This window comes from Anopheles stephensi, chromosome 2, assembly GCF_013141755.1.
Source record: "Anopheles stephensi strain Indian chromosome 2, UCI_ANSTEP_V1.0, whole genome shotgun sequence".
In the NCBI taxonomy this organism is placed as follows: Eukaryota; Metazoa; Arthropoda; class Insecta; order Diptera; family Culicidae; genus Anopheles; species Anopheles stephensi.
Window position 1 is genome coordinate 43,378,819 of NC_050202.1, and position 51,749 is coordinate 43,430,567.

Here is a 51,749-nt window from a genome sequence, read left to right on the forward strand (position 1 = left end):
CGGGGTCAGTTGGGTTTTTTTTTTTTTAGTTCAATTTTCACACGAGTCCTCACCCTATCGGTAAACTCCTATCCTATTCTGGCACAACTGTTGAAAGTGGGGTTGGAGTTCTTCGAGGTCGCACGTCAGGTCCTTCGAGATCCTTGAGGAAGACCGAAAGGAGTGCAACGTGTAGCATGCGAAAGAGAATTGCTGAGATACGGTGGACCACAACGGAACCAAATGCACCAGCAACTTCAGCAGAGATGTGCCGGAACGAGAGAAAATGAATCAGTTAGTGGTGAGAATAGCACACAACAAGCCGGCCGGGAAACCGGCTTGTTTTGCTAGAAGACGTTCTAACATCGGTGTTAGTGCCGTTCTTACCATCGGCAAGGTTTAAATATCTTGCAGAAACGGTTTGTTCGTGTGTTGGTGTGTTGGAAAAAGAAGTGTTTTGATGGGAAAACCCATCATACCGAATGGCAGAAAAAAACAGTGTGTGAGAAGAATTGTGATGATATAAGAAGAGTGCAAGTGTTTTACTTTTTTTTGCAAACTTGTTGAAAAGAAATTCTTAAGTGGCCAGACGACCGTTGATTACATGATGATTAAGCGATAATATTACAAGACCTTCCCCTATCAGCTGTAGTTTCATCAAGTGTTCAAATGATTATTTCATACTATCAGCTGTTTATGTTTATGGTGAATGCAATGTTCTTAACAAGCACACTAGAAAAGTTAGTTGAATCGGCATCGACTACAGCTAAGCTAGAAACGTGATAACATATTCGAGTGTCGCAGTCCGCGAATCTCATCTTCCAACATCTGTTCTTCATTATCTTCACCCTTTACTTGCCGTGTGACCGAAAATTTCGCTGACTACGCGCTGTTTCGGGATTTTTTTGTACTGGTCTCGGGCGTTGGAACAATCTCGCACAGCACCTGTCCGTATGTTTGTGTGCGTGTGTGTTGGTGACATTCCGGCTACCATGTGATAATGTTTACAAGTGTTTTCGTTACCTTTCGATCCCTACCGAACCAACGCAAAATAGGGACTACCTACCCGTCCCGGTATTATCTGCCCAGCGAATGCCACTGATATGACCGACCCTATCGAGCGGTAGTGTTGATAACGATGCCGTGAAGGGATGTTGCATCTCTCCCGCTTGGTCTCTCTCTCTCTCTCTCTCTCTCTCTCTCTCTCTTTTTCTCCCTCGTGCAGTGAGTACCATGGAATGATATACGCATATGAATTCAGTCAGATCAACAAGGCAGAAAAAAGCAGCAAAACACCTGTAGCACTACTTTACGGATCTGTATCTTACTATCTGTCAACACTATTCGTTTGATTTGTTAAGAAACAGTCTGGGTAGGTAGGAGTTTGATTTTAGCTATTGCGTAACTCCATTAGAATTTAATTTTGCTATAAGAGATGAAAGATTAGTTTAAATGCTGTTTGAAGTCCTATACTCGGAGAGCCATTCTTCCATATGGTGACTTTCATGTTTGCATATTTTATCTGCTCTAAACTTTAAAAAATTCTAAAGTAGAAGACTTTTCTAATTCTATCACACAATTAATTTACTTCTTCAAAAATCTACTAGACTTTCCACAATTGTGCCCATTTTTCGTTGGACCTTGATGGTTGCGCTCACACATTTCGTAACAATCTTCCAATGTGACCGAGAACGTTCTTCAATTTCCATCATTAAACACTTCGCCTTCCCCAACTGTTTCTTACTATGTACGACAGGCAAAACTTCAAAATATCTTCCCCCACTGTCTCCGTCCCTTTCAACCTACTCCTTTGCCGCTTGGTCATCGCAGCTCTGTTTTCGCTGTGGCTATGGCGTACTTTTGCCTGTGTTACGGCGCTCCTTCAGCCACGCACACCGTAATGCCGCTCGCTTTCGCACGTAGTTAGATAACATTCTAAAATCGATTTTGAAACGATTGCCAAAACGGTGAGAATTTCAATCGACACGGGTAGTGGAACGACGGGTGGGTGGGCACACGGTGATCTGCAGGCGGACTGTGCAGCAGAAGCTCATAAATGGTCGATTAGCAAGCAGGCAGGCCGTCAGTGCGGCGACCAACAGGTGGCGCTCCGTGTAGAATTGGGACGCACGCGGCCACCGTCCCACCGTCCCTACTTCCGTTCTGTGACCGAGCCGAGTTTTTTTTTTTGTTCGAGAGTTTGCGAGCTCGGACACACAGTGCAAAGAAAGCGGACGCGCATTCATCAGCGCTCGGGTGCGTGATAGATTATTTTTGGATCGCGTCAGGTTAGGGTTTTGCGTTGCTTTGGCCGTGCTCGGACGGAGAACGCTGGCCCGAACGGTTCGCCCGTCGCCGTTCGATCGGTTCACCGGTTCACCGGGCGGTGGGAAACGCATTGGAATGAGATTCGACCGATCGGATGTAACCCGAACCAAGAACCAGAATGGATCGCGTAAACAATTTGCGAAAGTCGTGGTAGAACTAACCACTTGGGGTTTGTAAGGTTGCGTGCGAGGAAGAATTTTGATTATTGTATATTGTTACTTGTGTGGAACTGTTTTCTAGCATTTTAGTGGCGCCTTATACTCTACCCAAGTTATTTTTTAAAGAATTTTGTAAGAACATTTAAGATTTTACGTTAAAAATTAATGTTCTTTGATTTCGACTTGTTTTTGTTATATTTAAAGGAATAATAAAATTCCTAAATTAAGGTTGAACTAATATTGGGGAATTAAACCTTTTCGTCATCTCTTTACCCTTCAATAAATGCGAATTTTGTCTACTTTCTATAACCATATGCTAAGTAATGGGTTTTTTGCTTCGCTCGTTTCGTAACATATGCTAGATGAGATTTGAAATTTTGCTGCCAAACTAGAACCGCAAGAGGGAAGGTTTCGGCAGAAGCAAGTGCGCTTTTCGCTCCGTTTACATGCGACGGGTGCAAAACTGCATTCTTCCAGGCTTCCCGGCACTGCAAATGCACTTTAAAATCGTACCATATTGTTTATTTGTTCTGGACAGAATAGGAACGCGCGGTTAACATTTTCTCGCTTTTGCTCCGACCGGCGCAAAAACCAGACGCGCGCCTGTCCGTTTCTTGTCGTGAATCCGTAGTATTTACCCTCGCGCGGAGTAGTGAGAAAAGGAAGCAAGACCGGACGGAAGGTCTTGCAAGAGCATCCGGCATTGGAGGGAGTGATGAAAGAATGGATAAGGGAAGGAGAGTGGAAGCATAAACAGCAGAAATGGCAACATTTCCCAGCAGAAGACGCTAGGATGTTCGACGTTCGGCAAAGAGGGCATGAGTGACCGAATCTTGTAGAATGCGCTACCGTATGGAAAGGAAAGTGAAAAGAGTTACCAACCACCCCCCCCCCCCCCTTCCCCCACATTTTTCCATAGGACGCTTACTTCTTGTACGCTTGCCCTTGTGCAGGGAGGTGATGGTGATGGTGGGCCAACGAGGATTTGTTTGGCAAGCAACAAGTTAGTACGCACGTTCTCAGCCTCTCTCGCTCGCGGAGAAAGTGTGGCCAGGCTGAGAGTCTGCTTCGATCTTTTACCCACCACCCTGCGCGAGTGGTAAAAGTGAGAGTGAAGCAGCTTCCCCCATACAGCTACCGTGGAACTCAACGTAGCCGAGCTCCAACGTTCGTTTTGCATCTTTCTTTCATTTGCGTAGGTCAGGGTTGTGAAATCAAAAACCTTCACGGTGAAGGAAATATCAGGAAAAATTGTTTTTCATGTTCATGGATATATCTGAGGTGCTTAGCAAATAAATGGTAAAATCTGAAGAAGTGCATGTACTTTTATGTATATGATGTTATTTCCAAACATTATGATAAGTATCGTGAAAAAAACATAGAAAATGTTTCACGTTTCAACATCTGAAATTAACGCTGATTTCTACACGACAATTTTAACTCAACTAAGTCAAGTGTTAAATAGCTTAAGACAGTTTTTTACGGCTTTTCCATGTTATTGTTTATTTATTGGTATGTTCAATCTTTCTTTTCTTACAAAATGCATTTGTACATTTTAATTTATTCAAACCAAGCTCTAGGTATCTTAGTCTTAAAGAGTTTTAGAAGGAGAAGTAGAAGAAGTATAGAAGAAGGAAAATATTTTCCTAATGACTTGCATTTTCATTCATTCACTTGCAAAAGACTCATGACACGATGTATCGAAACAGTTGTAACTTTGCGATAAAATTACTAAATGATCTTTAGAAACATTCAAATATGTACTTTAAACGTCCAAATGATGTGTTTGGAGTTCATAAGTGGGACCCAAATCCCGTTCGGTTCGTCGCTCCGAACGTGGTCTACTCTAGGATGCTAATATTGACACGGTCAATACCTCCCAAGGTTGAAGAGTCAAAGAGGAAGGATATTGCCGTCCCTTCTAGGTTAAACAATTTGCTAGGATTTCTTTTTCATATTTTTTTGTCACTTTAGTTTAGAGAAGTTTTGGCTTCCTGGTTTCTAGTGTATGACTTCCCTACCTTATTTTTATCGTAGCGTATTGTCAACCTTGATATCCGGCCAATCCACCATTTATGTCTGGTCCTTTGGAGCGGCCCGGTGGTAGATGTGACAGCAGCACCGGTCTTCACACTGCAGAACTGGGGTTTAAATCTGTGCCGTTCCCCCATAGTGAGGACTGACTATCCAACTATACGGTATCAACAAGTCTAGTAAGCCAGAAATGACAGGCATGACCTTAAGAGGTCGTTAAGCCAAGAAAGCAGAAGAAGAAGTCTGGTCCTTTCATATTTATCTGGTTAGTCAAATTGTTATGACAAAACGGAGTTCTTATCAGACTTCCATAGCGAATTTGTTTTACCGAACCGTTTTGCTAGACTAACAAAACTCTTTAACATTTTTTAAATTTGATTGTAGATCAGTCAATCCGATCAACAGTACAAAATGCTCTGACAATGTGACCTCTAGGCGTTATAATATAAATAAATACTTGAAACTTTGAACCATATTACATTATTTACATCATAACAATTTGCTGCAACAGTCCCTGACCTCCAGCAGCAGTATAAAATTTAAAATAATCCCTAAAATATCTGCAAGCAAACCAACCAACCAACCATATAATCAACCTGAACTGTTAGTTTGACATTCCTGGACCAACCGCACCAGCTCTCGCTCGCAGTTCTCTATCCGAAGCGCACGCTCACACCGTGAGTGACGCGTATATATTCCCAGCGCACCACCACCGTTGCTGTTGCGGGGGAAATTCGGAGAAGTTCAATGTGTTCTAGGTGTTTAATGATAACGGTCGGTCGTGATGATAAGGATCACCAGGGGGGTGCGAACGAGAGCGACCGATATGCCCTTAAGCACGTGGGCAAGCGAGATAGCGTGATATCGCGAATGGAGCGGGCGCCCAGTTAGCGGTAGCATCGTCCATCCGTCCGTACGGCTGGGAATGGTTGCGAGTGTCATTCTCTTTCGGAGATTCGCCCTTCCTCCCATGGGGCGCACCGTCCGGACTCACCTCACCTTCTCCCGGCACTCCATTGCCGATGGTAGTAGCATTGGTGGTTCTGGCGTGCCTTCCCTGAAGCGAAAAGGGCAATCTCGGGCTAGCCTCATCCTATGCGGACGCGCTACGTGTAGTATACGACGTGTGTTTAGCACAGTGTTAGAAGGACAACGTCACGGTGTGGACGTCAGTGCGTTCCCCCAGTGGTTCTAGTGGTAGTCGTCTTACCAAAACAATAGGTGCTGTGTGAGTCTGGAGGCACTGGCGAGAGTTTATTTGTTTACTGGTTAATTCGACGCATTAGAATAAACTGCACGTTCTCATTCCGATCACTTATTTTCGCTAGAACTTTGATCCCCTTGCAATAGTGTGTGCCCAGTGAGTACGGGAAATGTTGGTGAGAGTGAGAAGACGTTCTAGATAACTGATAAGAATCTCCAAGTTACGCATAACTGTCCATTCGTCTGTTCCTGGTACCGCTCCTAGCATAGTTCCACTCAGCAAACACACATAAAAGTTCTTTTCTGCTCCATTTTCCAGCTTTTTCCCTCACTAAGGATGGAAATTTTCGAGTTTCATTCTTGGCTCACCGGTTCCATATGGTTCGGTAGCGTCGGATGCCAATCAAGAACATATGGAAACGGTTGTGCCCTCGCACCGCTCACCGTCCGGTGTTGGCTTGACTGTTAGGCCGGAGAGTGACTCTTATCACACCTCACACCTCTTCATCGTTCGTTCCTCCCGTTTCAGCGTCTTGTCCTTCTTCGCCCCCCTCCCCCACCAGACATTCTGACCGTTCCCGCTCTTATCTGTCTCAATCTTCTCCCCTCGAGCTCGGGTTCGCTCGGGTGTTTGTCCTAAGTCACGTGTTTTTGCGTCTTTTCTCCAGTGCCATTCTTTCGCGCGAGAGCTTCACACCGTTCGAAATATTTTCTCATTGCAAATCATCAAAGCATCTCAAGTGGTTTGTTGTCGTGCCGAGTCCTTCTGCAGGAAGAACAAAGCTTCCGGATGGTACAGTATGCGTGCAGAGCGTACCGGTAAGCGACAATATGGTTCGAATCGTGGGGCGTGTTTCGCGGAAGTGAGCGTTTGGTTTGGTTCTAGAACATATGTTTAACGGATTAGACAGTTAAAAGTTTGAAAAATGTTTCAGAAATGTGTGATTAACTTAGGGTAAATGGTAGCCAGAGTTCTTCAAGAATTTTTCGATAATAAGTATTTGATATCAGTTACCGTAATACACCATATTGTGTGAAATCATAATGATGTATTTGAAATAGACCTATTGGTATTTCTTCTTAAGAACTTGTGAGAAAAGTGGAATTTTAAATTAAAAAAGACTATTCAAATGGTTTAAAATAAATTTTGGGCAAAACAAATTTTTAAACCGCTCATTGTTAGGCGTTAACGGACGAAAGAGAATGAAACATATGTTTGAATGTAAAGTGCGAATTTAACGATTATGTTCAACGTTAAGCCTACCAATAGATTGTCTGAAACTAAGAGCAGATCAATTTGCCAATTAAAATTTCAGTTTAAACCATTTTAAATGTAACAGCTGTCAGTAATTGCTTTTCATATGCAACGGTTTTAAGGAACCATACGGTTCAAATGACGTATCGTGCCGCTTTCAAATGCTTAATCGTGAAGACATATTTGGTTTCATCTCGCATAGAGAACAAGCATCACTTTATTCAATTTTGATTGATGCATTGTGTAATGTCGTTACTCATTCTAAGTGTTTGCTCGTCTCGAGGAGAGATAATTTTATCTCAGGCTGATAATTTCGCACTGAAGTTTACTTGCGTAGTCATTCTAAACTTATCTGTAAAGCATTGGGAGCAAGTTTCTGTTTCCGGTTATTGTTCCCGTAGGTTAGAAATGTGATAACTGTTTTATATTCTATTACTCTGCTGTCTTGTGAAGCGCATAAAACTTTGCACTCTGCAAACTGCCTAACTTGAGCACCTTGTCGACGGCAGGAGAATCGTTAACATGAAATTTATATATTCTCGCTCGCTACGTGTTAAAAATATTTTGCACCATATCAAAGCCGTGAATCAACTCATGGCATTGCCCGTATCTATAGAACGGATTACATTCCCGCGGGGCGGGCAAGTGACAACTGCCGAGCAAGTGTGAACAAATTCCGTTCGGTGTAAATTTACGGCAATAAAGGGTAGCGGCAAGAAGAAGAACACGAGCTCCCTGTATGTAATTTCATCGGTCACCAGTTGCTAGCAGGACCGATAAGAGAACACAATGAAGAACGCAATGGGGCAGTTTCTTATCGTTCTGATGAAACGCAGAAAAGCCTTGCTGCTTCAAGGTAAGCTTCGCACTACCACCGACTACCGGCACGGGGTGGACGGGGAACAGATTTCGAATTTCATGCTAGAAAACGAGAAGATAAAGACATCAGAGGCCCCCTTTTGCGTTTCGTATGGGGGGCCCGTTCTAAGCCTCACATAATTTTTCGTTGATAGACTCCTCTAGCACAGGGAATAAAAATTGACGAACGTCAGTGGGAGATAGCGGTCTCTGAACACCTTTCTCGAACCTACCCGTTGGTTCTCTTGGTACGGATGTAGGAGAGTCTTTCGGAATGACCCGTTTCTTGGGTATCAATCATGTGTGTGTGTGTGTGTGTGTGTGTTGAGTATATCGGGTTCATCTGGACGACAAATCAATTGGACGAAAATGTTCCGGATGGCCCTTAGCATTCTCGGTATTCATTTTCGGGACTCCCACGTGAGCGATAGTCCCTCAGTAGTGCGTCAGTGTGCAGGGTAAGCCTACATAGCAGTACCTGCGCCTGCGTACTTCGACGCATCTAGGTTGATTCATCTCGTTCACGGTTCAGATTGAAACTGAACGATCGCGTGCCTGTAGCACTGTTTACGTTCTTCTTTTCACTCCCACCATTGGAAAGCTTTCGCCATAAACGGCCAGCCCTTGGAGAAATTGTTCAAAAGCATATCTCGCGTACTCGCGCGGTAAGCTCATACAGTTTGCGAAACCGTTGGGCTTTACGGCGGTTTTCCATCTTCTCTCTGGAGTCTAGGCAGGGTTCTCTGTGCGGATTGCTGCTGCTACTGTTGTACCATTCTCGTTCACGAAGAAGATCTGCTCGGTTCGGTGCTTTCAGTGGCCTGCTTTCGGCCTTATTGCTTTCCATAAGTTCCTATTGCGCTGGGCAGTTTTACTGCGTAGCCTTTGATTTGACTGTTCAGGTTTTGTGCTAAACAGTTACACGTTTTAGCCCTTGTTTTCTTTACTACTGGGAGTGCTTTATGATCCAACTTAATTAACGCGAGCTTTATATTTTTAGGTTACAGTCTAATTAATTTGAGATGGTTTTACATCTCTCCGCCCGGGTAATGGTGAGCTTTGTAGAAATCATGCTCATCATAACTTCAAGCATTAAGAAAAAAGTACTTTAATTTATTTTTAATGTTTGCTACTATATCCTACACTAGGTTGTGTTTTATCGAAAACAATAGTACCAACTGAATATTTTTTACTAAAAATTCATTCATATTTATGAAAATACAGCTCTTACATTTGTAAATGTTTGGTTTAAAATTTCAATAGTTCGGTAATGTAATGGTACTTTTAGGGCAGTGGTAAAGGTGACAGAGCGTAGGGGTTGAAATTCCATCCGAACCGTCCCCGCATAGTAAGGACTTCCCAAAAACGCGATGTCATTAAGACTAATATGCCAAAAATGGCAAGCATGGCCTAAGAGGCCGTGAAGCCATGAAGAATAAGAAAGTTTTTTTTTTAAATAACGATGTACTAGACCACACTTGTCAAAAAGTGTAGCTTAAGTACGGAGTGGTGCATGTGTGGTTTTATCTGCGATTTTCAGGGTGTTAGAACAATGTCACTAGCGACCTTAAAACCACCCTGAGATCTGACTAACCACAAAATATATTACACTCTTTTATTAATAGTATATCCCAAAGTATAGTGAAGGATTTTAAGAACCAAAAGCTGTTTTTTTACCACTGAATGTTAGGATATGATTTATGGACTCAAACATGGAACTTCCATCGAAAGTATGGAATCTGAGCTAGGGCCCAGCGTGGGATGCTGTCCGCTACTTGACGGTAAAACGGGAGAAGAAATCACGCACCCTTGCTGAAACAAACGTTTTGTTGAAGCTTTTTACCATGTTGGAAGACCCACGCACCGAACGATCTATCAATAGAAACCACACTGGAACAAAAAAGCCACGGAATTTCTTGGCTCCGTTTCCTCCATGGCTGCCCCATTTCTACACAACCCACTCCACACCACCGTTGGGCACCGGTGGGGTTGCAAGCAGTTCCTGTGGTACATCTTACCTCAATTGGCTCATTTGTTCTGTTTCCTCTCTCTTCCCACGTATCGCGATCGTTTCTGATTTGTTTGCGCTTTCTTTCCACTTTCCCATCGCTACTTTGTCCGCTTCGACTGTGACTATGCGCTGTGTGAATCTCTCGCGAACGCTGCCTCTCTGCTGCTGCACGGCATTTATTGCTCGAGTGGATCTCTTGACTCAGCAGACCGTCCTAGACTCGTCGGGAGATGTGTTGCTGGTTGCTCCGAACGCTTCTTTCCACGCCGTCCGATTAAAGCTCCACATGTCTTGCCAATGGTTTTCTATTCTTCTACTTTTCTTTTGAACTTTCTTCTTGAAGATTTGTGCGATCCCTCAGAAACGGTTTTTCCTGCTCACAACTAGGTAAGGCGGAGCACGCCATCTTTTTCCCCTCTAGTGCTAGTGCATCCATGGGAGGGCTGTTTAAAGCTGGATTCTATGCTGTATAGGCTGTATATTCTCGTTTCTTGCCTACCCCGTTTCGTTTCATTTGCTCTCCCTCTGCCGTGACATGGCTTGGTGACCTGATTTCGCAGCCGAACGGAAGAATATTGCCGGTTTAATGATTTCTTGTACAGTCTTCTTGTCTTGATCAACCCCGAACACCTCTGTCCCGATTCTGGCCCGAACGGTTCGAACCGGATGTGCTGTACCTCGTGCGATCGTGTGGAATTGGATGTTCATTGCTTTTGAGAAGAAGTCAACTGCTACTTTATTATGTTATCATTTTTCTCAACAAAATATGACATTTGAGTTTTGTGTGCCTCAGAATAAAGAATAAAATATTGAAGAAAAACATCAAAACTCTTACTAAACCTACAATTGATGTTTCACGTATATACATGTGAAGAGCGATTTCCAACAAGGCGGAAACTCCTGAAGCTCGGTCATCTGAAACCGGAACTTGGAATTTTATACCAAGGCATGTTGGCCGGTAAGAAATAGCAGAACAGCCCGACACTTAGCCTTTTCGCCCAACAATGCGTCAGCGTCAGTTCGGCTCCGGTTCTTCTCACGTCGGCGAGCAGTGGGCCATCCACTAGCTGGTGGCCGTACGGAGTCCGAGACCTAGAAAAGAAAGCGTCCCGGATTCGTGTTCGTTCTGCTTTGCCGTGGAGTAGCGGTAGACGCTCGGCGAATAATTGCGGCTGACCGTGCCCACCACAAACGGGGTGAGGGGGTAAATGCCCGGGCAGGGAGGACCAGAGAGTTTGGTACGAGAAACGGGTCTGGCCTGGCCTGGCCTGGCGCTGCACTTAACGGGTGTACGAAGCACACTACGGTTCTTCTCAGAGCGTCCAGTGTCTACAGAAACGCGCACGCGGTAGGTTCTTTTCGTCGTCTTTCTTTTGAAACTTTCTTCGATCGAGCGAGACGGTACTGAGCAAGCTTTGGCAAAGTGTTCAAGGGAAAAAAACGCAAAGAGAGATAGCAATATTGCGTTGTCTGTGTGTGTGAGGGAAGGAGAGGGCTTTCAAAGGCAATAGTAAACAAAAGAGAGGGCACACGGATGAGCTACTCACCCTTAACTCTGCACTTGCGTAAACTAGCATGATAAAGGTATGCAGTATGCTGAGAGAGTGATCAAGCCGTTCATAAGGGTTGAAAAGAAATTTTCCCCGAGCCCACCCCACAGTACAGAGCGAGCAAGACAGGGAAAAGAGAGCTCATCAAGTTCAACAGCGCCGAGAACTGCTGGAAGGAAAGCTCGCGCTGACAGCCGAACGGAGTAAGTGGCACTCTCCGAGCGAAAGAAAGCTCTATGGAGCGTGCGCAAATAAGAGTGCGTAAGGGAGTGACTGGGACGGAACGGTGAGGGTATCTCTCGTTTGCGCCCATTTTCGCGAGGCGCACCATCGCCGAGATAGCGCGAAAGAGAGCAGACATAGCAGCGCTTGGGTTTTGGTACGGAGGTGGTGGAGGTCTTCGGTCTTCGGAGTATCCTAACCGTCTCCAGCGCGCCGAGAAAAGAAGGCTTTGCCAGGCTGCGGTAGCAGAATCACTGATCAGATCAGATCGTACCGGTGGCGCGAGCGATCCAAAAGGCGCAGTGAAACAGTCCGCAGACCATCTTCGGAGTAAACGGCAACGTGCTTGCCGGGAGTGTGCGTGGTGTTTGGTTCTTTATTTCTTGTGTACCAACTTTGGAACAAAATACATAAATATATTCGGTGCAGAGAATTGGTGCCAGGTGTGTACGCGTGTGTGCCTTTGTGTGAGTGAGCTTTTATGGCTGAATGTAGGAGTGCGAATGGCTTACTCATCCTGCAAGGATAGTGTAGATTCCGCCGGGTCAGATGTACTCGGGACTGAGCAGGGGCGTTCATTCCGCTAATTGTTGTGTGCCCATTTGTATTCCATTTTATAGGAGTCTACGTGCAATAAAAGTGAGATAAGAAACAATAGGAATATCGTTGAAGGAAGAGGTTTATCCATTAAAACGATCGTGATCGTAGTAATCACCAAGAGAAGGATTAAAAAGTGCATACAATTAATGAGAAAATATGTGTCGGGCCCTGTACAGTTTCAGTGCTCCCGTAGCGATGTTACCACTTGGACTGTCGTCTCCTAGAGGACAATAGACTGAGTTGGTTGATCTGCAAGTGTCAAGTTTACTGATCAAGGATCTATCCAGTAATCTATGCGTGAGTGAAGTGCAACGGATTCAAGTTAACTGCTCGCCTAAAGAGCTAAGGAGAGAATATATTACACTAGGACGTGTCTGGGGCTATAACATCAGTGTAAGCAGTGAGAAGTGACAGTTTAAACGTGTAGTGAAAAAAAAAGTTTTGTGTCTGTCCACGCGATAGAAGGGAGTTAGTGAGTACGAGGATAAAGAAGAAACGACAGTGTTTTGCAGCCTCGATCGTTTACGACACAAGTGCGTATGTGTGTTGGTGGGGCATTCGGAAGATGTCGCAACAGTTGAACACAGCCAGTCACGGTAATACTATGCTCGGTAGTATTGCGAACAGTATCGGAACGAACAATAGTATCGCCTGCAGTATGGGCAACAACATCCCGAACAATCTGACCACTTGTGCTAGCATCCCGAACAGTATGATCGCCACCATGTCCAGTCCGGCCGGTAATGCGTCCAACGGTCCGAGCAGCAACGGCAGCAGCAACGGTGGAACCGGTGCCAATGGTAGCAGCAATGGGCCCTCGTCAACTCCGGCCACCCCAACTAACAACTGCCAGTCGATCCGTTACTGCTGTAAGTAGCCACATTCGACTCCAGCTTTTTTCAAAACGTTTCTAGGTCCGACGATGAGAATTTGATGTGAGGTGTTTTGTTTTCTTTGCCAATATGTAAGAAGTTGGAATTCACCCAGAGCTGGAGCTAAATAATAATAGCTTGAGTGGCACTTTCTTATCGCTCGAACCATGACTAGACCTCACTTTAAATATTCGATTGTGGAGATGCATGTTTTGCCTAAAATTTATTAAACGAGGTCGAATAAGGACTCGTTCAAACATAATAATATTGAGTCAAATTAATTAGTTCCAATTTCCTTTCGTAAACATTGAACTACAAATATTTGCTCTTAGTTGGTTCGATGCTGTTATCAGGCATCATAAAACTCGGCCAACGTCAGTACATACCAAATTCCAAAATTGCCATATCTGAGTGCATGGTTTCAGAATTGCAGATTCAGCCGATAGATTGCACAAAAACAAGTCTAGCTCGATTAGCTCTTGAGGGTCAGTCTTTCTTCTCAAATTCTGATAAGCCATTGAACTGATTGATTAGAATCCTTTCTTCTCCCGATCGGGCGATAGAGCGTGGTTCATTCGCACTGCTTCGCCATCATCATCATCATCGCCATCATCATACACCTGTAGCGAAGAAAAATAATCAACTTGCTCTCGTTTAACTGCAAGCTCCCTCCTTCCCATCCTAATAATCATCTACGATCGATCGTTGCCCTGTGGAGGCTCTCCTATCTGCTTGATCTTGTGGCTTAGGATGATGGAATTGCTGAATGGCGAAGGGTAGAAGCGCGTATGTATGTGTATGAGAGAGATTAGTAATTTCAGCTTCACCCTATACCCATGATGACACGGGTCTGAGGTCTGAGTGGTGGTGTGGCGCTGTTGGCCGTGCTAGTGATCGTACAGCCCCCTAGTAGCTGGCATGACACGGCCTAGCACAAGGGTTGAAGAGAAATTTTCATTCCGCTTTCTAGCTTTCTTTCCGCTGCGTTCGTTCTCCTTTCTTCCGACTGCGCTCCGAACCGTTCAGCATTGGTGGAGCTATGCCGTGGAGCTTTCCTTCTCGGTTTTCTGTCATCTTCTTTCATGCCTCCCGCTACGGGATTCTCCCCTTCCCCTTCACTTCCCGCTTCTAAAAACCTCTGCTCATGCTGGAAGCGTTTTTTCGCTTTTCTGCCTTTTGTCGCCTTTCTTCTTTGCGATTCCGATCAGACTAGCGACGACGTGTGACGAAACTAGAGTCGCGTTTTAGACGAAACCCACGGTCTGCAAGGTACTGCTTCCCATCGGTCTCGGCTTCTTGCTGGGCACTTTTCGGTGCCTGGTACGATCCAATCGGAGACAGGGGTTGATTCATACGGCAACCCCAAACTGTCACCAATGGCGAAAGCGAATTATTGCATGTGAAGCAGAATGGTTGTAATTTCTTGATGCTCCTCTCTCCCTGCGGCTCTTCTGCCTATTCCTCTTCATTTATTTGCCATATCTCAGTTATCGTTGTTTTCATATAGATGGGATCACAATCGGTGAGGCTCTATCAACTTGTCTCATCTAATCTAAATTATAAAGTCATTCTTTGTCTAAATCATGCGGGTTTGGAAAGCTGCTTAGAGCTCTATTAACGTGGTTATTAAATTGAAAATGAAAAGTTTTAATAAAGATGACTGGTAGGAATATGTTTATGAGACTGCATGTCTGCCTATTCACCTGTAAGTAAATATAAACCCTTCGACAGTAAAGGGCTGAAAATAAATGGGATGGACATTGGGATTGAGCATAGTTGTGGATCCGGGTCAATCAATCGGACACTCACATTTACGTGCGTTTAGTCACACCCTTGTCGCTTCTTCAGAAATCCAAAGAGAAAGAGTTGAAATGCCAGAGGGAGGGGGAAAGAGAAAAGAGAATAAGACAGAGAGACAGTGAGAGAAGTCCGTTTATTGCGTCGTGGCCTCGCGACGTTCACAATGAGCGACAGGTGCGGTAGCAAAATTGCAAAGGCTCGACGATCGATCAGGACCTGTTTTATGTGAGGGATGTTATAAGGTGAATTTTTCGGTGATTGATCATGGAAAAGCGAATGTTCATTTCTCGCGTGAATAGTGGAAATTAATGTCCCCTTTTGTAATGTACGATCACAATGAGAAAGGATGTTAAAAATTATAGCTATACGAATGGAGGATGGTACATTAAGTACGCTTTCCAAATTTTGTATGACGGCTGTTCCTCTAAAGTCCCATTTGAGAGTTGTAAAATTTACACAAAATCTATTAATGTGTTTTCAAAATACGCCACTCTCACAGAAGATCAGTTTCGAATGTTTCGAATGATATTACCCATAATGACACATCCTACTGACAGGGACCTTTGGTTTTATTTTTACCTATAACGGTACACAATCCCAAAAAGACAGCTGAAGGATAAGGTGGTACCGTTTTAAAATGTAAATGTCACAATGCGAACTTCGTACTGTGTCCCAAGAAGCGCTCGTACCACGGCTACATTTTGATCCACATTTGCGTCTTAAGATCTCTTCATTTACTTCTGAGCATTGATTGCTCAGTGGTTTTGTGGCTGTTTATCGCTGGTCCGTGCGGTTTCGCCCATTGCCGTACCGTTCTTTGTCGCATAAGCGCAATGCATATGGCAACAAGATAATCAGTGAAAGTGAGTTGATCGATGGTTGGGGTTGGGCATGCGCATCGCATCACGCTCGAGTGTGCGTTTTTTTTTGTTCCTTCGCGAAAATTGACGCATTTACGCACACGCAAAACGATGGTGCATACGGTGGGCCTGCAGGCAAGTGTTGAGGCATATAAATTAAAGTAAAACGAAAAGTGCCCATTTGCTGCGTTCGGGAAGAATACTCTTGTTTCACATGCAGACGAGCGGGCAGGTTCAACCTGCTGTCCTTACGGGCTCTGCAAGTGTCTGCCGCAAAGTTCAGCAGGTTGTGGCGAAGAGCTGTTGCGAAGAATAGCCCCTCGTTCATACCGTTTCCTTCATACTCATCTACTGGACCGCTTCGATGTGTTCGATCGTTCGCCCGTTTTGCCGAAGGAGATGGAATGTCTTAAAGACCTAGCAGCGACCGCTTTGCTGGAACGCTGTGGCATCGGTTCGAGTTCACGATTATCATCATCGCTGCGCTGCTCTGAAGCGTTGGTGAAAGTCTTTCACGCGTTGTGGGGCGCGTTTGTGAATTGTTTGGTGCTGTGCTGCCCTTCCATGGGGCGTCTTCCATTCTTCACTCGTCTCGGGCTTCGGGCGTTGTTGAACAGCAACAGCAGATACGGGTCTGTGTTGGTGACGAATGGCGGGTATGTACCGGATCTACACGCACCGATCGTGGCGATCGTGCGATGATTCTTCACCAGTTTTTTGTTTTTGTTTCGTTTGTGCTTGCTTCTTGCTCTCAAAAACCATGCAACATCCGCCAAAGGGTAACTATCTTAACGGGGGAAGGGAGGGGGAGGAGGTAAAAAGTTGAAATCTCCGGTTTTGGGGAGAAGCCCGTTTACGAACCTAAGAGGGAAAAGAATCTAGGTCAATCGACCCGGGGTGGGACCTCGTACGTACGCTGCTGGATCGCGCAGTGATCTAAAGATCACTTTCCACTGCACGGATACTGAGTCATTCGCGGACCCGTTCGCGGTAAGAGAGATGTCCGCTGATTGCTTGGGGTTTTCCCAAAAAACAATAATAGTAATAACCACCATACGGCGGTGGTGGAAAATCGCTACGCGCCTCTGTGTGTGTGGGCCTTATGTGGCATAGGATAACTTACCACAACGAGAGCTCAACTTCTCTACGCTAAGATCAATCAACACGATACATTGGAGAAGTGAGAGTTGTATAGAAATACCAGGCAAGCTGGTGGTATTACACCGTAACTGAACTGCAAAAGTCATCAGCATCGCTGGTGATGTACGCACGCACGAACACAAAGACGACGAGCATGTGTAGAGAAGGGATGAATTGTTTGGCAGAGCGGCAACAGATACGTAGAAGCGTCCATGAGGCTTTAGATTTTGAAATCAGTTTTGGGCAAATCGCTACTTAAAGTTTTTTTTGTCTTTTCTGATTTTTTTTTGAGGACTCTAGTAATTTAAATCTGTGGTTTAAAGCTTCTTTCCTAAAATTCTTATCCTGTAAAGGAAATGATATAAGGCACCCAAAATGCATGAATACACTCGCATTAAAATGCTGTCGTTACCACTCGTCATCGTCGTCACTATCGTCGTCGTTGTTGTTATTTTGGGCTAAGTCTGGTTTCGTAACCAAACCCCAGTAGATGCTCCCTCCCAGGCGAAGAGTCGACCAGCTACTACAAACAGCCGCGGACCATGGTGGTGGCTGCTAAGTTGCTTTCTTCGTTTTCTATTTTCTAGCTAGTGCTTTGTTATTTTGGAGCTTTTTTTTTGGGGGGTACCATTTTCCCCACCATCTTCAAACGACAGACGGTTTGTGGCGCAGTTTTCGTAGAGGGAACAACAGGCCTAAATGGCCAACCCTTGGCTAACTCGTGGCAAACGTTAGGCGTTGCGTGTCAATAAACTCGAATTCGATTCACCTTGTGCCTGATGTGGTGGGTTTCAGGATTGTTGTATGGAGTGTGGCTGGACCACAAGCGGCACATTTAAGGCAGTATTCGTGGTGCCACGCCGTAGTAGAGGTAGTAGTACGTAATAGAGCATTTTACGGTAGGAACTGCTATGCACAATGTTTCCTTTTGTACATATTCAAACTATACGGGCCCATCATCACGAGGCCCATCTTCTGCTCCATTGCATGCTCGCGATCGAGAGGGAAAGCTTTCTCTGCTGATTTTGTGTCTCAATCTGGGTAAAATCCACCCGTAACTTCGTGCGTTTGGTACCGTTTGCTTGATCTAGGTCAACGGTAACGGGACTACGAAGGGTATGGAATTCATTATTATCTTTACACTGTACATTTGCTGGGAACGATGGTGCTGTATTTTTCTTTTCGGAAGATTTGGGAGAAAAAAGATTGTCGGAAATAAATTCTCAACGCCTCATTACAGTCTTTCTGTAATGAATAAACTTAATGGGCAAATCTTTGTCAGTACACGTGACAGGTTGTGCCACAACTATTTCTATCTTTGCGTGTGTATGCATGTGTTTGTGGTTGATACTTCAAGATCAATAGGAAAAATGTTCACCTAACGCATACTTCCTATAAGCGCACAACAGAAAAAAAAAATCTATTGCATTATGTATTTGACCATGCAGAGCGCAACGAAAGACAGTAGCGCCCGGTAAAGCGACGAACCTTGCACGAATTTCAATTTTTGGTCCAAAACAAAGCGGAAATGATTTTTATGCTTACTTTCACTATCCGAACTATGGGTCTTAGCAGGGCATGGGGACAGGGCCAGTGAGAACTACCCCGCAGTCGATCTGTGGGGATTGTCGAGAGGGCTAGCAGAAATATTAACCAACGAAACAAAGCAAAACACACACCACGAATCTAAAAAAAAACACACACACACACAAAACAACAAAACCTGCCCCAAAGAAAAGAAAACGCACAATGGAGCTGGGAAATCAAAAAGGAAACGAAACAAGAAAGACACACTTAACACACAATTCATTTCGAGAAAGGGTTTGTGTGTTTTTTTCTTAAGCGAAGAAAGCATTCTTTTCTTTTTTGGCAGCAGCTTCCCGGTCGGTCTACCCGCCGGTAGTTGTTTGGCCCGCGTCGAAATCTATTCCGTGGTGACACACTTCCGCAACGGAACGTTGTCGTCGGTGGCGCTTGCCAGCTGGTTGGAGTTGGAAAAGCGAATATTCACACAAACACCGTACCGTACCTGACATTCGTGACCGTTTGTACCAGCGCCAGCATACATTTCTCCGGAGATTCGAAAAAAAGCAGAATGAAAAACACGAATGGGAGACGGCAGGGAAAATGAATGCACGAAACAAGTTTATTCCGCTTTCCGCCCGGTTCCTGGAGGATAAAGGGGGGCAGTCGGCGGAAAGAAATCTTGGGTGCCAGACGAGCGCACCAACCGGGCACCAACAAGCAAGCAAGTGGGTGAAGGACGTTAGCAGAGCTACAGCTGGTAACGCAATTTTTCGTTGGTACCTAGAAGCGGTGCCGATGCTGAGTATTATTATCGGAAAACGAAATGAATGGCAAATCATTTGACCTAGTTAGAATCAGAAAAAAACATTTTGGATGAAAATTCTTCACAAACTATCGTTTCTTATTAGAAAGTTGTGTCTAAGTTGAATAAAGGAATATTAAAGTCTAACGAAGCTTAGCGTAAGTCGTTTTAAAGTTAAACCCTCCCAAGCATGTTTTGCAATCTGTTGGGTGAAGGTTTGAATGTGAAACTCTCTTTTTATCCACTAAAACCCTCTTTGTGACAATGTTTAAGTGGGCAAAATGTAAATTTTATTAGCTTGCCTACGGATCCGGGTTCTTTTGAATGCAGGTCGAGCCGCAGAATACTGCAGCTCGAACCCCTGGTGCACTGTTTCGGCTGCTAAAAATTCTCCATCGGCACACTCTTCTCGCAAGCGAAACCCTCGTCCGAGTGATAATGGTTGCGCTGCTGGTAAAAGATGAAAACGATGATGATGATGATGACGCTCATGCCAGAGCGTCGATTGGAGTGAAAGTCTTCTCGGTTGAAAGAGAAAATTCTTCGCCCATCATGCCATCATACATCGCGCTGGTTTTGCCTCACAAATACTCGTGCGCGATCTGGTACGATCTTTGCAAACCGAACCGATCCAGCTAACCGGTTGCGAAGGATGAGTGTACTAGGGAGATTGGGCGGAATGGAAGTTACAAGAAGAAGCAACAACAAAACGAGAAGCAGGGCTTCTTGTATGATGGAGATGCCAACCCCACTTGCTTGTGGATGCCACGTAGGGTAATGGCGGGCGATACGGCTCGAGGGAGGGGAGAGGAGAGCTGAGGAAAATTAAGAAACACTTTCTATTTTTCCTCGCTCTTTTTCTAATTTCACGTGTTGTGCACTGTTCATCTCACCGTCGCTTGGTTGCTGCTCAGACACACATGTTTTTAGTACACAAATGAAGAATGTTTATACACACGAGTGAGATTTTAACCGGGATCTCTTGTTAAAAACTGATGACCACCAAGCGAGAGCCTTTAGAGGCCTATGAGGCCATGCTTTGTGAAGGATAATACTAAGGGTAATGCTGAAAGATAACCACACATACCTGCTCTAAAGAAGTATCATTTAGAGCTCTTCCTGCAGTGTAGACCATCCCTCCAATATTATCATCTTCCAGGGCTGATGACGACACTGCACTGCACATGATAAGTGGTTCACCACGATTATGGTTTGAAGAGTTGCGGCTGGAGTTTCTTGACTTCTGAAGTGGAGGGGAAATTATAGTGGCAAAATCGAAAAGTGACAGTTTAGTGAAAGAGAAAGCCATCGACCATCGTCATCATCAGCATCAGCCAGGCCATGCATATATGTCATTATTCATCAATCTACCGATCCTTGCCAATTCTGCGTCTGTTGACTGCTCGCGCTGAGACACAACGACGCATTATCTTTCTCTCTTTTCTCCGTCTCAAAAGTACCAAGAGACTTGCGAGCCGCCCGCTTTTGGAGCAGATCATCGGAACGCACCGAAACAGGTGCGCTAGCTTAGCTACCTTTGCACTGCAACGAGTCGAGTCATCACAGGCAAACCCAACCGGAGTTAACCTAATTTTGGCTGCTCACCTCACGTGGGGTGGTATGTGGGCCTGATCTCGGAATCTTTTGTTCTCCGTTTTACGGCGCAAGGGAAGGTTTCCCAACCTTCATCCATATTCCAAGCGGTAGCACACGTCCACGGTTTGCTGTATTTCCTTTAGTTAAAATCGTTCCTCTGTAAGGCTGCGTTCTCTTCGAGGCTTTGCCGTACACTGTGTTACCGTTGTTTTTGCTGGTGCTGCTGCGGGTGGTGGAAGTAACTTTCTCTCCCCGCACTGGTGGTCGAACTAGCATTGGGTCCGGGATGTTCTCGTTACGTTTTTACGAGCCTGCTCGTGCCATTCGTTCGCCGCGATGGCGATGACAACGGCCCGCCGAGGATGGCGATGTCACACCCAGCCGTTTATTTGCCGCGTACCTTTCGGGAGAAAGTTTTCCCGTGCGCCATTCTCCGGCTCCGACTGTACCTTCCCGCCCCGGGGCATCGTTCTCAACCATCGCCGGAAAGTTGTTCTACCGGACGCAACATTTCGCCTGACATAGCTTCGTGTGGACAGGTTTTTTCTTTCCCATTCGGCCGGGTTCGCATGCTTGTGCCGAACCAAATTGCCATTCCAAATGCATGTGTGTAGTGAGTTCTGGAGAAGTATGTCAAGTTAATGCTTTTGCAATTGAAGTATTATGGTACAATTTCTTAATGTATTTTCTGAAAAGATAGATTATTTTAAGGTAACAATTATTTTCTAATATGTTGAACTTTCTTTTCTATCTCTACTTTCAGGGGAAGCTGATAAGGTTAAAACTTTGATCCGTCTGCGTGCTGAACTGTCGCCTCTATTTACTGGCAAACGCAATGCATCAAAATATGCTTGGGCGTAAGTATTCTTCACCATTAACTAGATTCTAAAGCACCTTTACCAACTGCCAGCTCCGAAAGATTGAAGACATTTGGTGGAATGCAGTAGCAAAACTACGATGATAAACAATATTCATAGTTATGAGCACAAATAGCTCACAATTTTATACCGTTTACCCATGGAGAGCCGTTAATCGGCAATCTCATTCCTATGTCCGGACTAGAGTGTATGGCTGATTTTTTTTTTTATTCTACCATGCTTTTGGGCAAAAGGGTAATAATTATTCTGTTTCCTGCACGCCACCGGAGAAGTAGATCACTAAACAGTACCTTGTGGCTGTACTGCGGAAAGCAAATCGGAAGTAAGATTATTAGAAACAAGCGAGAGAGAAATAGAGAACAACCACAACAAAAAGGCGTCAAGGAAACCGCATTGTACGCGAGATTTGATGGAATTTCATTTTCACCTTTTTGGGTCCATTTTTCTTTGTCTCAGCAATGGCGGAACAGCTAGTTAGTCTGGCTCTCTCTCTCTCTCTCTCTCTCTCTTTCTCTCCCTCTATCTCTCTTTCGCTCCAACCGCTCACACTGTTCTGCACTCGAGGGCTCGATCAATTAGGGATGGCCAGTTTTTGGGGCACGCGAATGAACGGTTTTTCTTTTCCGTTTTTCACAGATTATACGATTTTTTGTATCGTCCGTTTTTCCGCTTCTAGGCCTGTCGGTTGGGTGGGTTTGTTTTTAATGATTTTGCTCTGGTTTATTTTATTGCTGATGTATGCGGCAGGTATTAAGGGGTGCAATAATTTCGTACTTTGCTTGAAAGGGTTTTATAGGGTTTTGGCGTTACAGAACCTGCCAATTTTCGTACAGGTTTTTGGGCCTTAATGGTGGCTACTTTCGGTTGGCTACCAACTGTTGCTCCGAATTGTGGTTTTGGCGTAGATTATCTTGTTGGTGAAATTTCGATACTGAATTTATTGCCAAAAGAGTGTTTCCTTCATTTTTGTTTTTCTTGCAAATCCAATCTCAGTAAATTGGCTAGATCTTGAGTAAGGCGTTTCTATGCTTTCGTGGAAGTTTTTTTTTAAATGGTAGTTCTGAAGCTGTAAGTAATTGTAAAGAAGGGAAATTGCATACGATTTTATAATTTATTCTTGATCACAGTAAATGTGTGAAATGAAGATTTCTGGTCACAAAGACACATCTCCCAGTATCTGAAGTCTTTAGGAGTCGTCTTTAAGTTAAGATTCTATTACTAATCATGCCTGTCTAGTAGCTCATGACACACGGCAGTCCAAAGCTAGTGTGGAACAACCTCGCTCCTCCATGTTTTTGGGAAAGTTTCTTGCGAGTAAAAAAAGCACACAATAAAATAACTAAAACAGGTCTCCCCCCCACAACGCATTGATGTCCAAGACAAGGAAGCTTTCGTCATCGAGTGGAGCAATCAGGTTGATGAGACGACAGCAAAGCAGAAGAATGCATCGACTCTCGAACCGAACCGAAAGCGTCAAAGTCTTCTAATCTCACTTTCTGTCAGGCGGGCATACCTGCACAAACGAGCTAGGCATGCAGTAGCGAAAATAGAAGCAGAAAAAAAACATAAAACAAGAAAACTAATGCAAACCAAGCCGAAAGCGATAAAAGTGAAATTTGCAACAAACATTCGCAGACAAAACAACCGAATGTGGGGAAGGGTGGAAGGTGGGAAAAGCACAACAACAACAACAACAGCAAAACCCCACATATCCAAGAGGCAGAAGTAGATGATGATGGAGTAAAGCACTCTCGTGTAAAAGTATACACTCATACATCCATGCTTACGATCATGGCAGGCGATCAACGGGCATGTGTGTGCAGAATTATGTTAACAACAAAAGGGGTGAAATGGAATGTGCGAAAGAGAAGCCGAGAAAACAGAAAAATGGTAGCGCGAATACGGGATGCGAACACCGGAGTCAACAATGCAATTCATCAGACCAAGCCACGCCAAGCTATATGCCGTGGCCACAGGGATGTAGAAGAAGAGATGGAAGTGCAAAGAAGACGAATGCCAAGAGTCGCAGATCGCGGACTCCCGCCGATGACAAACCACTGTCACTGACGATCAGACGATGCGTTTGGCTCTTAGTATGTAAATGTTTTCGCTTCAATCACGGTGACTTTGAGTTGGTCTGAGATTTTCCTTTTCTTTTATCATGCTAAACTTTGGTTTGTTATTGTTTAATTCAAAGTTTTAGGATTAACAAGTTTTGAAAATTACGATCACAATTTCTACTTTTTAAGAAATGTCAGTTCCTGTTGAGCTTCAAGCTCTTTAAGCTCAAAAATTTGCCGAGACAAACCAAGACTCGACGGCTCTAAAAACGAACAAACCAACCAGGCTTCAAGTTTGCACTTGACGTGAACACTTTCATCGCTCAAGAAGTTCCTACCGGACTTTGCACTCATCATCAGCTGAAGTGCATTTGCTCGGAGTGCTACGCAGGCGAGACAGTTTCTGATCGATTCAAGCACATCGCCTATAAGATCAGCAAAAAGAAATGGATGGAGCTGGTCAAGATGGCAAAGGTCTGGGAGCCTGGACGGTCCCTTCTACCCAGCAGGTAGTAGGTCCCTGCCCGAGTGAAAGTGCTCGGGTTGTTGCGTTGCCGGATCTGTCCGCAGTCAATCTCAGGCTCAGTCAATAGCAACGGCGTCATACGCACACGTGAGCTACATGTTTGGTCGAAGCATTCCGACAAGGTCATAGAGGTTCGATTGGCAGGAGTCTAGAAATGGAAAACACGCGATAGAGAACGCCAATGAGGCGCGTATGGTGGAGGGGAGTATTGGACGCGAAACGATATTAAGCTCTGCTACAACAGAAGAAAAATCGACCAAAACAACATCAAACCCACGAACGGTGGGGAAGAGTATAGAAAACGTTATATGGGGATAGGTTTTGTGTTTTGGGTTGGAAACAGGAGAAATAGTTCCTAGGCCAGTGTAGTGTCAATCGTTGGATAGAGCTGGAGTTATGCTGCAGAGGTGTAGCTTCAGCAGTAGCAACTGCTGCTAGTGGAGTCGCATGAACGGACTGATAATTAGCGATGAAAACATTGGCGTGCCACTGACCATGTCTAGCATGCGGCAATGGACATATGCAAGCAAACGGGGAGACGCGATCGCGATCGTTCGAAGAAGATCGTGGTGAAGAGGTTTCACTTTCTACTTTTTCCACACGTGCGCACACCGCACCTTGCTCTCTCGCCCTCTCTGTCCCTCGTTGTCCCGCGATGCCTTTCTTTGCCATTCCTTTAGCATTATGTTTTCGAAGCTTTATTTTAAAGCTTCTCCTTCTCAGAGATTCCAGGCAGTGGTCGGTCTGTTTTTTTTTTTCATTGCTTTGCTGATCGCTTCAGCGCCTGAATGCCTAGTGCATATACAATTCTTTTCTGCCGATTGCGTTTTACTGCTTATTACTCTTTTCTCCTCAACAGTTCACATTTTTTTTCGTGTGGTGGTATTTCGCGTTTATCTGAATCGATGTTTTATGTTACTCGAGCACAATGCTATCATTCGTTGTACTGGTTTTGTTTTGGCTGATGAATTTTGTTTGCTTCTTTCATTGCAGTGTGGTCGAACGAGAACTCAGCGTGCCTTTACCGATTTCGAAAATTATCAAAAAATGGAACAATCTGCTACAGGAGTACAAGGTAGGTTTTTGAGCGATTTTATTGTGGGTAGGGAATGAATGCTGACTTTAAGTGAAGATTGTTATTGAAGTGGGATGCAAGGTGTATTATCGAAAGTTCAAAGTTATATTTTCTCATATTCTGCCAAATAATAAGTTAAAGAATTGTAGCAAGCTTTCTCTGCGCTTCTTCACTGGTCCACGATGACGCGAGCGTTCCCCAATTCGGTCACCACTTACATCCCACGAGCCGACCTGACTGCCGCTGCAATTGACATTCCTATCGCAAGAGTTGCGCCCGAACCACAACCTGCCCGATACTGGATGCTGGAGCCCGAGTCAAAGCCAAAGCCTAGCAAAAGATATTGGTGGCCCGGGTCTGAAGCGATTCCTTTCGTGATCGCGAAGGTTGCACAGGCCCACCGTGCGGGCAAACCGTTTCGAACCATTCGTGACATTCAGTGCCGTCAGTTGGCAGGGTCGCACTTCAAATCGTCCTCCACGCGTGATCGTGCTCTGTGGGGACGATGGGAAGCTGCAAAGCGGGATGATCGCGTGCGCAGGGTGGAGAAATTGTCCAGTACTTTCGTGCCGTGTCCTACTTTCCGTATGGCCGTAGCGGCTCTCCGAACACGTTGACCACCGACACATGCAGCGACACGCGGCCGTAATAGCATTCTTTCATTCGCTTATTATTCATCCCGTGTAAAGCGAGATATTGTGCGAGAGCAGGATACTGCTCACAATAAAAGAAGAAAGAAAGTAGGCAAGTGCGAGAAAGATGGCCAGATATCGATCTGAGATCAGACACGTCCACCAACAAAAAGGGAACTCTTTGCAGCAAAGAATGAACGGTACAGCGACCGTTTCCACCCCATTTGCCTTGGACGACTCGATGGCCACTCGTACTCTGACTGTGCTTGTGTGTGTGTGGGTATGGTGTACGAAACTGTGAAGGTGGTACGTTCCTCAGGCTTCGTTTCTAGCAACTAGCAAGGAAATCCAGGTCCCACACCACTGCTAAGACGATGAGAGTGATCATCAGCTCCCTGGAACCTGAGCCTAGCTGCTGGAGGTTCTCAAAGTTCAGTGTTTGTTGGCGAGAGGGGTTGTTTTTTGGGGTTAGTTTCCATTCTGCTTGACATGGTGGAATGGGCCCATCCCTGGTGATCAGGATGCTAACTGATGTGGTGCGGTGGGCTAAAGCTAGAGATGAGAATCTTATTCTGCTCGCCATGAAACAGAGTGGAGAAGCAGACAAAAGTAGGTTACCAGGAAGTGAATGGGCTTTACACACACTACGTTCCAAACAAAGAACTTGGATGACACGCTATGTTTGAAAAAAAAATTACTTTAATATCACAAACTTCAGCTATCCTGCAGTAATGTCTTTACTGCAAAAATGTCTCAATATCATGTTGAGAATTTGTACCTAAACGGCATATCCGCTCGAGCAACTTCAAACGGTTCATAGCTGTACTTCGGCAGCGATGGCAATAAAATGTGTAATGAAGAGAGGAAGGAACAAAAGCACATTTTAATAATTATAAAAAGGCTAACCAATGCGTGCCAGACGCGGTCGGCGCAGTTATCGGTTATCCATCTTTCCCCCAGCAGGAACTGAAGTACAGTTAGCTTCGTTGGGTAGGGCTCTGGGTGTGTCTAACCTCTGTTCTAAAACACCGAGCACGAGCTTTTGCCGATCGGCAGCTGGGCTTGAAATTGGACTCATTAATCACTTCTCACGTGGTTAAGGAAGCAAGGTGCGAGAAGGCGGACCGGACATGATCGCTCCATTGCTGACGGTATCGCAGAGTGCGTTAGCCATTATATTGCTCATCCGTTTTTGGGGTGTTATCACGGGTTGGTGTTTGCCAAATGCCGGCGCCGAAGAGGTGTGTGTAGACGCACTAAATAAAAATACACGCAACCGGAAATAGAGATTTTCGAAGATCGAAGGCTGTACTTTGAAATATAATTTGCTTTTCTGTAAATACAGTATCAAACTGAAAGGCTCAAAATTTGAAATGCTCCCGTACGAAGCATATGGTGCTGGTCAAGCCCTATAATATAAATAAAATTTAACCATGTGAATGATAGCTCACGGTTCATCGTGTTGGGTACGGCAGAGGTTTGGCCAAACCAGCAGAAGGAGCACTGGATGAGTACAAAATTAACGAAAACGCCAATAGAAAAGCCGTACTGCCTAACGAAAGCACTAAGCTCAAAGAAAGAATCCAAGTGGAAATAGAAAGCAGCACAAGAAAGCAGAGAAAAAGAAAGGTTTTTTTCTCTCGCCATTTAATGCGCCCCTATCTCATCGTCTTGGTTGGACCAACAGGGCCTACAAAATAGTGGTTCCGTACGGTGGTTATGATCGTGTCTAAGGCAGCCACATACATTGCCATACACAAACACGCCAGCAAACGTACATGTGTGACACTGTTGAACGAAGGGAGTTCGCAGCAGCTTAGCACAGCAGTTTAAAGTATCTATTCCCCGAGCCTCCATGGGGCATCTCCTCTTCTTGCGAGTCTTGGAGTTGATATGGAGATGGCCAAGAGGCAAAGACTTCAAACACCATCGCAAGAGCTGTGGACAGATGTGAACGAAGGAGGGGCGAGAAGGGGAGATGCAGCTGGGCGAAAGGTCGATGTTAGGGGAGAGAAAGCGCAGAATTAATCCGTTGCTGACGAAGAGCACTTTTTAGCTCTTTTTTACAACCGCTCGGGCTGCTGGATGAGTTTCCCATGGCCTCTATGGACCATAAGCTCGAGGTTACGTTGAAAAACTCCGTCCCGTAATCCATCTTTATTTTGAGACATGCTGATGAGGTTCCAATGCTTCAGAGGGCCACGTTCTTTTTCTGCGAGCAAAGATTATTCCTTGCAGCGTACTTGCTTGGCGATCACAACTATGATATTATGTTTCCTGGGAGTGTTAAAAAAGAATATTGTTTCAAAATACTTTCTTGAGATTGTTGAGAATATAAAACTCATATTGGCTACGTACGCACTATTTAAAAAAAAACTTATCAACAGAGAATCTGTTCCCCAGATCAGACAGTCAGGAAACCGTTCGATCGTCCGAAGATGTACCGTTCGCGTCACGGTTCGATAGGATTCGTGCGAAAATCGTATGATTCTAGTTGTGAGGGCCTTAGCTTTCCAGGGGCCCGGGCAGCAAAAGCACGTTCCATCCAAGCGTGTCATCGAAGAACGAATGGAATCCGAACATTCTAACCGTATTTTGTTTTCTTGCGTTTGCTGGTCATCAACGAACTGCTTCTGCTCCAATAGCAACACGCGTCCCTGAACAGGTACATTAGCCAAGAATTTCCAACAGTTAGACTCAACATACAAACTAGCGGGTCCAATGATACCGTTTAAGCCGTACTTCGGTCCGGCGCGGGATGTCTGTGCGATCAACTGTGGTGCGCTGCGTATGTTGCTTGTGGTAGATAACTGGATCCTGTGCGTTTCAGATGGCGATCGCTAGTACTCGCTGGTTGATCCAATTCGGTGATGAGGATGTTCTGTAATTTGCTGCGTTACACACACACACACACACAAGCACATACGTCGTCCATTTTAGTCCACTGGTTTGCGGTTCTAACGGGTTCGTCTAGCGAAAATCACGTGCTCTGATGAACACGTGGATCTTTGGTAGTGAGGTTCGCATAAAAGCTCTACAAATAGGGAAATAAAAACAAGAGAAGGAGAGTGAGAGAGATAAAAAAATAGAGAAAGATATTCATAACATGAGAACAAAACGTTCCGTCGAGTAGTATCGAATCATTGGTCCAGTTCTAGATGTCCGTCCATGGTGTCTTGGACTGCACTATCGGCTACTCTCTATTCTCACATACGCACCGGTGCGACGGTGGGACCGTGTTCTACCATGTAACGAACGCCACGGGGCACAGCAACTCTCACCGGGGACGGTCTGTGATGTGGTTTGCCCAAGCTTTACGAGAGTAGGTCAAACGGACAGGCGAACCTAGCAGCATGTGCCTGTTCCAGGAAGCCTGTTCTAAAATAACGGATTCTCGCGTCATCGTTAGCTCTCAGTGCTGCCTGCGAACATTGCTGCTGCGTGTATGGAAAATACCACCTACCGGAGATGGACGTGTCTGGCAGAGACCGGGAATTAATGGAAATGGAATATAAAAACTTCCTTCATTCTTCAACGATCGAGCTTTGCTTCCCTCGAGATGATATGCAGCGCGGAGATAATCGGTTCCACGGCAATAGTAATGGAAGTTGCGGAAGATGCGTAGGCGAGTGAGTACGACAATGGGACAAATGTAAAAGAGGTCCATTTGAAGGGTTGGGTCATCCCAGAAATAGAAGGGGGGAGGGGGGAGATTTTGTTGGATGGATGTCTTTGAGGATTTTCGTGCGACACATGGCGCTTAAACAATACATCTTTTTAAGTAAAAAGTGGAGATGGAATGTGAAGCTTTCTATACGATTCTTTTTTATTTATTCAGCTCTCTGGAGAGAGCGAGTATGTTAATAGCAGCTCTGAACACATTTGTGCATTTGTTAGTAATTTCTTCAACGGTCTTATTATTTGGTTTGAATTAAATGCTACTTCCATTCTTCCAAATCAAACTGTGTTGCGTGGTGGATTTTGAGCCAGATTTATCTTACTTTTATGTAACACTTCCACAAATTAAGGCACACGCCGAAGAAAATAAAACGAAAATTGGAAGATGTACTCGATTTTTCGTTCCTCGGTATTTTTCCCTTCCAATAAAGCCTCTCGATTGTTATTGGAACGGATATCGAAACACACACAAACTCAGTGTTCAGTGCATGCCCTAAACGAAACAGAGATACGCAACCTAGTTTTTAAGAAGCGCGTAGATTACGCCTCAAGAGCCACTTATTTCTGAGCTGCAAGATTACTTCCGGTGGTAAAACAATCATAACACTAAAGATTATTAATTCGTGGCATCAGATGAAATGAACAAATTATACTGCAGATGTTTTATTTTTTTCTTAGCGGTTCGATCATCAAGAAAGTGAGGGCACATCGCGCCCTGCTGTTTGTATAAGGGCCTGCCCCGACTGTGACATACGTGCACATCTCTAACGATAGCGCACTCCACGTGCAGGAACATACTAACGGTTCGTGGAAATCAGAGGCCATGGTTACACGAAATCGAATAATTGTTTCTTCAAAAACAAAAGACACAGGAGCCAATCGGTTGGCTTTGGTGAACACGCATGCTAATTGACGATTCAGGTACGTACGACTGCCGGTACGCTGTCGGTTTGCTTATCGGCCTTAAACAATCTGCTGAGCACATCTGCCGGGCTCTGGTTCTATACAGCTTCGAAGTTCTATTTATGTTGGCGCGTATCGTCCACGATAATGGACCCCCGTCGGTCCACGCTTCCGACCGATAGCGCAACGAGCGTTGAGGACCCGCACGCACACAGCATTAAAAGTCCCGAACGATGGTAGTAGATTGCGAACCGACTGAACCGATGATTGACCAGATGGTTGTTGTTCCCATTTTTGCACCGATAGTTCCGGCTGCGATGTTTTGCCTTTCTTATGATATCATTTATCTTTTCACACCATCACATATGCTCTGCAGCCCGGATGAAAGCCGTACGTCCTGCCTTAAGCGAAGTACTTGGGAGAGAATTGCACAGTGCGTTAATCGAATGGCTTTTTATAAATTGGAGTTTTTGAAGTTGGGGGAAGAAACTGTCGAAAGCCATAATATAGAGTACCATTTCCTGGTTGATGCGCTTCTGAGTGTTTACCTTTATGAAACTAGGCGGTGTGAGGGTCGGCGATCCTCCACCATCAGCATCATAATGACCAACATCATCGTGTGATCGTGATGCGCCAGGAGTGGATGTAGATTATTTGCTGACCGTGCTTGATTCTGCCAATAATAACAACTGCAATCAGTGTCGATACGATTTGTTTTCGATTTTCGCATCTTCAAACTCATCGCGCTCCATCACTGAAGATAATCATGCATTTTGTGCGGCAAACTCATGCTACAATGAGTGGAAAGTTTGCCTTCGAGTGCACTACAGTATACTCATGGCGAACCTTACTGGCTGTAGATTGGACCACGCGATCTGCAGTTGAAGAGGTTAAGCTTTGACTTTTCAGCACGAAATTCCCTTGCCTGTTTCGGTTGTTATGCTTTCGGCGAGTGTTAAATAATTTTAATGTGATAATAAACTTAGCTAGACTCTTTCGTGGTTTGGAGCAAAGATTCTTTTTTAAAACAATTCTTTAACTCACTTTTTACCACGCTCAACTCAGTCAGACCTAGCAGCACAAAGCTGAGGTACGTTTGTTTGTGTCGCTTATGGTAGACCTTGAAGATGTGCCAAAATTTTGGCGGCTGTCCAGTTTCAAACTAAGACGCCGAGTCTTTATGTTTACTTTACAAGCGGCAAGCAACCACACAGCCACAGGCCCTGCTCAAGGTGTGCAAACATCGGATTTTTCATAAAAGTTTTGCAAATTTTTTCCCCCAAAAGTTAAAAACTCTCACACGAAACTTTGGCTATTGCCCTTGCGCACAGGAGTTTTTTTTTGTATGTTGAAATTGTAGGGACAACTTACTTGCTTTCCGTGTGAAAATGTGTCCGAGTTTCTTTGTTTCTGTACAATTAAAAAATTGTAAAATAGTTGAATGAAATGCATCATTTTCTCAAAATAGGTAAGAGCGGATTAGTTTTAGCGAGTGTTTAAATAGAAGACGCTTGTAAACACGCAAGACATTCACGTTGACTTGTAAACGTCAAAATAGTGCAAACACTACACAGAATTAATCCTCTACTAATCGCGTCCAGTACGCGTGTTCTATGTGTGTGTGTGTCGGCAATCGCGACATCCTCCCGTTAGGCGGTTAGATTGTGGGAGGCAAACGAGACAATCCGCGATGTTCTCGCTCATCGACGTGACGCACCGCGCAGTCCGATCACGAAATGCCAAAACGTGCTTGGTCTAGAACGAGACAAAAAATAAGCCAATCGGTTTTCTACTTTCTGACCAACTTCCGAAGCCCCATCCCCCTCCCGTTCTGCCACATTTCTCACTGAAGCTTCGGAATGGAGAAAGCTCAAGTTCATTCTTCAGCAGAGTATGCGGGCCACCATCGCGTCTTGTTTTCATTCTCGCCAAGATCGCGCACGATTGCCGCCTTCTCTCACTCTCTCAATGGCGCGCGCGACCGCGATGCTGAAATGATGCGTGAGAACTCTGCCGACTCTCGCAAGACGAGCGCAAGCCTCCCTGAGCGAGACCCGCTTACGCACCGGACCGGTTAAGAACCGTTAGCTTTTACGCTTAACCTACTTTTGCATGTTCTGTTTTGTTCTCTTCATTCTTCATTCTCGTCCACGGCGTGCCGGGTGGAAGCCGCGCTCTTTTTTTCTGTTCTGTTGTTAGCTGTCTTCTTTCGTTCCTTCTGTTATTAACGGTGCTATCTTCGGCGTTCTACCTCCCGGGCCACTCCACGCGGCCCAGTGCTGCTGTAACTGTTGCTCCCTTTTAGGGAAAACCTTGACTTTGCTTCGGCGCGCCAAGTGCGGCAATTCGACGGGTACGGTTTGAGTTCGCCGTATCGCTAGGCCAGGTAACGGAGTTCTCGTTATACAGAAGAAGGGCACGAAAGCTTGTCGAGCGCGTTTGAGCCGCCCGTAATGGTGGAGTCTGCTGAAGAAAGAGCTTAGAACATACACGCACAACCATGGAGCCATGCCTACCAGATCTGGGCGGAATGACGTTCCACATGTGCGCGTAGAATTAAAGCTTTGGATCGCGCGTGTGTGTAAGTGTATGTTTCCCAATTTGTTTCCTCCGCGCATCGCCTCAGCTGATCGCAACTTCGCGTTGGTTAGGGAAGTTTCTTCATCATTTCGTTTCTGCAGACGAATTGCTCTTCGTTGACCCATATCGTGGAAAACGGTACAGGAAATGCTCTTCTGCCAGACCTGCTCCTGCGAATATCTTCTTTGACCGAGAATGGTGATCCAGGCAGAGTGTAAAGTAACTAACTAAAAATAAACTTGAAACTTCTTCCCAAAATCAACAACTCAATCTCCACAATATTCAGCAGCAGTAATAATAGCATGTTTTAGCAGCCAATAGGAGCGCTATAAATCATATCCAACAAAGACACAGACACATCCCTTGTGTCCACGTAAAACAAACGGCATGGTTTGTCACTCTTGGCTGTTTTTTTTGCCGACGTTGGCGCATCGATGTGACATTTATGATATGCACGTCGCAAACATCGAGCCCGCAACCTAAGCTAATCAAATTGTGACGGGTGGATGGGTGCGACGACGTAAGGTGTATGGGTTTCTTTGTCCCCGCGTGGCACTTTCTCCACACGCCTGGGCGAAACCGTCATGCAAACAGCGGACATCGGTATCGATTGATTAGAAAGTGTTAAAGAGTGTAGTTTCACTTTCCGCCACCTATCCACAGCAAGCGGCAGCCAGGTGACAGCATACTTTGGTGATCGATACGTCGCAAAGGTTCCTGCGTTACTGTCGCGGTGGACAGCCACGTTGGTTAGAAGTATCTGTGTGCCCGCTCTGAAGCGGCGAGAAGATGAAGCTGCCGTTTTGCTGTACTAACTATGGCCGTGAAACTTTCGAAAATGGTTCAAGTGTTTTATCTGTTTTCAAGTTTTTGTAGCTTTCTTTTGTCTTTACTCCCCTATTCTCTGACTATATCTTCCCGTGTTTTTGTTTCATGCTTTCTTGGATCTCTAATGGGCTTTTCCCTTCGCCGCTTCGAAAACCGCTCGGATGGGTGAAAAATTAAGCTACTCCGCAGCCCCAGAATCGTTAATCATGTATTTTATGCACAGCCTCTCAGTCTCAACATCGCGCCACTCAAACGGTGTGTTCTTATTTTCAAATCAGACCCGATGCGTTTATTAACTGATGTGAAATATACGGCACGAAAATGCAGAGCCACACACAAATGGACACCACTTTCACTCGCCTCCGAAAGATGCTGAGGCCGCAAAAGGTGCAGCCATTTGAGCCATTTGCGCTGATTGGCGGTGTTGCGGCGGGGTGAACCTGGTCACCAAGCTAAAGCAGCTACGGAAAGATGATTAGACCTGCGGACCCTAACTGGGGTTGAACTGGTGCTTTAGGTTTGATTCTACGATGCGTAGCACTCACTGGACGGACTCCTTCTCATTATCTTGCGCGAGCTTACATGGTATACTTGTTTCGTTAGCTCCGCTTTTGCGCGCGTCGTTGATCACCAAAATTTCTAGCATACCGCCATGCTTTGGTTTGTTGATACATTTTCATGAGGTTTCCGTTTCGATTGGAAGATTTTGGTAGCCGGAGTTTTGGCCGGTTCGCTGATTGCGAGTTGTGTTGATAGCCCCCGTGGTGACCGAGTGCGGGATCGTGTGTTGGTGTGTATCCGCGAAGGAATACAGCTCGCCCCGCTATAGCGCTAATAACAAGCACAATATGTCAAAAAGATGGTCGCCCAGGCAGCCATTGTGGTGCTATAGAGCAACTGCTGATGCACCTCACGGAGCTTGCCCATTTGGGTGATGAATCAGGGTGATAAAGCATGTGCGCGAGAGCAGGAAACCCAGCGCGTTGGGTAATGGCTTGGTGTGGATATATTGGCGGATACTGTACCGCTGCCAAACATGTTGTTCACGCTTATTAAGCGTAACAAACCAACCACCCGCCGGTCAGCGTAAAGTGTGTCAGATTTTTAACGTTTCTTAACGATACAGTCAAAAAGAAACAGCTGCTCGCAGTTCTCAGCCTCTGCAAAGCCAAGGATTTATACATTAGGGAGGGCCTCTAATGCTCTAATATGAGCACACGTAGAATGTAACATATGCGTCGATAAAGCTGGATGAAGGTTTGGAAACGATCGCCACCTTAAATTAGGGCAACTGAAATTAGGGAGAAGTAAACCACATAAAGAAGGCATCCTAACGATAGGATGAACTTTTCTCACAGCTTACAGCTCACAATACTCACTACAGCTCACTCAGCTACAATACTGTAAGCAAATCATCTTTCCGAGGTTCATCTTTTTGTTGGTAAATTCCCCCGCCTCATAACATGGGATCACGACCTCCCTCTGGAAGATAGAGGTTGCCTGAAGAGCCGGTTATTGAAGCTCACTACCTACACGGTACAAGGGCGATCCCAAAAAAAAACTCAACAACCGGACCCTGTAATCGACCCATTTCTCGACCAGATTGTTGCCTAGTTTCGAAAACGCACCGTTTCTATTCCCCCCAGCTTCCATTCGGGTATGCTCCAGTATGATCCAAGGTGATGGGTTGCTTCGAAAGTTCTCAGCATAGCTTATTCTTTTGCGGTCTGCACATGACCCAATTTCCCGCAACGTATAAACATCGACCCAAGCCCACCGATAGACGAGTATTGGTGGAGGTCCCATGAGATGCTAAGGGCATGGAATTAGGGTTTTTTGTGTGCCTTTATAAATACTTTTTTTGGTGTTGTTTCTATGTAAAGTCAAAGCGATCGGTTAGGTTCTCTTGAATTCCAGCATCCAGAAGCATATAAAAGCCGAAATGAAAGGGATGGAGCTGTTTTTATTGTCTTGGTTTCCCGTGTCGTTTTGAGAGATTGATGAGAACGACCTATCTTGTGGAATACGAACAGCGTAGAAAAGAGAGAGATGCAATGGGAAAGATCATATAGAACAACCGACAACATTCCTGCGGGCTGGCAGCTGTTAAGTAGGTCGAACAGGCTAGTTCTCTGGATACGAGCATACAAGTAAAGTCTAACACCAGTACCGACTGGCTGCATCAACATGATCAAGCTTCGAGTGGCAAGTGGCAGCCAATGGGTTTTTGGCTAGTATGCCCAACCACCACAATTCCGTTAGAGCCTAGGTTCGAGAACAAGAAGAACCCATGGTACAAGGTACATCTTCTCGAAACGTTGCCCAACGAATCCGAACCATCATCCACCACGGTGGAAGAACCGGGAATGAATTCTTGCCTAGTTCTCATTTCTCTTCGCGTATGCTTCGTCTGCTTGGTTGGGTCCGTTGCTTTCGCCACGGGGCCGGAACAAATCGGGAACTGGGTCACTGGTAGTAATCTTCTGCCGTGCACCGTTGTACCGTGTGCCGTTGCTTGACCGACTGTGCTCTTGCGGTCGAGTGATTTGGCATTAGCTCGGGGTGTGGTAGTCAGCCGGCGTTGGGAATAAAGAATGGGATCACCGTGGTAAGGAGGATGAGAATGGTTATTGTGGCGATTTTGGGGCCATTTCCTGAACAGCAGATAAATAGTGTTAAAGGTCACCGATTAGATATATATGATGGGAAGATGGGCGAACCGTGTGTTTCTGTTTTCGAGTGAGAGTTAAATTTTGCTAAAGTTTTTTTGCGATCATATACTTCTATCGTTTTGTGTTTCTCACTCTCTCTCGTTCTCTTTTTTTCTGCAGGCGATCAAAATGTCCGAAGAACCGAAGCGCCGCGAGTGGCCATTCTTCAACCTCATGGATGTATACTTCAGCGATCAGGTGAACGATCCGACGCTGCGTCTCTTCTCATCGACTAAGCGGTTCGACTCAGACACACTGGACGATGCACAGTTCGATGACGAGATCATGAACTCGACGGCTGCGGCCGCCATCGCCGCCGCTGCAGCAGCCTCGGCTGCCGCCGCCAACGCCGCTAGTCAACACAAGATCAAGAACGAGCTGATTGCTAGCCACGGTCACAGTGGTGGCAGCATGCTTGACATATCCGACATAATCGGCGATGAGCACGGCGAATCGAAGTTCGATCAGTTCAAGCGGGAAATCGTGCTCAGTCAAATCCAGGAGATTACACGCGCAGGCAGCGGTGGTGGTGGAGGAGGTGGCGGAGGAGGCCGCAAGGAGAAGAACAATAATAATAAGGATCACCACAACAACAACAATAACAACAACAATAATAATAACAATAACAACAGCGCGGGCAACAACAACAATAATAATAGTAGCAACAACAACAGCAACAATAACAACAATGCCAGCAACAACAACAGTAGCAGCAACAACAGCAACCACTCCACTTCCAACAGCGGAAGCAATCCCAACGGAGCGGGCCTCAACGGAACCGGCGTGGGTAGCAATGCGACGCTCGAGAACAAGCATAAGCTGATGGAGTCGCTAAATCTAAGCCCGGGTGGAAGTCACCTGACGACGAGCGGTGTCAGCTCGCTCAGTACGACCAGCAGCAGCAGCTCGGCACGGGATGAAGCGAGTAGTCTGAACAGCAGCCCAACGAGCCACATGAGCAACGGACCATCGAACGGTCCTTGTGGTCCAGAGATGCGCAAAATGTCCAACGGACCGACGGCTGACTTTAGTGCGCTGCTGGCGGCGGCCAACAGCCACACGAACGGTACCCTGCATAGCAACAGTAGCGCACTCAGCAGCACCGATCGTGACACGGACTACGATGACTATGCCGAGCGTTCCAGTCTGTACGACGGTGGCAATAATCATCTGAAAAGCCTGAACCAGAAGCTACTCCATCAGATGAACGAGCATCACAATATCGATCAGGTAAGTCCTAATGCATCTTTGATGTTTGGAGAGGTGACCTTTGAAGGATACTCCGACACAGGACAATCAGACACGACGCACCATTAGCTAATATCGCTGCCTCACTAACGACACGTGTGCTCGCACGCTCACATCAACACGCATCAAAGTTGATTATGAGTATTATTGTACACGCTTGCATAAGCACGAAGGAAAGGAGAAGGATTTTTTGCCAAACGACTTTCCAAAAACGTTGCCGCCGTAGAACGCACGACAGATCGCTGCATGGGGTGTTTGAGGCTTGGATAACCACCCCGAGACGATCGGTGGCAAATACTACAATCAACAGCTCTCGACAGCCGAAAAATGTTTGGCAGTCAGTGGGGTACGATTCGTCGAATGGTATATTCTGTGGCCGCGATTGCGCCATTTGCGATGCTTCGTCCGGTAAACCTTGAGAATGCCAAAAGCGTGCAGAATATCGCTACAGGTTCAGATGTATGAGTGTGTGTATCCCAACCTGCGTGTTGGTTTAGATGGGATTGATAGTGTTTGAACTTTTGCTACGGGGAGCGCACCAGTCTTGCTGGGCGTATTGATTATGGTTGTGGTTCTCCCCGCAAATCGCACCTCTTATGTCATTCGGATTTCGAGCCAGTATGTTGACGTACAGAGCTCGAAATGTACAATCGATTTCGGGAGGGGTCCCTTGATTCGCGGACTAATGATTGTCTACGTGACGTGACAGTCTATTGTTCCGTGCGAGTAGGATAGCAGGTGAAACGGTGAAGAGTTTCGAAATGGGGGCTAGTGTTTCTTGATGTGGCGTGGCTTAAACTGGGACTCTCGCAGGAAGATAGAGGCCCTCGTTTTGGTCTTTGTTTGACTTTAACAAGTTTGTTAACCAACGGCCTGTTATCACTCGCCTTGCAACGATAAGCGACGCATTCGTCTACTGTACACCGAAAAAGGAAGTTACTATTGGTAGGAAGTTTTAAATTGAAAGTGAAAAGAAAATCAAATTTACTTGTCTCCCAAAACAATCGAAGACATGGTCATTTGCATAATAAACCAATAACGTTCGGATGCATCGTACGATCGGGAATGGCTTTGGAATGGCAAGACGGGGAAGCGATGGAAATAGCTTATTAATAGCTTGCGAGAAAGAAAACAGAAATCGCGTTTTTAGCGCTTAGGCCTCGCCCAATACCCAACCAATATCCGACCGCGCGGCGTACGGCCGTTCGGTCGTTCTGAGCCTGGGCGATAGCGCTTTCGCTTTCACCTGCCGTACGTGACACACTTCTTAAGTGGTTACTCAAGCAAAAGTCGTCAAACAAATTCCACCACCCACCGCCTCTTTTACTCACCACATTCTCCCTTCTCCCCCTCTCCAACATCCCTCCACTCACCAACGAAACCGATTATGCTGCAGGTGACAAATGCTACGGAATCGAAAAGCGAGTTGGACGGACACCAATCTTCAACCCATCATACCCCAGCAAAGCAACAAAACGCATTGCTTTCTTTCGCACACGATTTTGAAAAGAATAACAACATCATCTTCCCCAGAAACATTGTTATGCGGTGGGGAGCAAAAGCTGACCACTCCGTGGCTGCCTTGCGATACCTTTGCGCACCGAACCATTCGGAAGGTTCAAAGTCCGCTCGGTTGTTTGTTGATAATACAGCAGAATGGAAGCAGCCGAACATGGGTAGACGCTGAGCCGACGGACAGGGTGGGATGGAAGGCGGTAAGGTCGGGAGGATGGGTGGTGAAGAGAACGTTATGCAACCAACGTCCTTCTAATGCGAGATTTGATTTGGAGTTACCCCACGGTATCTGGCAAAACAAACACTAACACAGGCTTACGTCTGTGGCCAAGACACAATGCACGGAAAAATACAACAACAGAAAAGAGCCCCAAAAAACTACACACATTGTCAGGCGCTCCATCGCACCCTGTCACAACCCCCACCGGCCATGCTAACATGGCAGCAACTAAACTAAAGATCCGTCTCCATCCTGTCCGTTACGCGCGCGCGTCTATCGCGATGTTGATGTGTGAGTGCACCATTGATCTTTATTTTGATCTAACACTCACCGACCAAAGTCGTCCCCTCCGCACCGTAACCGGTACTGCTGGAAATCGATCGGTGACCCATAAGGGGTGTGTATAACACTATCCGGCTGGGCGAGAAGGGTGACGATCGCGCGCGGGGGTTTCGGGGTTTATTTTTCGGCAACTTTCACTTTTTTGCCGCTTCTTCTTCTAACCCGCCCCGCCCGGTGGGTGATGGGCGCACGACGGGAATCGCCGACAGCGCCATGCGTCCGTGCGTGGCGAAGATCGCAAGTAAACCTATTGTTTATATAATTAGAAGTCTAGTCGGGTTTCTCGTACAGCGACGGGCCGTAGGTTGACAGCAGGTTTTGGTGAAGATCGGTGGGTTCGCTTTTAATCCTCCCTTGGGTCCTAGGGCGAAATAAGGATTTGCACCGAAGATGTTATTTAAGTCGAGTTTTTGCATTTTAAATTAGAATCGATTTCACTTTCGGTGGCGGTTGTGGCGTCGGCGTCGTCGACGAACTGGTTTGTGTGTGTTCTGTGTATTTTAATGCACGCAGTTTCCTAAGGTTCCAGCGAGCTGCTGCACATATTTCGGCGAAGCGCCAAGGGTTTCGACTTAATGCGGCCATTGAACCTACGAAAATGAATCCAAATATGTTGTGGTGGAAGCGGTTACGGTTACGACACTTTCCCGTCCATTTCGTCGCACCCTAGAGCCTGGTGGTCTTTGCTGGGCCTGGGAGAAATGTTACTAAAACAAGGAAAAGAAGTAGCTACAGCGGGTGGGTTTGGAGGGGTGCTCGGCGGTTCGAGGGACGGATAAAGAAGTGCACTACCAGCCAGCACTCGATCCGCAGATTGCAGATTGTTGTTGCGCGTTTACTACCTGGCTATGGCCAGGGTGGTTATGTTTTTGTTTTTGCTTCTATCCGATTTTTTGGATGACGTGATCCATGCAGCTAGTCTCTCGAATGTTAAAGAAAAGAAGGAAAGAGATTGAGAGAGGGATTTTTTTATGAATTGTTTTTATTTTTTCATTTTTTTGGCGCGCATGTGTTGATGCTTCAGTCATGAGTGTTGGGGCGCCTCCACTGGAGGTCGCTAGAAAAGCCGTAACGCACTCTTCGAACAACGGCAGGCAACGTTCGGCTGGCGTGATTCCGTCTCGAGCGAGCGAATGTGAAGTCATCTCATCCGTCACGGTGTCGACGAACTTTGGTATCGACACATTCCGGTCAGAAAAATTCGGTACTTACCTGTCCTGGGCCTTCCACCTGTCCGCCAGCTGTTAGCCAGCTTGGTTTTCGATTGAGCTGAGGTTGCTCCAGCGTAAAATACCTTCTGTGAGGTGATTGCGAAAAAGCGGTGGGTACCGTTTTGTCTAGTATAGATGTATGTGTGTGTGTTTGAGTTCTTTTCGGTCATATTGGAACCTTAGGTCGGTCGATCAATGCATTCGAATTCGTTCGTGTAGATACTGCGCAGTATCTTGAAGTTGATGGAGGATCAACTCGCTCGCACCAGTGCGGTCTCACTTTCGCTAGATGGTGAAAATATTCACACCTTTGTCAGAGAAGAAGTACCTTTGGTAGGGAGCTGTAAGACAGAAAAATAATACTCCAACAACAGTACCCTTACAGATCTAACACTAAGATCTGTTCGTGGAAGTTAAAGTTTAAGAGGATTGTTCCAGCCCGAAGGCGATTCCGATCCGGGGAGGTTTATTTCTTTTCCGGTTCTATTTCGTCGCATTTTGGCCGCCGCACGGGTTGACAACTTTCACTTTCGACCTGAAAACGCGAACACCGATTCCGGGACACATGGCACGTAGCTTCGGTAGGTTTGGATGTGGCGTGAAGGAGGGAGACAGGGTGAAAGAGCGAGAGGCCAGAGGAAGGAAGAGAGCGGGGTTGTGCGTCTTTCGAACGGAATGCAAACATGATCGGATGTAAGGAATGGATGTCTTGTTGCGGTCGTTGTTTTCTTCCCTCTTGGGTTCCGTTGACTAATGTATGTAGATATTGATTTTGGCCTGTTGCATGCTCGGTCAGTCAACGGACAACGCCGCACCTGTCGGGTCTAGCAGCTCGAGAAACGGTTGGACGAAGAAGAAACAACGCACTCTGCGTACGCAATCGCAGTGATCGTTTTGATGGAGTAGTGATGGTTTTAGAAGCCATTATTGGAGCCCTACCTGCGATCGCTTAACGAGGCGCTGCTGATGCATCACGCAATAAGTGCGTCTGGTTACGAAAGGATCACGTTCGAGATCAGTGCATAGTGTGTTGAAGGAGTCGCTTTCATATTTTCGAATGCCTCACAGTCTATTATTCTGGAATTATAATATACTATTCTGAGGCATAACCTATCATCCAAAACTTAAATAGAGAAGCATCTTTTTGAAGTATTATTTTTCTCTTACGTTCGTGTTTGTGTTTGTGTATTTATGCACGCGTAATAGTCATCGCTCGATCGCACACATCTCGCGCTCGCCGCAAACGATCTGATGAAACCAAGAAGCAAACACCAAACGACGCTCTTATGTATTGTGCAACAAATAAATAAATTAAGATTTTTTGGACTTTTGCTTTCTTTTCGGGAGCCCCCCCTCGCGAGTGGCTCTACAGACAAAGCAAAGAAGGTAGACGAAGACGGCAAACCCAAAAAGAAAAGGAGAGACGACCACGAGCGGAGTAGCACATTCGTGGGGCTTTCATCTCATCATCCCTCCACGCAAGTCCACGCGAGGTCATTTGCAGTAGGGAGGATTTTCGGCGCTTTTGTAACCGGTTGTGTGTGTGTTGTGCCATTTCGAATAGAGCTTTGTACCTGGTACCTCTTTCCCTGTGCCATTTTCATTCAGAAACCCCACGTACAACCCGGAGCCAACGGATTGGGTTTGGTGCTCGTAGACAAATGCAGGCACCAGCTTTTGCGTTTACTATTTTTCGTCGCTCGTCGCTACCGGCCGTGCCGTAGGAGTGGAGATTCATCCGTGAGAGTTAATTTTGGAAGAACAAGTTTCAGCGTTTAAGTTGAGCGGCTGTTTTTTTTTGTGTACGCCGAAAATAAATGGATACGTTTATTTTTGGGTAATCGAAAATCTTTTTTGCACGCCGCTCGCGTTCCTATGTCTGAACTGGAGAGGTTGGATTGGATTGGTTGTGCAGAGTGTCAAGAAGGAATCGAATAAAGAGAGGAATTTGGAATTAATACATAGATTTAAATCTTATTTAAATAAAATAAATTATGAAGCATTAAACAGCTGTCGATCTATCGTATTAGTAGAGATAACACTAGTCAAAGAAATCGGAATTCGCAAACCGTAGCCTCTTGAAGTTGAAGTGTGATAGTAAAAGAAGAAGCCGCTTTCAACAGCTGTCGACAATGCTGATTTATTCAATATATTTGTATTTTACCAGTACCCAGATAATGAATACTTAAAGATGAACGTATTTCTCCCTTTACAGTACCTGTTATCATGGCGCGGATTCCACGGCAACATGTGCAAAGGCTTCCACAGTCTACAGCGGGACGGGCAGATGGTGGACGTGACGATTGCGGCCGGTGGCAAGATTTTCAAAGCCCACAAGCTCGTCCTGTCCGTGTGCAGTCCGTACTTCCAGAAAATCTTCCTCGAACACCCATCGCAGCATCCGATTCTGTTTATGACCGATGTCAACAGCCATCATATGGCCGGACTGCTCGATTTCATGTACAGTGGTCAGGTACGATACTCTGCGCTCTATGGAAAATTGCATAAATATCCATTCATCTGTTTCATTTCTTGCTTCACAGGTCAACGTCAAGTACGAGGACTTGCCCAACTTTCTGAAGGTAGCAGAAGCGCTACAGGTTAAGGGGCTGCATGGCGAGGTAGGTTCGTTGCCCGCACGTTCGCGCTGGCGTTGAAGTCGTTTGTTTTGGGAACGGAGTGGCATAGCATATCGGTGTGTGTGTGTGTGTGTGTGTATGTGTGTGTGGGAGGAAGGGAGGGGGTTCTTTTCGTTCGGGACGTTTCCGTTTGACGTTTGTGGCGCAGTCGGCGGCGATTAGCTTTCTCTTCCTATTTTTGGGGATGCGAACGCTACGAACTCATCGAACCGTTTTCGGTATACACGAGCTGGGAATGAAAATGAGAGTGTTTTTTGCTTGGTAGTCAGATTGCAACACGGCGAAATCAGATTACGAACCGATGATACCGATTTTGGAACTACAACGCACAATCCACTGCCATGCATTCGTTTTTAAAGATGCTACTCAATGATTATGCTGATTTTTCACACCATTCTTTATGATATTTTCTCCGCTCTTAAGAAAGAGAAAGTTCCTCGTGTTAACGTTTTAAATAAAGTAGAGTTATTTTATACTGTTGGGCTAGATATAATTATTTCCTCTTTTTTGTGTTTCTCCTACCATTGAAACGGTACCTCTCTCGCGCAGAGCACCAACGACTCTGAGGAGCGAGATTATCAGCAGCAGCAGCATCAACACGCGCTGCGGTTGCAGGAACAGCAGCGACTATACCACCAGCAACAGCAACATCAACAGCAGCAACAACAGCTCCATCAGCAGCAACAACATCAGCAGCAGCAGCAGCAGAAACTAGCACACCAGCGTCAACAGTTGCTACAGGTTGCCCAACAGCAGGCTCACGCACAAGCCCAGCAGCAGCACCAGCAGCAGCAACAGCAGCAACAGCAGCAGCAGCAACAGCAAGCAGCAGCCGCTGCCGCTCAACAGCAAGCGGCCGCCGTTGCAGCCGCCGTAGCACATCAGCAGCAACAGTTCCAGCATCATCGCAACAACTTCAAGGAGCTGATGAAAGCGAAGCATGCGGCTGCTGCTGTCGTGCTCAACGAGGACTATCTCAACAACAACGCCGTCAATGCGAACAACAACAACAACAGCAGCAACAACGGAAACCTCAGCAGCAATGGCAACGCGAACGGACCCCTGTCACCTTACGCCAGCAAGAAGATGCTCGACACGCAGAAGTACCAGAAGTACTACTCGAAGCGAAAGCTCGTGCAGCAGTACGAGCAGGAGATGCGAGCCGAGAAGCGTAAGCTGGGCATCGAGGACGTGATACAGGCGGCAGCAGCAGCGAACGCACTCAACCTTCGCCTCAACAATGGCGGCAGTCCGATCGGATCTCCGACTGCGGTCGCAGCGGCAGCCGCCGCAGCAGCCGCTGCCTCCGCCTTGAACCCTCCTGGAACACCGACGAACGGTGGCACCAGTACGGACGACGAACAGCAGCAGCAACCACAGCAGCATGGCCAGCAGACACCGGTGTTGTTGCAGAACATCAAATCCGAACCACAGTACGACGACGAGGACGAAGGCATGGAGGTGGACCAGGACAACAACAACTCGCTGAACGCTGCCAACGCCAACACTGCGCCGCACAAGAACAACAACAACAACAACAACAACGAGGACGATTACTACGGACAGCATGACCAGGGCGTGATAACGACGGGCAATGGCAAAACGATCAAACATTCCATTCTCGAGCCAAATATAGTATTAAAGCAGAGCGACGAATGTCTCACGACTAACAATCAAACGGGTAGCCTGAATCTGTGCAAGAACGTCAGCTAATTGGCGTTCCAGGTCGATCCAAGGATCCAAGCAGCATAGCGGGCGGTGGGTTGCGAGGTTGGTATCGCACGGCCGGCACACCGACAGGATTACAGGAACAGAGGGCGTATAGATGGGATGCATGACTGCGATGATGCGGTAGACTGTAGATAGCTAGTAAGAATGGGGAAATACGTAACGTGTAAGCTAACTTATTTATTGCTGTGTGGTATGTTTGTGTGCGCATGTAGCGTATCCGTGTGACTGTGTAATGTGTAATGTAGTGCTGAAGGCTTGCTTCATCTACGTTAAGCGGGATGATGATAAAGGCTAGGTTGGCTGGTGAAGCTTCGTGGCGCGATCCTTACCTGTTTATAGTTAAATTGATCGATCGCGTTGGAAGATTTAAAGAGAACAATGTAGCACGAAGGCGTTCCTTCGGTCGATCGGTCGAGTAATATTGTTGGCTAGTAATGCTAAACCGAACACAGGTCTCATGAACCGATTGTATCGATGACTCTGGTTGGATATTTAGTATTTTGAGTAGTTATGTTTGTATTATCGTTTTCTTTTATTATTTACCTTTTTTGAGTTGTTGTTTCGTTTCTTAGCAAGCCGGCTAACAAAACAGTCCTGGGACTAAGAAATTCTTGAAGTAGTAACGAAAGACGTAATTTTTTTTTTTGGTTTCGTTTTGGCTCTTAGACTTTCACGGATCCCTAGACCCGGAATGTTGGATCGAAATATTTTCTTCAGTTTTGTGTAATATCATTTAGCGTTGTGGGAACTTATTGTCTACATTATTGTACATGTATCGATCGTTTGCCGGATGTGGATTCTAATAATTCAGGGGTTTATTTATTATTATCTTACATGTGTTTTCTTTTTCGTTTGTTTGTTTTCGTTTTCCATTCATGCATCCGTGTGTGTGTGTGTGTGAGTGTGTTATAACTGCTAGCGCTATTGTTGTTGATTATTTCTTAAAGAACACATGCACAAGCATCGGCAGATGCGTGATTGAGGTAGTGCGTGATGCAAACGAAAGGCATTGCCACCTCGAACAGTGTGACCTAATTTATATGATGTTATCGAAATAAAACAAGCAACATTTAAAAATGTTTACATAAATATACACAAACACATACAGAACACACACATAAACTCATTATTAGTAATGTAAGCACTCAATATCATATAAGCGCATTATTTCCGGCATGCTGGAGTGAGCTTTGTGTCTAGCTGTTAAACTGATCCGTACGCATCAAATTGGTTCCAACCATACCCCAATGGATCAAAAACTCAAACACAACAAAAATGAAAACAAAATGCGAGCTCAGGTGTTCTTCAATTCTTGTTGTTTGCTGTTTTTATTAAACAAAACAAAAGAGAAAAGAGGGAAAGAATGAGAACAAAACGTCCAAACGCTCCAAGAAGTAAACGTGTTTGTATCGGAATAGTGAGCCTCCAGGATGGCCGTATATTTTGTAGAGAACCAGAGCAACAGAGATTAAGATGTACGGCAAGGATCGTAAGCAGGTCGGTCCTGCGTCGGATCGGATCGTTCTGTGCAATTGTGCAATCAACAGAAAACTTAGTGTAAAAGAACATAACGTTCAACCATCCAACGGCGCGGTTGGGATTTGATAGCAAGTAGTCGCAGGAACGAAAGATGTAAAAACTCATACACTTAAACGCAAATCTTTGCATATGCAGCTCCTCTCGATAACACTACGAAGGGAACCGATTTAGTTACTTGTGTTGTTTTTTTTTTTTTTGTTTCGGTTAATTCATCTGCATCATTCATCGCATTCACTTGTATATCCGGGTGTTAGTATTTATTTGTTACTTACGTCTGTTCGCGGAGCCCTTGCACAGACAGGGGCCCGCGAACATCTGTCACCTTTGTTTTTGCATGTAACGAACTAAACTATTGCTTCAAATACACGATTGTTGTTATACATAGTACACATGACCTACGGCTTACGTTTCATTTCTACCTAACGCACCATCCGGATTGTATCGTTTCGAAACGGAGATGGTGAGTGATGGCAAAAACTTTACCCCTTAATACTTAGCTAAACACTAAATGTGGCTCCAAATTGCTCCGCTCATTCTACAAAAAGGTGGCAGCTATCGCTTATTAAAATACGAATCCTACGAGAACTCTATAAGTGGCTAACTTCTTATTCAAACTACTATTGCAACCATGATTACGGCCCTCGTACTACATTACCTGATTTGTTGTGAAATACTAAATAAATAATGAAACATATACAGTACATACACTGAGTAAAAGGTTCGAGCATATGGCTTACTGAAACGATAAAGCTATCGAAAGCGACCATTCTGTGTGTCTATGTATGTGGTCCACTATGTGTGTGATGGAAAATGTGCTAGTGTGCATGATAATGTACGCTATTATCACGCTTACCGGGAGCAGTATTGTTTTCGTTGCAACATTCATGTAAAAGTTGCATACCAATACCGAACGCTTATCGTTGAATGTGTTGATCGCTGTACTTGGGATAATGTTTGGAACACTTACATTCTGCTGCTATACCAATATTCAGTACCAAAAGCTAAGCAAGGTCCGGAAAATGAGCTCACAATTTTCTCGTTAAAGATTTTCAAGGCGATTTGGAAAAAAAATGTTTGCATACATGGACTATAGAATTGACTGCGGCATACATTAAAACACATGAAAGAGTGAGTTTTTAAAACCGCCACTAGCCATCAATGTGTACTAGACGATCAGATGAATTCCACAAAATAGTTAGCCAAACGTACATCCGCAACACAGAGGTGTGTGTAACAAAAAAAAACTATTGTTCAGAGATTTTTTTTCTGTTATTTTTTATATTTGTAGTACAGATTATTACAAAGCAAATATATATACATATACATATATTCTACATTATGACTCAAAATGGCGTATGCTGGTGTTTTATTTCAGTTTCGGTTGCAGTTGCTTTAGCTTGTTAGATTAATGTTAGTTTACAAGCAGAGTGGGACTGTTTGAGAAAGTCAAATACTGGATATGGCTTGAAGGATGACATTTTAAGAAAATTGATGACATGAATGAGTGTTTAATTCGACGATATTTAAGGGATGAACACCGGGCTGAGGTAGGATTAACTAATTTGTTCGTAAACTTGAATGATCGAAAACTGAAATTCATGCTATGTATTATTACAGACAATTATTGATTATAATGTTTTTTTTCTGAAAATTCACATTTCATACTTTTCATACGGGATTCGACTAAGTGATTCGAAGTTCGACTAGGAAATAGATCTTTTATTGCAGGAAGTTTATAGTTTGTGCTGAATATTTAGAAGGACTAGCACGAAACTTAATATTTAGCCCGATTGGGCTGTTCCGATGACAATAACCTTGTGGCAGCCGGACCTTTTTTGTGTTCTGTAGTGTACCGCCATATACGAAAACTCAAACAGGCCGAAGGGTGTCGTTATGGCCGTTTAAGGGATGTCGTCAGGATGGATAGGAACTTGGTGAAACGCCTTCTGCAAGTCAACTTTAGAAAATATTGTTTTACCTTGCAAAATGGTCGTAAAATCCTGAAGGTACGGTAGAGGGTACCGATACAGAAGCTTTCCCCATTCCGGACATGACAGCCTCAACAATCGCCGAAGCCCTGACTTCGGGATGGATCTCCCGATTTGGCGTTCCCGCGTATATTACGTCCGACCAAGGGTGCCAATTCGAATCGACGCTGTTCGCCGAGTTATCCCGCCTGCTCGGATCTACTCGGAGAATGGCTACCAGTCATTCTTCTCGGATTGCGGACCGCCTACAAAGAGGACATCAAGGCGTCGCCAGCAGAAATGGTCTTCGGCACGACTCGGCGGATACCTTCGGAGTTTTGAAGCTGAATTTGTTGAGAATCTGCGAAAAGCTATGCGCAACATTCGAACCAAATAGACGGCCAGATATGGAAATAGCAGTATTCTATTCACCGCGACCTACACACGTGCAAAAACGTTTTTGTGCGTAACGATTCGGTTCGACCCTCGATATCACCACCCTACGAAGGACCATTTGCGGTGAGCAGCCGAACCGCCAAATAATTCTTGCTGAAGATGCGTGGCCGATCTGTCAACATATCGGTCGATCGTTTGAAGCCAGCATATACATTGGAAGAGCAGCAAGGCACAGCCGACCCGGTACCCGCAACCACAATTGATACGACAATTCCTCCGACTATAGTAACTCGTTCAGGACAAAGAGTTGTAATCCCTTCGAGGTACCACTAAAGGGAAATCTAGTCTAGGAGGGGAGTACTGTGGCAGCCGGACCTTTTTTGTGTTCTGTAGTGTACCGTGCCGTGTATTAGTATGCGTGTGTTTCAAAACTTCCAAATATTGTATTCACAACACACTACACCACACTTGCACCACACTCCACACCACACGCGCACTATTACAATTATAGTTTTAACATTAGTAAGAAGCAATAAATTAAGTCAGTCGATAACAGAACCTCTAACCGATCGGACCTTTACTTTTATTAGCTCCGCTGAAGTAAAGGAAAGAACGCGCTAAAACCTGCTAATATCTGATTGCTCGGTGTTTCAAAAGGCTGAATCTCTCTAATTTGAGTCTCTTTACTATATGTGCAAAAATATATTAGTCTCATTAGCCGAAACTATCGTTAAAAAAGAGCTACACGAGCTTCTCTTAAAAATATAGTGATAGTGTTCCTTAATATCGATATCGGATATCGATCATCGGTAGTAAGGTCTGACGACAGTCTATCGACTGTGTGTTGGATCAAATCTATGTAAATCATACGACACATTTATAAAAATAATGTCTTGAATGATCTACAATTGTGGTTTAAACGAAAGATTTTTTCTATTTTTTTGTATGTGCGTACCCTTCTTGGCGAGCCTTGTCTAATGTAACAACAGACAAAAAGATACAGAAATGAAAGATATTTTGGTTTTTAAAGAACTCATCTACCGATTCAGCAGAAACAATAGCTACCTTAATTCGTTCAACACTGGAACACCACCTGGCACAACCTAGACCTCTCCACAAAACTCCACTCTATCAAGCACAACACCGCACCCTGGGACGATCCCGATTCCAGCCACATCCAACGAGTCCTTTCCCGCCTTCGCATTGGTCACACCCGCCTGATACACTTTTACCTTCTCGACAGATCCAGTCCTTCACTTTGCATCTTCTGTGGCGTCGACATTACCGTCCGCCACATCCTTACCGATTGCTATGGTTACACTACACCTGGCACAACCTAGACCTCTCCACAAAACTCCGCTCTATCAAGCACAACACCGCACCCTGGGACGATCCCGATTCCAGCCACATCCAACGAGTCCTTTCCCACCTTCGCATTGGTCACACCCGCCTGATACACTTCTACCTTCTCGACAGATCCAGTCCTTCACTTTGCATCTTCTGTGGCGTCGACATTACCGTCCGCCACATCCTTACCGATTGCTATGGTTACACTACACATCGAACCTCCTGCCAACTAGATACCGACCTAGCCATCATACTATCTCCCAACAAACAAGAGCAGAACCGCCTCATCCGATTGTTACACAACAGCAACCTGTACCAAGAACAATAAATACATAGCGCAATAATTTTCATATTACACGAAGAATAATATTTTACCACAAATATGTAACAATGGACAGTAAAGAGGCGAATAAGGTCTCAAAGACCCAAAGCCTCTATAAATAAACGAAAAAAATAGCTACCTTAGTATCGTTTCAAATTGGCTTGAGCTGAAAAAGCTTGCCTTGAGCGAAAGGAGGCATATAATCTAAAGGGCTTTTCGTCATCATCATCTCCTTTTCAAAGTGCACAGCTTGGAGATGTATTTCTGGATGCAGTCTAAACAATTTGCTTCGCTATCACTCGGCCCGTAACTGAAGGTGCCACCGCCTTGTACCTCGAGGACTTACTCAAATATTTGCTGATGTATATTTAATTTCAGTTCGTACTAGTTCGTAGAAAAAGTGCACAAAAACACATGGATGGTAAACACAAACGTTTTCCTGAAGTGTAGGAAAACCATTAGCAAAATCTACCACAACAACAGTCATATCAAATATACCGAATTGAGTAAAACACCTGCAAATAAAAGCTACATCACTATAACATTCCTGTAACAGTTACACCCATAGCTTCTAGACAACACTTTCGAAGTTTTCCAATATGCAAA

The 51,749-nt window shown here is 45.3% G+C and overlaps 1 protein-coding gene across 8 annotated transcripts; it reads left to right on the forward strand.

The window, feature by feature from the left end:
- Window positions 1-307: 307 nt before the first annotated feature.
- Window positions 308-47,505, forward strand: LOC118507530 (probable serine/threonine-protein kinase cdc7). 8 transcript variants are annotated; one of them, XM_036046101.1, is made up of 8 exons: window positions 308-414; window positions 12,219-13,067; window positions 21,559-21,652; window positions 25,253-25,334; window positions 36,787-37,896; window positions 43,418-43,675; window positions 43,746-43,823; window positions 44,391-47,500. In XM_036046101.1, exons 2-8 carry the CDS (start codon window positions 12,764-12,766, stop codon window positions 45,552-45,554), a joined length of 3,090 nt encoding a protein of 1,029 aa, XP_035901994.1. In that variant the 5' UTR covers window positions 308-414; window positions 12,219-12,763; the 3' UTR covers window positions 45,555-47,500. The 8 variants fall into 8 exon arrangements, with proteins under 8 accessions (XP_035901994.1, XP_035901990.1, XP_035901996.1 ...); XM_036046097.1 differs by lacking the exon at window positions 308-414 and adding an exon at window positions 5,314-5,727 and having other exon boundaries at window positions 44,391-47,505; XM_036046103.1 differs by lacking the exon at window positions 308-414 and adding an exon at window positions 5,314-5,727 and having other exon boundaries at window positions 12,375-13,067; window positions 44,391-47,505.
- The last annotated feature ends 4,244 nt before the right edge of the window (window positions 47,506-51,749 follow it).

Excerpts from the sequence above, each read along its gene's own strand:
- LOC118507530 (XM_036046101.1), top strand. The coding sequence starts at position 12,764 with ATGTCGCAACAGTTGAACACAGCCAGTCACGGTAATACTATGCTCGGT. Across the intron at positions 25,335-36,786 it reads ATCTGCTACAGGAGTACAAG|GCGATCAAAATGTCCGAAGA; the intron begins GTAGGTTTTTGA and ends TTTTTTCTGCAG. Across the intron at positions 43,824-44,390 it reads TTAAGGGGCTGCATGGCGAG|AGCACCAACGACTCTGAGGA; the intron begins GTAGGTTCGTTG and ends TCTCTCGCGCAG.